This window comes from Synchiropus splendidus, chromosome 16, assembly GCF_027744825.2.
Source record: "Synchiropus splendidus isolate RoL2022-P1 chromosome 16, RoL_Sspl_1.0, whole genome shotgun sequence".
NCBI classification, from domain to species: domain Eukaryota; kingdom Metazoa; phylum Chordata; class Actinopteri; order Syngnathiformes; family Callionymidae; genus Synchiropus; species Synchiropus splendidus.
The window spans coordinates 18548568-18613386 of NC_071349.1; the positions used below are offsets into that span (position 1 = coordinate 18548568).

Consider the following 64819-nt stretch of genomic DNA (forward strand, 5'->3'; position numbering starts at 1 on the left):
CCTGCGACCTTCGAGCTGAGAGGAATTTACTTTTTCATTTTCTCTTGAATATTTCAATTATTTACTGTGTTGATGTGTATCCCAGATAATATGAACGCAAATAATTTTATTTTTATGACGAAACATGTGTACAATACGCACTATAATGAAGTTTGCATGATACACCCAAAACTCGATACAACACCAAGTGAGACCGACTAGACGGCCGGCAGAGTAAAAGTCGTGAAATCCGTGGAATATGTTTGGTTTACAGTGCATGTGTCGTGTTGCTAGACCGTGACATCAGCGGCCACAGCACCGTCCTTCATCCTTTCTCTGTTGACGCTCGTGAACTCGAAGGCGCTCGCGCTCAACTGGTGTTTCCGCTATTCCCCACAGTCAGTGAAGGCAGCATCAGCTCAGGGGCGGGTAACCGTGCAGTATGGCGGACGATGGAGACAGTTCGAGCGGTCCTGTTGACACCAGCGGCGGCCCGGCGGCAGCGGACGAGGCCGGGGCACCGGGCCTGGGCGGAATGTTGCTGAACCTGTGCTTGCTGGCGGCGCTGGCGGCGCTGCTGCTGGCGGTGTACCGGCGGTGGGGCAGGCGGCTCGGCGCCGACGCGGCCCTGGGCGCCGAGGCCTCGGCGCTGCCCAAGATGAGGAGACGGGACTTCAGCGTGGAGCAGCTGCGGGAATACGACGGGCTCCAGAACCCGCGCATCCTCATGGCCGTCAACATGAAAGTTTTCGACGTGACCAGCGGCAGGAAGTTTTACGGCAGAGGTAGGTGGAAGGGCTGACAGGCGGCGGCGGGGGGTGTGCGTGTCTGTCTGTCTGTGTGTGAAGCGGCGGCGGCGGCGCCGCTGAGGTGTCCCGGTCTGAAATGTGGGCGCGAAGCTCTGTGCATCGCTAGCGTCGTTGTCCGGGTGGCTGTGTGGACACGCGCCTGGCTGGGGCCGAGCGGGACTCAGCGAGGACCTTTGGACGCGGCTGTGACACGTTAAGAGTCACTCGCCTGCTGTTTTGGAGGTTCTTGCTAGGGAAGCGCGCGCGCGCGCGTGTGTTAGCCTGTTAGCCGACCGTCTGCTCTGCAGCCGCCGCTTGTTTACACCGACGAACCGTCGATACATCGGCAACTTCACGTGCGTGTTCTGCCCACACGTCACTACATACGGTCAGGTGCTGCTTCTCTGCCGAGTGAAAGTCTTTCAGCACAACATATTGTCGGTTTTTGTCGCTCGATTTTAAACCGTAAGCTGAATGAGTTTTTATGCAAAATAAGTAACTGATAACGTGTTTATATTTCTGGTTTCACATTCTCATCTCTCCATGGCAACGCTCGCTGTTCCTTAAATCAAAGGCCATAAAGAGTCAAAGAAAGTAGCACCTTGAAGTTTGGATTTCCGCCCAGCACCGAGGGCTGCGTGTAATAAACTATAATTATTCCCAGGCTCAAGTGTCCGCTCCGCCAAACTGTGACGCGCAGATCCGGTCTGGGCCTCGGCTGAGCCACCGAACAGGACCGGAGTCACGTGCCTTGTCAGTCAGATGGGACCCATTCATGGGACCCTGGAAACGTCACGGTCAAATATCATGTGAACCAGACGCTGGTTTGCTCCAGTGCTGTAGAACCTGAGCGGCTCCTCTGTGGTTGGATCGCTGGACTGGAGATGGCAAGTTCAGGCCTTCAGGTGACACACGGCGGAGCAGTTACTGCTCAGAACATTTACGGGAAGTTTCCCGTGTATTTAAATGAGCTCAGCAGCAGAGACACAATTCACTGGATAATACAGGTTGATGCGAGCATGAAAAATCCCGTCCACACATTTGACGGCGGTTTTCTGGAGTCATTTGACTCTGCACAACTTCCTCCTGAACTGCTGGAATGCTGACACAGCGTAACATTCATCAAAAGCCGCCCCTGATATCCGCCGCCAGCCCGTTACGGCCCGTGATATTTATGTGCGTGTGTGTAAATCTGGCTGAAAGTTTCTCATAAAAGCTACCAAACTTTCCGTTGGGCCGTGTGCAAACCCTCCTGCTGTGGAAAACCAGATAAGCTGTGCAGTGTTTGTCACAGAAGCCAAATCACCTGGAGGCTCCCAGACCACACTGTGGTCAGAGGATTTTGGCTCCTAGACTCAAGTGAAGCTTCTTATCTTCCAGGGACTTTACAGAATAGTTTAAGTGCGTGTGAGTCAGGGTAGGTGCAGCCCAGTGTTTGTGATAGGTTGCGCTCATGTGTCAAAATAAAAGAGAACTGACTGCTCAGAGCAGTTGACAGCCTCACTGCTGGGTGTTGGACTGACTCCCTGCCAGGAGTGAGGGAGAGGAAACCACCTGCTGTCATTTCACCTCCATAGCTCCCACTGGATTTGACGTACGAAACCAACCCGCCATGATGGAAAAGGTCACTCTGTTTGGTGGTTAGCTCCATCCAGCCGACTCACACTCATGAGTTTCATCATCAAACAGTGTCCAGAGAGACTGTGGTGTCCAACACATGGAGGAGAAGGAACATGGATTTATTGTGATCATTATTTTTTGTCCATATCTCCCATCCCTAGCTGCAACTCTGACGTGGCGCTGGAGTGACAGAGAGGCTGACGTTGCTCAACAGTTGTGTTTTCCTGTCCTCAGATGGTCCTTATGGAATCTTTGCGGGCCGCGACGCTTCCAGGGGTCTGGCCACCTTCTGCCTGGAGAAGGACGCTCTGAGGGACGAGTACGACGACCTGTCGGATCTAACCGCCGTGGAGATGGACAGCGTGCGCGAGTGGGAGATGCAGTTTTTAGGTGAGCCACTTGACCGGGTCAGTTACAGAACGCCGTGGTTTATTCTGACGGCGTGATTTCCTGAAGTCACTGGTGAGGCTTCCTGTCGTTCAGAGCATGACACGCTGGGGTCACAGCCCTGTCATGTGGGGTCCCGTCCACTTTTGTCTGTGTTTTATGGCCTCATTTTCCCATGAATCGGTCATAACCGAGTCACGCGGCCTCGTGACTGCAGCGCCTTTTCTAAGTCGATTCTTCTGGCGTCACACCATCAGCAGATCACACCCAACACTGCGACTTCACCAGAAGACCAGCCTCTCCGGTTTTTCACTCAGGGAGGTTGTGACAGCAGCGTTTTGATTTACATATCCACTTTATCCCTGCTGGGAAAACAAGACGCTCCTCATGTTCGGTGCTGTTCTGTTTATCTGGGGCTCATGAGGTCAGCGTGAAACTGAAACTAACCGTCGTGAAACGCTGCTTTGTTCCATTGGTCTCAGCCTCTAATGTGCTCATTGGTCCTTAAAGCACTTGCGTGGCGTGTAATGTGGGGCTGGTCAGTTCATTGAATTTTTATCGGGATTATTGTTCTGTCTTCCTTCCGATTATGATAATGTGATCATCGTCATGAAACGATTATTTAGCCGGACACCACGCCTCGTCTCGGTTGGAAGCTACTGTAGGCGGCACAGTGAGTCCGCTACACAGAGTCGCCCCTCAGCGCCAAGCTCTGCCTGACAGCCTCTGTTTACACGGCGCGGGGGACGCTAACATTAGCCAGTGTTAGCTACCAACTCGGTTGTCTTTACAGCGGCGGCAAGGTTTTCAGCATAAGAACCTCCGAGGAGCAGACGCCCATCCAGCGTTCTGAGTCCCAGCAGCTGCGTGACGGAGATGTTTCAAAAACCAATTTGGAAGTGGGTAATCGCATAAGAACAATGGCTCGCGCTCAACCTGAAACAGGGGTGATAAAATCAAGCGCTCCTTGTCATTCACGCAGGAACCATGGAAGGTTTGTAATTGAAGGAGTGGCTTGTTCTCTCATGAAAAAGCTTGGAATGTGAGATCACATCTTACAACAGAACCACATACAAATCCATGCATTGGAGCCAGTTGTCTGCTGAACTTGAAATATTCTCCGCTGTTCTCTAAAGCCAGACCGTACAGACTGGTGTTTCTAGAGAGAAACATTCAACCTACAGGATGAAGGTTAAATATAACTGTTGAATTATTGTTTATATGTTACACATTGTTTTATTGTCGTTCTTTTAGTGTGTGAATATTTCTGTTTTTAATGCTCTTCAGCCTATAATCTCTGTTTGCTTTAGCCATTGGTGCAAATAGCAGTTATTATGAGAAGGTGTTTGCGCCAGACATTTTCCAAGGGTTGGTTTTCAGGTGGAGTCCTGGAGCAGCTGTTGCGAGTGCTGCAGATGTGACATCTGGACCGTCATGTGTTCGGCGGTGAAGGATCTGCAGGAATGCGCTTCTCTCTTCTCATTGGCTGGTGCTCCTCTTCCAGAGAAATACGACTACGTGGGGCGGTTGCTGAAGCCTGGAGACGAGCCGTCGGAGTACACGGACGAGGAGGACATCAAGGACCATCTGAAGCACGATTGAGCGGTTCCATCGCCATGACCAAAGCCAGGAGCCCCGAATCGGCTGCAACAGACCGCCCCAGACCCCCCCACCCCCCTCTTCTTCTTCCTCCTCCATCCTTCTCCCCCACCTTCCTCTTTTTCCTAAACTCTCCTCCTAAAGTGTCTGGCGCTGGCCGCGGCTGTGCTGGACGGGCGGAGCTTCTACGCCCAGACCTTCCTCCCGTCTTCAAAGATTTCCACCAAGCATTTGGACATCTCGGCGAGGGATCTTTAAAAAACAAAAAAACAAACAAACACGAGGGGGAGATGGGTCTGTCGATGTCGGGGCGATCTTTCAGCGGAGGGTGGAGGATGCGGCTCGTGTTGGGCGCTCCCTGCTGCGTGCAGGCCGGAGGGGAGGTCAGATGATCCGGATAGGGGAACCTATTTCTCTCTTTCTTTTTCTTTTCTTTTGTCACGTTTTCTGCAGCTCACCAATCGACCGTGTTTGTTTTCCAATCATTTCCTCCCGCCAGGCGAGGGCAGTGCTGCGGCCGAACCAAAAGAGGTGGGCGGGGCGTTCCGTTGCGTTCGTAGTGTTTGCACTACTAGTTTTCTTTGTTTGTCACCATGTGATTGTAACTGTCCAATAGCGTAGAGGACGAGAGGGAAGAGCTATTTTTTGGAGTGGGCTCAAAGGTCCTTGCCATTGAAAATGGACGTGGAATTGCGTGTGAAGTGACTCACTGCTGGGGAGCAGAAAGGGAAGGGCGGTCCTAGTCAATCCACTCAACTGTTTACATGCTTCACAAGCCAGCTGCAAGTCTGTAGAGCCCCCTAGAACGGTCCAAGTATTAATCGTGCCTTATTTCCTTTGTGGCGGCGCCAGTCCTGCGGAAGGCTGTCGCCGCTTCACCTCTCTTCGACTCGGTCTCCCCCCAACCCAAGACTCAAAAGAAGGCACAGACTTTCATGTCACCCACTTCACCAACGCTGTAAATAGTATTAATCAGTGTTACTGCCATATTTATGTAGTCGACAAACTTCATCACTGCAAGTCGCATTGGCCAAAAAAACCCTTATTAGTTGTCATTCTTTGTCTTTTTTGTTTTTTTTTAAAACGTGGGTGTTTTCCCCTCCAAAAGTTGCTGCAGGGTCGGACCGGTAGCTGTTATCGCTGAATTCTTCTTTTTTTTTCTTTTTCCAGAGACGTTGCTTCTCCTGTAAATATATCTGTCCTTTTATTAAAGCATGTGCAACAACGTGAGCTGCGGCGGACTCCCACCACATCGTGTATTTAAATGTCAGGTTTGCGTGAATGTGTGCGTTTGTCTGTGTGACCGAGACAGGAAGGGATTTGATCATGCATAATAAATCAATTTGGTTAATAACTGACTTGGCCTGCGACTTCTTTGCTGTGTAGAAGTGAGGCTGCACAAACACAACGTGACGGTGAACTAGAGCCAGATGTTGTGTTTGAATGTGGTCAGTCAAAAGTGAAAATAGATGTTTTTTGTGAAAGCCTCGGTTGATTCATAGTGAGTGTCTGGTGGTATTTGAGGACAACTATGTTCTAAAGAAAACAGTAATACAGCAGTCTCCCCTGAGGAACCCAACTTCTTCTTGTTACTCATGAGTTTGTTTTTCCTACTATTTTAAACCCACATTTTTATTTAATATGTATATATTTCCTTAAATTTCCGTGGGTTTTCATAGGTGCTATACGTTCATTTGAACATTACATTTGTGCGCTGCAGTCAACCATGGCTTCAAAATGAAGGTGACGATCCTCGTTGCTTATTTTCACAAACATCATTTACATCCCTCTCCACTTCCCTGGGGCGTAAAATATCCGTTATCGTTCAGTATAAAAAAGCAAAGCTGCAAGACGTGGCTGAACAGCGCCCCGCAGGTCCTCCGGATGCTCCTGGAACTACACCGAGCATCGACCCCTCACTCTCGCGCTCGCTCGTCTCGAAGCAGTCGGCGTCTCCCGCGATGATTGTTGAATCAATACCATCACCTCGGACTCCTGCGTGCAACAGACCGCGCTGTGGTCGCAACAGACGTCGCTTATCGCAGCGCGCGTCAGAGCTTCATCCTCCTCCTCCTCCTTGTTGGTGTTGCTGAGGAGCCGGCGCCCTCCCAGGGAGTGGATGTTGGAAGTTGGCTGAGGCTTCTGCTGTGCTCAGTCGGCAGTGATGGCGGAGCACTTGTCCCAGAGCGAGCTGGACTATCCTTTCAAGCTCCTGGAGTATTTCAACGGCTTCCGCGTGTCGAAGGTGACTCCTGCGCCTCGTATCCTTCAAATCCGCCTGCTACGAGTCAATGGAATGTTTTTATTTGGGTTAAATGTCCCACTAACTGCTTCACGTCTCTCGTAAGGTTTGAGCTCAGTGAAGTCCAGAGGTTTCGTTTTACTTTGTTTTCTTTTTCATTGTTTTTCTTTCTGCATTCGTTGAAGTGCGACACTATCAAGCTTGATACTCTGGAAAGATACTCTGGGCTTAGATAGATAGATGGATAGATGGATGGATGGATGGATAGATAGATAGAAGATAGACAGATAGATAAAGATAGATAGATAGATAGATAGATAGATAGATAGATAGAAGATAGACAGATAGATAAAGATAGATAGATAGATAGATAGATAGATAGATAGATAGATAGATAGAAGATAGACAGATAGATAAAGATAGATAGATAGATAGATGAATGGATAGATAGATAGATAGCTAGATGGATGGATAGATAGACAGACCGACGGATAGATAGATAGAAGACAGACAGACAGACAGACAGACAGACAGACAGACAGACAGACAGACAGATAGATAGATAGATAGATAGAAGATAGATAGATAGATAGATAGATAGATAGATAGATAGATAGATAGATAGATAGAAGATAGATAGACAGATAGATAGATAGATAGATAGATAGTAGATAGATAGATAGACAGATAGATAGATAGATAGATAGATAGATAGATAGATAGATAGAAGATAGATAGACAGATAGATAGATAGATAGTAGATAGACAGATAGATAGATAGATAGTAGATAGACAGATAGATAGATAGATAGATAGATAGTAGATAGATAGATAGACAGATAGATAGATAGATAGATAGATAGATAGAAGATAGATAGACAGATAGATAGATAGATAGTAGATAGATAGATAGTAGATAGATAGATAGATAGATAGATAGATAGATAGATAGTAGATAGATAGATAGACAGATAGATAGATAGATAGATAGATAGATAGTAGATAGATAGATAGATAGATAGATAGATAGATAGATAGATAGATAGATAGATAGACAGATAGATAGATAGATAGATAGATAGATAGACAGATAGTAGATAGATAGATAGATAGATAGTAGATAGATAGATAGATAGATAGACAGATAGTAGATAGATAGATAGATAGATAGTAGATAGATAGATAGTAGATAGATAGATAGATAGATAGATAGATAGATAGATAGTAGATAGATAGATAGACAGATAGATAGATAGATAGATAGTAGATAGATAGATAGATAGATAGATAGATAGACAGATAGTAGATAGTAGATAGATAGATAGATAGTAGATAGATAGATAGATAGAAGATAGACAGAAGATAGATACATAGATAGAGAGACCGACAGATAGATAGATGGATAGATGATAGATTGATAGATAGGTAGACAGAAAGATAGATAGCTAGATAGGAAACCACGTTAGCTGACCCCGGTCTACATTTCCTCCAGGTGATCTTCTCTGCCTGTGAACTGGGGGTGTTTGACCTGCTGCTCAGGGCTCAGGAGCCCATGAGTGCCCAGGTCATCGCCCGGGAGCTGGGAGCCAGTGTGGACGGCATGGAGAGGCTGCTGGACGCTCTGGTGGGAGTGGAGATCCTGGAGGTGGAGACTAAAGAGGGCACAGGTGGGAGCCTTCAAACTCCTGGCTCTGGGTTCCACATCCATCCAATCTTGTGTCCCACCAGCCTACTACAGCAGCACCGACGTGTCCAATCTGTACCTGGCCAAAAGCAGCACCAAGTCCGTCCACAGCATGATCCTCTACCTGTCCAGGACCATCTACCCACTGTGGAACAACCTGGTGGACGCCGTCAGGTGCAACTATAGCCGTCCAGTCAGTAGTATTATGAATGTCTTCATGCTTTAAGGTAGTTGTTCCCACAGGGAGGGGAAGAAACCCGCTGACTCAGACCAACAAAAAGAGGAATCTTTCCTCGGCATTTATAGGTCAGTGGGTTTGGCTCTGACCCTCGATGTGAATGATGTTTGTGATGGTGACTATTGGTTTCGTGTCCAGTTCAGAGCAGGAGATGCTGAAATTCATGGGTCTGATGGACTCCTCCTGGGTCCTGGATGGACACGATGTTGTGACAGCGTTCAACCTCTCTGGCTTTGGAAGCATGGTGGACCTGGGAGGTGATGCTACAGGAAGCTAGTCTGATGATGGCAGAGGGGTGCTAGCACCAACTAGTCATACAAGCTAGCTTGTTTACATTTCATAAAGATGTCCTTCTGATATGTATTCTGGCTGGGTAGCGTTGGTGTTAGCCTAGTTAGCTTAGGAGCCTGTGGCGGTGAGGCAGAAGACGCTGAGATATTCCCATTCTGACCGGCCCGCAGGGTGCACTGGTGCGTTAGCCCAGGAAATGAAGAAGGCCTACCCCTCCTCTTCCATCACAGTCTTCAACCTGCCCCGAGTTGTGGAGATGAGCCGGGAACATTTCCCCCAGGAGAGTGATGAGGTCACCTTCGTGAGTGGTGAGTGGCCTGAGAGCGACCCGCTGGATCCAGAGATGCAGCTCAAGAAATGATCTTGCTCTGGAGTCCATGGCAAATGTGAAGAGTTTCTTGACAGTTCTCTTCCCATGGCCGTGTCCGTTCCTCAATGGTCTTGAAGAAAAAAACAATTAATCCACTTTGTCATTCTGTACTTCTGACTGAGGATATACTGTTATAATCTGGTCCATTTCAGGGGATTTCTTTGATGATCCTCTTCCTCCCGCCGATCTGTACGTACTGGCCAGAATCATTCACGACTGGAATGAAGACAAGTGCCTGACTCTGCTGAAGAAGATCCATGACTTGTGCAAAGCAGGTTCGTCTGTACAAGAGCGTGTCACGTCCTTTTTTGTCCTGTGAAAACACATTTGGGGGTTTTGGAAAATTGGTTTGCCACCTGCGACTGGATTAGTGTCCTCCTGTAGCACGTCTGTGAAGCGCCATTCTGTTTTATTTCCTGCTAGAAACTCTCCGCCCGTCCCTTGAATAGTCATTTCTGGTCTTGTCCTGTGTTATCACTCCCACTGAGACTCCAGACTGCGCATCATAGCAGGTCTCACAGGTCACTCTGGTCAGTTGTCGCTGCCCATCCCACCCTGCCTGCGCTCTCTTCTTCACCTGCCTTGATCTCTGGAGTTTCTGAAGGATAGTTCTCATTCCACAAGCCTTTAATGACCTTTCCCGTCTTGCTGCCAGGGGGAGGCGTCCTGCTGGTGGAGGCCCTGCTCTTTGAGAACAGACGCGGGCCAATCATGGCTCAGATCTTCTCGCTCAACATGCTGATGCAGACGGAGGGCAGAGAGCGCTGTGCCAGCGAGTACACCCGAATGCTCAACAAAGCTGGCTTCGCCAACGTCCAGGTCTGCCGCACCGGAAAGTCCTATGATGCCATTCTTGCCACCAGATGAACTCGTGACATTCAAGTCTAAATACGTGGCATTGTCATGTGGAAAGTGACTTGAAAGCATGAAGGCAGGAACAGTTATAGAAGGTTCTGATAGGTACTGAGCCAATGCACCTTGTATTGTGTGTAAAGGTATTCAGATACTGATTCTTTTGTTGGTATGCATCAAAGATATGAACAATAATGTGTTTCGTTGAACTTTTCATTGAAATATTCATGTTTACATTGTCAGTATGTTGCTCCCTTCTGCTGTCCTTTTATATCAGTCCAGGTTACACTGAAGAATTGACTGATAAACTCGAGCTGTATTGTGTTGAGTCACATTTTCTTTACACACATTACAGTCTGCCAGACACTTGATTGCTTTATATTCGACAGTTTTGAAAAGTGTTGGTTTTAAAGCCAATTGCTGGCTGTGGAAAATGACAGTTTCTCGTCACAAAAGACAAGTCAAGCGGGAACAAGCGACGACTGAACGCATCAAAAGTGGGTTCAATATTGAGCTGTTTACTTCCGGGTGTCTGGCACGTGACGGGGTTCGACGAATCAGAGGCTGTCATGCGTCATTTCAGCCCAACACGCTCGAAGAAAGTCATCCAAGTAAAGCAGACGCGCGCGTAGTTTTTATATACTGGATGACTTGCCAATGTTGAAGGCTTTGGTCGAGTAAGACCGTCTTGTCTTGTGAAAGTATAACTCCAACCAGTTGCATAGACAGTGGAAGGTGAAACGCGCTTCAGTCAACTCGCATCCAACAAAGAAGAAATGAGAGCTTTGTGAAAGCGCAGTCGTTGCTGCCCCCGAGTGGCGCACCAGTGCAACTGCAGTGCTCCAGGGTCAGCGGCGCTCTGTTTGTGTATGTGGAATGCGGGTCAAGCGGAACTCCCGGCCCAAACTGCTCTCCAGATCAAGTCCAAAGCGCGGCTTGCCTCCCACTGACGCTCTCTCTGTACGTACTTTCCACTTTTTAAAGCGACTCCGTCGGGGTTCGAGTTGACCGCGCGGGCTCCGGAGTGTTTGAGTGACTTTCTGTTTTCCACGGTTGTCGCACTACGTAGTCATTTAAAATGGCGCCAAAGATTAACCTTAGCCAACGGATTCACGCTCACCTGGCACAGCGAACCCTGCTGGCTAGCAGCACAGTCAACAATCCAGAAGTCAAGTCGAGTGTTTAAAATGGATCTTGGTCACCACGAAATCGTTAGTATAAATCCCGATCATACGCAGGTGGTTTAGGCGCGCGGTGCTCGCCAATGTTATGCTAGCACCGCTGCTAAAGCTACACGCCGATCGCGCTGCTACGCGTTATCACACATCGAATATACGGCAAGCTTTGTTGTATTTATGTACAAATAATGATACAAATGGTTGTGAAGATGAATCCCGTCAGTCATTCGGGACATGATATTCCCCTGGGGCGTGCAGGGCCCGCGTGTTGCATAACGGAGATTAGCCTTCAGCTAACATCAAGTAGCGGCCTCGGTTAAAGTGTTATGAAGCGACTGCTTTACACCACAGACACACGCGGTCCCATGTTTCGGTTGTAAGAAGCGCAGTGAAGAGCCGATCTGTTTCTACCAGTCGCAGCTCAGAGCAACGTTCGTGTCACGTTATAGCGGGCGTTTGGTGCACTGCTTGTTAGCCAACTGTCATCCTGTCAGCTCGGTTCACCCGGGTAAGACGCACGCGACACACCCAACAGAGCTCCATGTGTCCGGAGATTAGCGCCTGCTGCGTCTGAGTCATGTCCTTCATGAGTTCACAACTGGAACATATTGCGCGGAGACGAGGCTGTTGTGGCTAAAACAGGACTGTAAACAACCGATGAGTACTAGAGAAACGTGGGACTTTTTACAAACGCATTACTCCGAGATCGTATCTTTTAGTTGAAGTATATTGTGGGCGAATATTTCATAGTTTGTACATCACTTTCAACGACTTCATTAACAGTTGCAAAATCACTCGTGCACTGATTGTAATATATGCAAGACAAGGTGTTTATTATACATGTTTTGTGACATTAAAGTGGTCCAAGAAGTGTGATGATTATGAAATCACCATAAATGTGGTAAATAATAAGGGAATAAATAACGATAGACTGCTGGTATAGTGATGTCTTTTGTCCTGCTTCTGTAGTGTTGGTTACTAGAACATGGCATCTGCAGACGTTCTTGATCAGATATCGCATCATGTTGACAGGCGTTCACTTTCTGTGGTTTAACTTGTGGTCTAACTTTGATTCTTCAATGGCTTCTTAAATTTGTGAGTCAGTTTTCTTTGTTTATTTTTATTTTGTATCATCATGAAGGGCTTGTTCAGACGTGTAGCTGTAATTGATCTGTTGGGAATTAAGAGTTCATCTGTATTCCTGTTACCTGTCATCACACTTTCTTTACCGTGGAAACTAGAAAAATGTCTGAGGCGGTTGTGAGAACAAGTGTGGCATGTGAATTTGAAAAGATGGTTTTGTATAATGTTTTACACGCACACTGAGGCATCAGAGACCCAAAATAACGACCCAAATACCAGTAAATGTCAGTTTTGCATATGAGACTGTTTACAAACCTCTTTTCTCCCCGACACCTCACAGAAGGCCAGGCGTCGTCTGAGGGGCCACCATGAAGAGAATCCGACACCCCAGCAGCAGCGATGACTCTGACAATGGAAGTAAGCAAAAATGATTAGATCTGCTGACTCAACCGTTCTAGAAGCAAATGTAGGTGCGGAGGTCAGTGTAGCCTCTATACTTGAATTAGATTTACATTGCCACAGCTATTGTTGCATCTGTGAAAGCTAAATGTTGGTTGAGAAGTGTCTGATGTTATCCTATACTTGTTATTCAGGGAAGAAAAAGAACTGCAAATTGAAAAGTAAGAGCAAGAGGAAAGCCATCAGGAGACAGTGTAGGAAGAGCAGACCCTGAAAGTGGCCCACTATAAAGCTTGGACCTGCTTAACATCACTTCCAGATACTTAAATTTCACCCTACTTGCATACTGCTAAATGATATTGTTTCAGTTGAATGCAGTACATTACATTCACGTTTGTCATGTGACTGATTCTATATTTATCATGTATGATAGCAGAGGCCTCTACATGGCATTACAAATTGATATGCTCTTTAGATCCACAACAGTTGGTCGCTAAATGTGACTGTGTTTCTGTCCTGCAGGTAACTCGACTTGCTGGTCGCAGAACTCATCACAGCCCAGGAGAGGGACTGGACAGAAACCTTCTGAAGTATGTGAGCGTCTCACTCAAACAGTAACAGTACAGTCATGAGATTATTATTTCACTTCTCAAGGTTTTTTTTCCTTTACATTCTGTGCTAAATTATTTAATGGAACATCATTTGGATAAAGCATTAACTGTTGGTAAAGTCAGGTCCTACAATTTTACCATATGTTTTTAGGCTCCATCTGATCGTTTTGTTTAAATACACTTTAAATGAGCGTATCCGTTGCCTTGATCCCCCCACACTTGTGTTCTGTTATCTCTCAAGCCGTCTGTGAAATGCAGGCGCACACCCTCTGACTGAAACACAAATTCAACTTTAAATTTGTTGTGTACAGAACAAGTTCATTTGGAAAGACGTTTATTAATCATAATCAAATGTGCCATTAAAACCTGCCAGTTTTTCCTCTTCCTGTCTTGTAAAACATTTGCACTCTGTCTGTTCTCCAGGTTTTCAGGACGGATCTCATCACAGCCATGAAGATCCATGATTCATGCCAACTTAACCCAGAGGACTTTTGCGTCCTTGCGGACCCATGGAGGCAGGAGTGGGAAAAGGGTGTCCAGGTCCCTGTCAGTCCTCAGTCCATCCCGCAGCCTGTTGCCAGGTACGGACGCAGGATCTTTCACTCAAATCTCAAGGTCACAAAACCCTGACCAACATCTCGTGTTTAGAGTTCTGGCAGAGAAGGAGAAGGAAGTCATGTTCACACGACCAAAGAAATTGATTCGGACATCGGGTACTGAGGCGCTGGGCTACGTGGACATCCGGACTCTGGCAGAGGGGATGTGTCGGTACGATCTGAACGAAGAAGACGTTGCATGGCTGCACATCATCAACCAAGAATTTGCCAAAATGGGTGAGCTGGGTGAGAGGGCTGACACTTGGAGGTCACGACCCCGTCCCCTTACGACGTGGTTTCTGTGCACAGCTTTGCCTCAGCTGGACGAGATCAGCATGGAGCGGGTGATGGAAGAGTTTGAACGGTGTTGCCACGAGAACATGACACACGCCATGGAGACCGAAGAGGGTCTGGGCATTGAGTACGACGAAGACGTCGTTTGTGACGTGTGCCAGTCACCTGACGGGGAGGACAATAACGAGATGGTGTTCTGTGACAAGTGCAACATCTGCGTCCACCAGGTGAGCCGCGAAATGACTCTTGGTAGTCAGCTACTGTCTGTGCTCTGGGAATTGTGCCTGAGATCATTGCCACTGAACCGAATATTCACCGTCTCTCAGGCGTGTTATGGCATCCAGAAAGTACCAAAAGGCAGCTGGTTATGTCGGATCTGTGCCCTTGGCATTGTGCCAAAATGCCAGTTATGTCCAAAGAAGGGCGGCGCGATGAAGCCGACCCGCAGCGGGACGAAATGGGTCCACGTCAGTTGTGCCTTGTGGATTCCCGAGGTAGTTCATTTTTGCAGTTTTTCTTCGCCTCTAAGCAAATAAGCATTTGATAGCCACATCCTTTTTAAGATGTTTGACACGTTGTGTGCTTTATTCCCCAGGTAAGCATCGGGAATCCGGAAAAAATGGAACCAATTACCAATGTGTCCCACATTCCCAGCAACAGATGGGCTCTGATCTGCTGCCTCTGCAAAGAGAAGACCGGAGCGTGCATACAGGTGAATTTGGTGCTATTCAGTGGTGTCTTTTTGTCATACAATCGTGTTCAGCATTCAAAGTTCCGTTGCTCTAGTAAAAATGAGGTTTTATTTGACCCATTTTGTTCCGGTGTAGTGCTCAGCCAAAAACTGCCGGACTGCCTTTCATGTGACCTGCGGCCTCCATGCCAGCCTCGACATGAGCACCATCCTCACCGAAGAGGACGAGGTCAAGTTCAAGTCCTTCTGTCCCAAACATTCAGGGCTCGAAGGCGCCGAGTCCAAGGAACAAGATGAGGACGAGGAAGAGGACGACTGCGTAAAAGAGCAGACGGGAAAGAGAAAAGGACGAGTCCGAGAGGAGCAAGGCGCCTCTTGCTCGTCATCCAGCCTCCTCCTACAACCCAGCCAGCCACGGACGTCCAGTGAGCAGGAGAAGCAGGTCAACCTGCGAAAACTCAAGCTGCAGGAGATGGAGGAGGAGTTCTACCAGTTCGTTCAGGTGGAGACGGTGGCGAGGGAGTTGAAGGTGGCACCGGAAGCGGTGGACTTCCTCTATCAGTACTGGAAACTGAAGCGCAAAGCCAACTTCAACCAGCCACTTCTCACTCCCAAGAAGGATGAGGAAGAAAGTCTGGCACGCCGTGAGCACGAGGTGCTGCTGAGGCGCCTTCAGCTCTTCACTCACCTGCGGCAAGACCTGGAGAGGGTAGGCCACCAGTCACCACTCGTGTTTGTGTTGCTCATGCCATGGCTGGTCAGTGGTCATTATCAAGTTATACACCTCAGAGTGAAGCGCATTCAACATGTACATGCGTGTAATTCTCTTGTTTTTAGAAGAAAGAAGGGAAGAGGACCAGAAGGAAAAGATGCACTGCAAGATAGCGTGATAGTTTTTGACAAGCTAACAACTTGAATGGTGGAGCACATGCTCAGTGCAAAGCTTGTCATAAGGGAGGAAGTGACTGAAGCCAGGAAGAAGTGAAAAGGAGGTGTGACTTCAGTGGAAGTGAGAAGTTGGAGGAGAGGATGTGGGTGGGTTGGGTCTGGCTGATGTTGACTTCGACATGGTCCTGCCAGCCTCTCAATTACTCGGCACATTTTAAATTCAGTGAACCTCAAGCAACTTGGCTGCGGGAGAAAGAAGGAAAAATCCAAGGTTTTCAAATGTTAGATTATGGAAATAAAGGGATAGAGATTTAAAGGGCTGAATGTCATCTTCAGTTGGGGATCAATTCCTCGCCAAGTTAGACGAGTTGGTGTCTTAGGTATTGAAGGGTTAGTGAAGAAAGAAGCCTGGGAATCCTTGACATACTGGTGCATGTCCAACTGGGAGGAGGTCCCGGGGCTGACCTGGGTCACAACTGAAATGTCATTCCTCTGGTCACGTCTCAGCGATCCTTGAGATGGGCCTGATATTTGGAGGGCACCAAGTCAAGTTTTTCAGGGGAGAAAAGACGACGAGACAGTGTTGCGGATGAGGTGGTTCATCTGAAGTTCAAGGTTGCTGAAGGACAGCCAGTTTCCCGATGTTGATTTCACATTTCAGATGCACCATGTTCAGTGGTTGTCTTTGAATCCTCAGGTGAGAAACTTGACCTACATGGTGACGCGGAGAGAGAAGTTAAAACGCTCCATATGTCGAGTCCAGGAGCAGATCTTTCAGCACCAAGTGCGACTCTTGGACCAGGAGCTGCTTCGAGGTACTTTGTCTGAAAACCTTCTGCTTTCATTGCTGAGGACAAAAACATGAAACTTTGATTCTTAATCCCAGGCAATCCATCATCCAAGGGTTTGGAGAAGTTGGCTTCTCATGACAGCTCGACATCTCAGGGTTCCCAGTCTCGCTGGGGTCACAGTGGGCTAAAGACCAAACGATCTTTCAAGAAGGAAAAGAGGAAAAACCAGGACAAAATGGTTTCTCCCTCTCAGCACTCTGAGGAGGCGGATCCAAAAATCCAGCTCCAGAGTTTGAACAGAGAGTCAAAGCAGGACATGTTGAGGACGTCTGTTCTGAATCGACGGAAGAAGGAGTCGGAGCAGCAGAGGATGGAGAGCGTGAATGGCCAGTGGAGACACAAGTTGGCCGCCGGCAATTTGGAGAAATCTGTGTCAGTGCGGCTGGTGGACATCAAACACTCCGACTTTCAAGGTCGGTGTGTTAATGGCAGAGCGTCCCAACAGGCGCCCTCCTCAGTGGACCTCAACACGCCCATCTCCAAACCTCAGTGCGAGGTGGTGAACGGCTGCCTGAGGAAGTCGGCGCACGCCAACGGCTCGCACCTGTCTCACAGCGGACATCTCAAAGGCTGGGGGAAGTTCCGCATCCCCAAAAGGAGCGAGAGGAGTGCGAAAGAGCTGCTGCGGCCCTTGACCAACACGCCGGAGCCCTCGCAGCCTAGGACGCGGCTCCGCGCCGCGCCCGACCACGACGGCTACGACTCCAAATCCGCCGTGGAGCCGTGTTTGAAAAGATGCCACTCTCACCAGCTGCGCGGCGACTCGGCCCTCACCCGCCGCTACGTGTCGGATATCATCCGCCGAGGCGTGTTTGCCTCCTGAGAGCACCTCCGCCACGTCGTCAGACGAAAATCAACAATTGCTCTTTATTTTTCTTGATGAATACTGAGAATGCCTAGTTTATAAAGAGAGTTGATATTTATTTTTTATTCGTAAAAATTGTGAGACTTTATTTTGAGCTAGTTTTATTTTTCCAATAGTAGAATGATGTCAAGTTGCCACTTAATATGCTTGCAGATGTGAACAAGCATCACTGAGAGACATTGTGATTGTTGCTTGGGACCATGAGCTTGGAGTTTTTCTTTAAGTATTAAACCCAGTCAGTTGCACTTCATCACACAGCCCATCACAACCGACGCGCACTCGAAGCTTCATCTGGTGTGAAACACAGTTTGACTTGGCGCTTTTCTTTTTAACACCGCTCCTCACCACAAGCTCAACATCCAGACACGCCACCCAAATCCGAACGACGCCGACGTCAGCACTTAAGTGTAATTGAACCCATCATGTGCCTAAAACTTTGATTTGAAGCATTTGCACTACAAGAGGACGGCACTGGTGCGGGTTCTGACCAGTTATTTTTACAAATGAAATTTAATAACGGCTCCTCTTCAGCCGCTGCTGTACTACTGTTGTTATGCAAAGTGAGTCTCCGTTTGTCTGAAAAAGGGAATAAAGACTCCGAAGAACTGGTGTGTCTCTTCATCTTCTGTCTGTGTGCTTATAAGTACAGTATTTCAAAGGGCTGCCTCTGTGTTTATTTCACCTTTAACCGCTAGATTGTATGGAACTAAAATGGATCTGAAGACTTATCTCCAACTAGTCATATCAGAATACAGAGAACAATCTCAGGGAGCCGAGGTTGTTCACTGTCACCTGCTGCTGTGCAAATAAGTGAAGGACATTGATAAAACAACATCTATAAAAGGACTCGACTTGCTGAAGGTTGCGTCTCATAGCGCTCAGAATTACTTACAACGGGCTGCTTGTTCGCGTCTTCCTGCTTTGACCGTCCGAAACAGACCTGCAGTTGTCTTGTCTTCGGGAAGTAGCTCGAATCAAAACCGTCCAGCTCTCGTTTCCTTCAACGTAAAAGTCTCACATTACAGAAAAAACGGTCTAATATCAAAAGTAAAAATCCTATACTGTTCCTATAAATCCTATCCTACAATACTTTTAGACACCACGGAGTCAATATAACCTTAAAATAACCGAGAAAAACAACTGAAAATGCTAAGGAAAGCTTGCCTGCTTTGCCGCCATGACTCAAAACATATGACGTCACATCCGCTAACTCGGAATCACTTTTCATTACATTTGAAGATAAAATTCAGGGGGCGAGCAAAAGAAACGAATGTAAATATCTTAAAATGATAATCAAAATAAAATCGCTGTAAACTAAAAACATCTATATAGCCACACAAAAACGTCGAAAAGACTCGACTTCCGTTCAGGTCTTTGGCTCCGAGTCAACGCTCAGAAATGACCATGAAGCTGACAGGACTCACGTCTATGTTTATTTGAGGAAAACCTCGACAGCCACTTGACTCTTGATGCAAGTTTGATCACTTTTTATTGCACGATTCACCAGACATGAAATCCTGCAGCAAAAGTGTTTCAGCACTGCATGATAAAGACAACCAACCGCATCATCATCGTCTATTTACAATAGATGCATCACTATGAGCACTTATACAGTATGTACATATTAGTCTGGTTTACTAGGACAGTAGTTACATGACGAAGCTAAGCGCCGCAGGCTCTACGTGATACAACAGTGCTTGAAAATAACTCCACTACATTCGCTCACCGTAAGTCAAAGTTAGGATAAAGATTGTTAAACGGAAATATACTCTCAGGACTCGCTGTTCCACTGAGAATCTTCTGATGTGTCGATATCGGATCTGAAAAATAATAAGGGATCTCAAACTTGAGCTGCCGGTAAAGATTTGATAAAAAAAAACAAACAAAAAATGCAACAAACCGGTGTTTATGGAACAAAACCTGTCAACACAAATTATAATTTAACTTTGTCCTGAACGTCATGCACACTTGCTTCACAAGACTGATGATTAAAACAGAAGACATCCTGAAAGTCAAAAATTGGCACTGTGAGATTAGCGATGTGCAGTGATTCACGTTGTCATCTTGGAGCAAGGATTTTTTTTTTTTTTAAACAGCCGAGTCTCATTTGGTCTTCTGACCCTCATAAGGGTCGACAGTCACACCTCATGCTTCTGCTGTCTTCCTCTTGGAGTTCTTAGTTTTGGGCTCTCTCGGCTTCTTGGATGCTTTGGGAGCACGGCTGCTGCTGCTGCTGCTGGCCACCTGTGTGTCGACCTCAGCCGCCTGATTCGGCTTCTCTGCTACCTCCATCTCCTCATGCTCTTGGCAGCACAACTGTCCAGTCGCCGTCCAGGGATGCAGCGCCCCCTCCTGGTGAATCTTACAGAAGGAGTTGGGGCACAGCTGGCAAAAGGCCTCGGAGTTTTTCCCGCAGACGTCACAGTGATGCCACGGACAGTCCCAGCGGCCTGCGCACAAGAGGTGGAGGGGGGGATATTTGAGACCCGGTCTGAGGCCACGCGCAGCAGGATCTGAGTGCCTCTTACCAAAGGGCCTCTTGGACAGGTTAAGGCAGGACAGATGATATGCTTTGGTGCAGGTCTTTTTGCCGCAGATAACCAGCTGCCCTCCGTCGCCGCAGCGGAAACACTCGTCGTCTGACTTCTTCCCTTCCGCTCGCCGCCTCTTCAGCTTGCGCTTGCCTCGCTTCCCTTTGGGCTCGGCTGCTTGGCCATTCTGGAGACAACAGACAGAAGAGACACGAACCTGAAGCTCAAAAAGTTGCTTTACTTCACTTTCATTCAGGACAAATTTAAGAAGTGGAAATGATGCAAAACAGACCAGAGAAAACAGAGCCATTGACTTTTATCACTACTGAGGAATGGACATGTGACCATCGCCAACAAAAGTGTGGCAAAGCTCAGCGTTTGGAAAAACCCATGCAGACCAAGGTTATTACAGTGACTTGTAAATCGTTTTCGTGAACTGAACTAACAACAAAAATGGAAGTTTTTCCTAAAACAATGAAACTGCATTGACTGTTTCCAAAACTGATCAAAACAAAGTAAAATTATTGTTCGTTTTCGTCTTTACTTATATCATAAAGAAGCACTTGGTTTTTGGCTGGGCTGGTTTTACGACAGCTGTCGACCAGGTGCGGCACGTCGGGTCTGTGACACCACTTGTGTCGGCGACTGGACGACGCTGACAAGCGCGATGATGGTTGTGGTCGGGCAAAAGCCTCATCTTGCCAAACTTAATGCTTTTGGTGACATAGTGTCTTTTGTTGACTTTTTATTACTATTTTTGTGACCTATTTCAATCTTCAAGCTTGTTCCAACACCACACATTGAAGGAAAAACTACAAACTAGAACTAATAAAAACAAAGCATTTTCAAATTTCAAATTAAAAATAAGACAAAAATTCATAACTAAATAAAAACAAAAACTCATGAAAATTCCTTCAAATAGCCTCGATACAGACGGGTGAAAAGAGGATCCCAGTCCCATAGAAATGTAGTCGACGATGAGAATATGGCCACTGAACATCTCAACATATTTAGAACTGAAACGTTCGATGGATGGTTCAAGTCTATGGAAGCGGAGCCACTTCTGTTGACCCAAATGCTCACGTCTATTTTCCGATGACGTCGGCTGTAAATGGGTCGATAAAGTCAGACGAACTATGATGTTATGATGCAGACCTCACATACATACATCTGGCATGTGATGAGAAGTGATGAAGTGATGAGACGCAGCTTGACAACTGACCTTTGGACGATCGCCAAGAAACCCACTGCAGTTTGGGGCGCCGCACCTGCAGACCGTCTTCTCATTGCCCAGACAGTCCAGGTTGTAGTTGAAGGTCAGCTCAGTACCTGAAGTTTCCAGTTGATAGTTATATAACAATGATACCACAAGACCTTGTCAACATACTGGAAGAACGAGTGTCACCTGCTGGGATGTCGCACACAGCGAACAGCCCGACCCGCGTGTCTCCGTTGACCGTCCACTTTTGTGTCTCGCAGTTGGGCTGACAGCTGTGATTCATGAAGCGGGAGAAGTTTCCTTTGGGGCCGGCGTCGATAATTCGATCCTTAAAACATCAGAGGATCATTTGGAACCATGAGCTGCCTCGAGACTTGATCTCAGCTTGTAGTATTGACTACTGTAACGTCACGCTGGACTTGAGCGAGACATTCCCAACGCAATACCAGGACTTTCATGTAGCTCCCAGTGAGAATGGCGCTACTGGTGACTCAGCACGCCGCCACACTGCAGAGCGGCTTCAGGCGGAGAACCAACCTTATCGATGGTGAGCATGTAGAAGTCTGTGATGTTGTTCTCGTGCGCGTGTTTGATCCTGGCTCTGCATTCGTCCTCGTCGATCAGCTCGCCGATGTACTCGTTCACAAACTCCCCCTGGTGCAGGACGTGCCACATTAACTAGCGTTTCTCTCAACTAGGACGCGGCCGGCGGCTGCCTCCTCACCTTCTTGATGTCCCGCAGCGAGATCAAGCCCCAGCCCTTCCCGGGAGTCTTGATGATTTTGGTCTCCGGGTAGAGGCGCTTGGTGAAGTCCTGGTTGCAGCAGCGCTCGCCGCTGGGACAGACCTGAGGGTGACACTCGTACAGCAGCATGCGGTTCAAGCACTCGGACTCGAACCCGCATGGCCGCTCGTCCGAGGGCTTGCAGTTACACTTGGGAATCTCGGAAACGTCGGCCGTGTAGACCTGAACTCTTCCCACTGGCTTGTTGACCTGCGGGGGGGGAGTGACACACACACACACACAAGGTGTTCAAGCCTCCAACATGCGCCTCCGGGATTTGCACACTCACCTTGATGAACTTGTACGGAGGAGGTTTCCTGTTGTTCGCCTGTGCCTCCTTGGCTTCCCTCTTCATTTTGATATCACTGAATCGAGCTTCAGCTTCCAACAGGGCTGGAAATGAACCTCAGAATCAGTGTGCTTGGACCTCATCAAACAAAAGCAGGAGACTTGTACCGTTCTTGAAGACTTTCCAAATCCCGGACCTCTGGTACTTGCTGCCCCGGTCGCCCTCCATGTACGGAAACACTCGCCCCTGGTGAGTCCAGAAATAATCTTTGGAACCGAAGAAAAAGACCGGGAACTCGCCGATTTCGTGCCGAAGATGCTGAATGTTGGTGGGGACGGTCCTGGGGTGATGGATCTCGGCAGGCCACCACCTCAACATGGAAACGCTTTTAATCTCGGCTCCAAAGGTCGAAGAGAATCCTAACTCCTGCGACGTTTTCTTACCGATACTTCCCCAATTTAACCCAAATGATGTCATGGTATTTGGGTTTCTTTCCGGCCCGGCAGTCGTTGCAGAACCAGCTCCCGTCGGGCATGGCGATGTTCAAGCAGTCGGGATGGAAGGCAGCTGGGCAAGACTCGCAGCAGAGCAGCTGGCCCCCTGGAGGGAGAAGCAAACAGCCACTTCAGTTCCAGCTACTCTCGAGTGATCTGTGTTTCTTCTCCTCAAAACTACAACAACTTTATGGCGAGCGAACCTTTGGAGCAGACAAAGCACCAGCTGACGTTGACATGACTGTGGTGGCTGTAGCCCTTTTTGGCATTGAAGTGGTTTGTGCAGATGATGGCGCTGTTTGTGATCAGCTCACTGCCTGCTGCCACACACAAGTCGCCCACATGGTAAGCCACAGGACAGCGGAGGCAACGCATCAACCTCCCTGCAAGAGACCACGGACCAACAACATCACTTGATTTTCAATTTCCAACTAAATTGTACGACGATGTGAAGTAAAAATAAAATCATTTTCCTCCACCGCGCCTCGAAAACAAACAAACAGAAATAAACTTGCAGCAAAACACTTGGTGGGAAATGTGTGGGGTCGACAGATTGAGCAGCAAAATAAAGCACATGGCCCTATGTACGACCAACCTTCCCTGTCTCACATCCAGACTCAAAGACCTGAAACTCCTCTTAAAGAATGTCCAGTTCAACCCGACTGGGACTGAGTTAGGGACTCTGGAAGCCTCCTCACCCTTGTGGGACTTGTGCTTGGCATGGGAGCTGAAGTGGCAGCTCAGGCAAGTGTGGAGCGGACAACGGAAGCCCTTGTTGTCGAAGACCGTGAGCGGACTGAGGCCAACGCAGCTCTCGTGATAGAACTTTCCGCAGTGAGCGACGTGGCAGCGCCGCACCTCGCCTTCAGACTGCTTACAGGTGAAACAGGAGTGAACACCTGCGACACAGTAAAACACCATTATGACCGTTTCAGAAGGTGGCACTTCAAGCACTTCTCACCCGAGCGGCACTGCTCACACAGCAGCTTCTCTTCTGGTTTGAGGGACAAACCCAGGCAGCTGAGATGAAACATCCCGCTACACTGGCCTTCGCAGGGCAGCAAGCCCTCGCCGGGCTGCTCACACACCTGTTGGTTTCACACCATGTTTACTGAAGATCCTCCTTTAGAAGGGGGTGACTTCTATATTATATTTCACATACCTGGCAGACAAACTCTTTCCTCCGTTCACCCTTCTTTATCCCGTCCAAACTTTCACTGGGAGAATCCGGACGACCTTCGCTTCCAGAACCCTGCAGCAGAGGACATCAGTGAAGTCATGAAGCAAAACCAAGGGATCAAATTAAATTAAAAATAAAGCTCCGTCTCCAGAAGGGATGAAGGCATCTGTATTCAGTTTGTTCACTGATACTTTTTTCTTGCTAACATGCTAAGCCATTTGAACCATTCGAAAGTGTCAACCTCACATGTCCACAGCTCAAGTGGGCTGGATCTCAGGAAAAGCTGCGGTCAATTAAATTCAAAACAATGGGCTTGTTTTCTGCCATCAAAATACACCCATCAGTCTGTCACCATTTCAGTTGAGCTACCTGACATGGATCAGGTCACTCCACCTGAGTTCAGCAGAGGCCAAACTATCTAAACATGAGAGGTTATGTTTAGATAGTTTAACAGAGTTAACATTCAGAATTTAAACACGATGATCGCAGGCTGTTCTGAACTCTGAACACTGACGTCAACATCTTTCAGTTTGACTCACCTCAGCCTCCAAGCAAGGCGACGTCCGCTGTTTCTTCTCCTTAGAAGTTGTGACCTGACTCTCTCCATCCAGTTTCCTTTTTCTGCGATACTTTGGTTTCTCGCCTTCTTTATCATCTACGACGATCATTTTAGAACCAGGTCTGACTCGCTTGGAAATCTGCTTCTTACCAGTTGAGGACATTTTGGTGGTTTCATTTGTGCTCTTCCGCCGCCTCTGCTTCTTCTCGGTTCCCCTGGCAGTGGTGCTCTGCCACAGGTATTGGTAGAAGTTAATTCCAATTCCACATCAAATGTAACTCTTCAATAATGGGGGTGGGGGGGGGGAAAACACACCTGGTTTTTACTTGTTTTCCGTTTCTTGGGGGGCAGATCTTCTTTGTCACTCGTCTGGGGCCTTTTGATGCTCTTCTTACGCTCCTTCTTCACTAAAAAAATAAATAAAAAGATGGAGATTAAGCGAAACCGGTGTTTGCTTGAGCTGTTTAGGGAAAAGATACGTGGAGGCTGTGGCTCCTTTCATGACAGTAAGCATCAGTAAAAATAAGATGAACCTTTGGTTGTGGATTCTTCAGCCTCTGAAGCCAATTTCTTCCTTCTAACCGATTTAGTGGCTGCTTCAGCCTTCTTGGGTCGCGCCCTCTTCTTAGCAGGAACCACTGACTGACTCAGCAAATCTGATGCCGTGGAGTCTGGATCCTAAAAAGCAAAACCTCGTCATTCTACGTACGTTTAAATCGTTCCTTTCCATGTTGAGTAAAGCCATTTCAAACCTTGACGTCCTGCAGCTGTTTGAGTGACGCTTTCACCGGGTCTTTAGTCTTTTTTCGCGTCACTTTATTTACATGTGCTTTTCCACGTTTGACGACATGAGTCGTTGAAGTGCTGTCCTGGGCTCCTGCCACGGGTTCGCTGACGGATGCCGCCGACGCCGTTGACAATTCGGGGCTGATCCGTAATTCTGCTTGGTTTGTTGCATCGATTTTAACAAGCTTTTCCTGGATGTGTGGATTCAAATGAGGCCCGTCGTCGTCGTAAAGAAACTTGAAGTGTGCCATGCGCTCATCCAAAGACATGCTGATGGCCTCCTTTGCTTGGACGATGCCCATGTTCCACTGAGCCTGGAGTTTGCGAGGCACTGACGGTGCAGTCTGAACGGAGGAGGAAGGAAACATCTAGTTTGAGAAACAAGCCTGTATTGACTCAACAATGTGGCTACGATTTAGAGAAGAAGAAACGAACAGGATTACACAGGTCAATCAAAAGGCAGGAATGTTTGGCAACTGTATAGCGGGAGGAAGAGATCAGTGCGCAGTTTATAAAATGAAAAAGGCTAACATTTAATGACTAACCATCTATACACACACCCTTATACTACACTTAGTGATGCAGCATCTTTCATATTAAAACTTCTAGAACTTCCTTGGACCTCCTCTCTAAATCACTCAAGGCATCATGTGACATTGGTGGGCGTTAACTTAAAGCTTCAGTAGGAGCAGAGTGGCCCATATGAGTGGGCGACCAGTGCACTGATAACAGTATCAGTGGATATTGTCTTGTTGATAACAACTACACTTTCATGATGCAGGAGTTTGTTGACCTATTGTACGCTAAATAGAGAGGCACAGGAAGTGCAACATTATTGCTCTGTAACTCTTCATTCACTTCACTTTCAGAAATGAGATTTACCTTTTTGTGGACAACATGGTTCAGTGAGCGTTTATTGAGCAGGCTCAGCTCCTCATATTGGTTCTCGTCAGTAAAAGCCACAATGTTCTTCTCAAAAATGTAGCCTCTCTCGGGCGCGTCGCCGAAATACTGGACGTGGTAAAGGAGCCCCGACCTGCTCGTGGCAGCTGCAAAGACAGAGCGACTTCATTCAGCCAAGACTACAATCAAGTTTATTCTCCAAACAAATCATTTTTTTGAACGAGGAAGCTCCTGCAAAGCAAGTTTAAAAAGGCATACCTTTTTGTTTCTGTTTAATATGGTTGTCATGCTCCGGGTCTGTTGTCACAATGCAGGGCCACCACGGGTATCCGGAGACTTTGGTCCACACCACATCACCGACGGAAAACCGGATCATTAGGGGAGACACTTGTGTGGGCTCGTGGATGAGGCCAAGCTATTCAGGAGCAAAGAAAAAAACTTGCCATTTCATGATGATGCCATAGGTTTGCAGGGTTGTTTAAAGTTGTCTCAAAACTACAGAAACATATGTATCTTGTTGGTGAAAAACACACCTCATCAGCAGCGCCAGTGGTTTTCACAGTTAGTGTGCCATCCAGGGAGTCCATACAAATATCAGAGGAACTGATGCTCAGCTCAGGCTTGGGTCCGAGTGGTCGCCCTTTTTTCTTCTTCACATCCTCCCTCTGCTCAGGTACTGACTTTGGAGCCTCAAAAGCATCGGGCAAACTGGTTCCATTGGCACAGCACGGCTCAAACTGAGGCGCATTAACAACAAGAGGAATCGCGACCTTCAGTTCGCGTGTGTCGTGTTCGGTGCCGTTGATCTGATGGCTTCCGTTTGAGGCAACTTTAAGCATCGGAGCTTCGGGTGACACCAGCATGGGGATCGCATCCTGATCTCCATTCAGGACAAGAGAGGTGAGGTCTTTGAGTGTTTCATGGTTGTGGCTGGACATCTTCTGGAGGACTCCATCTTGTAGGGTTGCGGCAAGTTGGGCAGCAGCTTTGTCCATCAACAGCGAGGACTCACTGCTCATATCCACACGGCACTTCCGGAGCCCAAGAGAGTCGGGCGGCTGCTTCATGCCTATTGGGTTGACTGGTTCTGGCATTGAAGGCAGGGAGCTCCCCTTGCTGTCCATTCCAATAACCACCTCCAGGCTCAGTGAGCTGCGGGGGAAAGTAAACAAACAGTTAAAGCTGAAATGAAATGACGTGATCGTGCAGTTAAAAACATAGACGAGGCACGCTCCTTTAAAAGCACATTTCCCTCCACAAAATGGCTCTCCGTCCAGCTAGGCATGAAAACAAGACTCGGAGAAAAGTGCACCTGTTCGGGAAACCTCCATCTGATTTGGATTTGTTGAGAATATATTCTAACCTCAGGGTTCACGCGTCAATTTGGTCAAACTTGAGGCTAAAAATGTCATCTAAATAGTCGCAAACTAGGTCACGTATTCTTAAAGTGACGCGAAAACGATGAAAAATGTATGCAACAAAAGGTAAACATCTCACCAGAGAAGTTATTCAGTGCGTCTCCGGGACGGGTTAGCAGTTAGCTTGGACTTGTGGTTAGCACGGAGAAAGTGGTGGGCAGGCTGCAGGCTTTAACCGCATGCAGCGAATGTCCAATGGGAGAGGGTTCGAAGCCGCCGAACTCCTGCATCAGAGGCTGGAAAAGCCGCGGAAATGGCAGCAGCTGACAACGCAGGAGGAATGATAAGAACCGGAATTAATAGTAGCTCATTCATACCTGAAGCTTCATCGCGGCTCGTGCGTCAATGAGAGCGAAAGAGAGAGAAAAACAATAATAATCCACTGTAATCTGCGAGTGTACATTACAGTAACGAGGAGTTATGACCAGCGAGCGATGTCTGTCAAAGTATTAACGCCGGTCTGCGACGAACAACTTTGAAAAGTGCGGTGAGGGAAAGTGGGACCCGACTATGATCTGATCCAACAGCGTGACAATCCAATGGCTCCAGCTCACGGACAGACGCCGCACAGCCGCATCCCGAGGACTGGCATAGGCAGCCATTTCCCGGGGTCCAGCAAGTAGACAAAGCCTGAACGCTTGCTCACTCCGCGGATAACAAAAATGTTGCAACGTCTGAACAGGAACACCGAAGAAATGAAACCACGTCCTAGCGCCCGGGCACGCGTATACAGGCTGTTTCCCTGTACTTTAGATGATATATGCGATTTGCGGGCGCCATGACAGCTCGCTGCAACGATGCTAAGTGCGTTAGCCGATGCTAAGCCCAGCAGCTCATCTCTCGCTAAAATGGATGGCCGGCCCGATCAAGTGTACTTACGGACGCTGACGACGGGTAACATCCGCGGCGCTGACCAGAACGCGAGCGTGGGGCCTTGCTCCAGGCGCCTGCAGGGTTTCCGCTCGATGGTTAAAACGTAGAAATGTCGGAATTCATCCTCGAAAGCTAAGGATTTCATTCAGATCGAGGGAACCGCTTGCGGGGAACTCAAACTCAGAGGCCGACCAGCGCGAAAAATACTCACTTGTGATTGGCTGACAACCGAAGAGAGGACCCAACCGGTCCTTTCAAAAAGCAACAGGAGGAGGTAGCTGACCTCCGTGTGTCCCCTCCAGCCGGACATCGTGTTGCGGGAGCGATGTTGCTTCACTGTTTATGACTTCATATCGTTGATGTCGATGAGATGGTTATGGTCACTGTTAAAGGGCTGCTACTCGCTATGTTTCGAAGAGCAGGTTTCAACAATGATAAGCATCTTTTTATTGACTCATATGGTCTTCAAAGTTTCAGAAAAGCCAGGCCAATAATAAAGGTAAATAAAGCAATGTACAGGATTCGCCCATTCTTGCCCACAAAGCACTGAAATTCGTATAATTCGTACTTTCTAATATAACATCCATTTGCAGCACCTTGAGTTTCTCTGTGAATTAACTGTGAAATACAAAATCGTTATTTTGTTTCCCGCTATGAAACGAATCGTTTAGTGTAACATTTATGAATTATTATTGCAACAACTAGTCGACTGTTAAATTAGTCGTAAACGCGTTCATTAGTCGACCTGTTGTGATGAAGTCCTTCTCTTAGCTACGAAAGGAAACCTCAGTGCCAAGAGGAAACCAATGCACATCACATCAAACTAGGGTCATAGGTCAAGCTGGATTTGACTTATGACGCTCTCCATGAGGCTGCTCTAGTGAAAAAAAAAAAAAAAAAAAAAAAAATATATATATATATATATATATATATATATATATATATATATATATATATATATATATATGTTATATATGGTTTATGGTGTATTGGCAATGAAAATGTGTATTAAGTTTGATCATCAAATAGTGCTGGTGCTAATGATCATGTGACTAATATTGAAATACATCAGGATTTTCTCTTTTATATTTGGAAAATCAACTCATTCCCATTGCAGTCGTTGAACTATATACAGAAAAAGTACAAATCCACTTAACTCAAGTCAAAATAATAATAAGTACTGTAGTTATTTCTGCAAATTAAGCATGCGAACTGAAGGGGGCGCTCACTCAGGAGCTTCCTAAAACAAGACCTTCAGAATAAAAGCTTATAAGTAAATGACCTCAACATGCAGTCTTGTTTCGAATTTATTCTTTCTTTTATGATCTTGTGTGGTACATTTGGTAACTTAATTACACGATCAATGACCTATATATCCGCCGCCAAAGTGAAACAATTTGCTGTTAAATTGCTGTGCTAAGCGATCTCCTATCACTACACTGGTCTAGAAGGTAATAAATAGGTAAACATTTTTTCTGAGTGACTACCATACGTTTGGGTTTTAACGCTTTTACTCCCAACACAGACGTTTTCTTTCAAATTTAAGGCTTTTATTTTATACCGGATACTTGCCTGTTCCGTGTGTCGCATCGCCGAGTTTGACGTCAGAGTCCAGTGAGGAGTTCAGCGTCACAAGGGTGCCTTGCCCGGCTTACAGTAACCTCGAGAAGGGCATAAATATGCGCCGTCGCTTTTTCCATTGGTGAAGAGAAGTCGCCATTTTAATGTTAGAGGAAGGCCGATTTCCGTCGGACGTCTTGAAGTATTTCTAGCTAGTGACCCGCTTTGCTCGCTAGTTACTGTAATCCTCACCGAGTTCTCAGTGTCAAGACTCCACATGGCGTTAATCCTGTTTACCAGGTCTCGGGCACCTTTAATCAAAACCTCCCGATCATTGAAGAACGATATCAGGAAGGTGAAAGGTAAGAGAATATCTCACAGTATCCATGTTACTGTACATATAGTACGCCGAGAGACATCGCTAGCCTTTTAGCTTCGTTAGCATTAGCCGTTATTTAAAGGGTGTTACGTATCGCTAATAACGCGTAGGTGTTGTGTTGTACCAATATGCGGTAAAGTTGAGAAATGTGTTGCTAGAATCCGCTCTATCCACGTTTTGGACTTTAAATTGGGTGTCGAAGGGGACTGCCACCTTCCCTGTTCCAGCCTGTGACGATATGTGTTGCTATGGTAGCAAGTGTCTTCTTTTACTTCGCTTTTTTACACATCGACTTGGAAGATAACGTATCTCAAACTCCATGAGTTGTGTACCTTCATGAATCTTATTTCTAAAATCAGTGCTAGTGCTCAGGAACACTTCATGATGTTGTTTGTTGACAAGTAATTTGGTACTGTCACACAACGTTGCTGCAGTTTTGATCGATTATATATGTAGATTTATATATTTTTACCTGCTTAAAAGTTACCTTTTTATTTGCTCTCGTGTTACTTACTCTACCATGTGTCTCACAGTTCTGTTGTGTCATTACTGTATCATTTCTTTTGGCTTTATCGCTTATGTCTGTGTACTCTGAGGTTTAGTTGTTACTTTAGCCACGTTTGTTGTTTTATATTTGAGTGTACCATAGTCACTGGGAATGCTAAGTGATGATGGTCACTATCATAATTCCTTGACAAGTTCTATTGCATGAGCTGATATATTATACTAGACTACATTAGATGTCCGTTATTTGTCCCACAGTGGGGAAATTCAGCAGAACAATGAACTAGGTCAGTCGCTTTAGCATTGTGTGTCTTAGGGTTTATTGCGAAATGCTTCAGTTACACATTTCTGGTTACTATTCACATGTCAGAATGGATCTTATGTAAGGTGTATTATTTTAAGTTATGGATGTACACGTGTCTGAGAGTTGAGTTGAAGTTTCACTGATGCCTTCTGAGCTTGCATGCTTCTAAATATACTCTACTAATGCAGAGTCACTCTGGATCTAAGCATGTTTGGCAGCAAGCCGAGATCGACGGACAAATTGCTCCCCTTACTCAAGTAAACATTGCCTCATAACTGATGCTCTGACCTCAACTGTCTCCTACTCATTGTTAATGTCTATGCTATTGGAATTGTTTGCTTTGTTATACTGAATATTAAGTGTAAGAAATTCACAGGCTGAATGAATGAAATTTGTCAGTGTCCTTTTTTCATGCACTTAATATATATCCAACTTGGGCATTGAATTTGCCTTGCGATGCAGCACATTATTAAATGCAACTGTTCTAAGTGCAGATCAGTACATTGACCTGTCTGCAGGTTTCAATCTTACCTGGGTGGAAAGGTCAGTGGTAGTTAAAGATAAGCTGTACCTAACACGTAAGTTAAATTGGGAGCAGTCCAATGCATAGCCTGTGCATTTACTCTTCATGATGAGAACTTAGAGTGTGTGAGGTTTTGCATTGTGCTTGCAGATACTGGTTTATATTAAGCTTTGTTAATTGAGGGGGACAGTTTGCTTTGAGTGAAATTGTGGTGCTTATTTTAAATCACATTGGAAGTCGTGTTTGACATTGTGTCAATCAGTAATATGAAGTACAAAACCATGCATGTGGTGATTTACGAAACACGTTTTCTAACACTTTATTTAACTAACATTTCCCCATTTGGGGAGGTTAAAAAAGTCTCACTGGTTTGATGACTTATTGCACTCCAGAGAATGATTTAACAGAATAATTCCTGAAATAATAAATAGGGAAAAGATTAGTTGTGCTGTGCCTGCCATTGACTTCATGCCCACTTTACAATTGTAAGTGCAGCTGAGTTGCTTTGTAATTCACATTGAGCGCAACAGGATCTTGTAGTTTGGTGTCTTTATGGCCCCTGGGCTCCTGTGCAAACAAACTTGTGTTGGTGGTATCTCAGCTGTGAATTGCTTCAGTCATCACTCTGTCAGTTTCTTATGCAATAATTTTTTTACTGACCATCAAACGTCGTATGCTATCAGGGAGCTGGTTTGGATATATTTTCCATCTGCAATAATAATAATTAAAATTTTTGACTGCCTGTTCTTCATGTAACTTCAACCTGTAGTTGTAACATGTACATCAGCTTCCTGGTTTTCTAATACCAGTATACTTTACTGATATAAACAATGTATCACCACCATGCATGAGTAAAGTAAATCTTAGCTCTGAGAGGAAGTACATGAGGGAAAAAAACAGCTTGCACAAGTCAAACTGAAAGTGTATAATGGAGGCCAAGGTGCTAGTAGTTTAGCTCATATGAACCGTAAGAGTTCATCTATAGTTGTTCCAGGACTTTCTCTTTGTGCTTGCTGTACGCACTGATGGTGGCTAACAATAAGTCGGACTGTTCCAGTAAACACTTGTGTGGGCCGCTGCCTTTCACCGTCATGTTCATCCAGGCCTAACTGGATTTATTCCTGGGTGTCATGTGAGAAGCGAAGGAGAGGCGTGGCCAGGCTGTATGATCGCTTGTGATTGGCGGGAAGGCTCTCACCACTCCTGTTTCACTCTCACTCATCATCATGGAGGAGCCCACAGCTTCCTCTGTAGCAGGTGGGGCCCCACTGAGGCCTCATAGAGGGTGGAACCGTCATGACCTCCGACAAAGACCAAAGATAGTGTTGGAAAACTCTCTGGATGATTTGAACCAAAATGGCTGGTGTAGTGTGTTTTAAAATAGCAGCATATGATGGAAAACTGCAACATTTTCTGTCATGGTTCCTTCCACAGTCCAAAAGATAGTATGCAAATATGTGGATGACTCCAAGTCCAGCAAAAAAATAAAATAAACTACCCTTGTGATATTGTACAACAAACTCTTATTTCTCAATATAGTAATGAGAGCCTAAAGTGTAATTGAATCCTGAGTTACAGAAACAGCTTTTTATGATTGGATTTGCATCGTTTAGTTTTGTCCAACATGCTTTTATGTGCGTAACTGGTCTCGTCCCTCGCTGCGTGGACTCTACATAATGTTGACCTTCCCTGAAGTTGCTAAAGAATTTAATGTACTGCCAATCCAGTGTTTTAACGTTTTAGAATTAAGTTTGTGATTTTTCGTTTTGTGTTGTCTGCTAGTTGATGTTTTATTGTATCTCCTTTGTTGTTGACAGAGAAACTTAAAGATGGCAGCTCCTTTACCTGCACAGAACTGAAGCACACAAGTCAAATGTGAGTTATTCATGATCTGAAGTTGTAATGGTGTTTATACTGGCGGGTTGTTGTCATTCCTGATGGTGTTTTTGTCTTGTTCCTCCAGTGTTGATGGTCTCAGACTCGGTGGCTTCACCCCGGTCTCCTCATTTGGTCCTTCGTTCCGCTGGTCAGATGATTATGTGGGTTCCACCCAGAACCCGGATTCAAAGTGGCACCAATGCACTTTCACGTTTCGAGGCTCGCCTTCAAACCCCGCTGTCTCAGCCGGGCTTCAGTGGAGAAATGGACGGCATCAGGACTTGGCGAGCGTCCGATGGATTCACACCTCATGTAGACGCCTGGACGATTCCAAAGTGGAGAAGTCGTTGCGTTCATTAAAGGATAAGAAGAAGAAGCTGGAGGAAGGGGGCCCGGTGTACAGTCCAACTTTAGATGCCGAGCCTGTAAGACGGACAATCCGGCAGCGCGTGGTGGATGAGGTCAAACACTATTATCACGGCTTCAAGCTGCTGTGGATTGACACCATCATCGCTGGGCGGCTGCTGTGGAGAGTCCTCAACGGTCATGCTTTATCTCGACGCGAGAGGAGACAGGTGAGACACTGATGAAGTGATCGGTGACTGCTCTCAAGTAATCCAGTACACCTAGCATTTGTCCAGTTCTGTGATGCTGTCTGCGTCACAGAGAGATTAATCCTTAAAGCAGGTTACATGCTGGATGTATATGGCTGCAGAAACAAGCGATGTGGAACAATCCTGATCTGCTTGGATGGTTTTAGTTTCCTTTGGTCAGACATTGAGCCGAAAATCACCAATGAATGTGTTGGATCTCCCCTTAGTAAATATAACGTCTATGTTTTGTTTATTTGGTTTCTATTGCAGAAAAAGCAGGCCCTGATAGAAGAGGCAAAACGCTCTATATGTTTTAAATGTATGAGGCTGGCCCATGCTGACCCAACACATTCTACAGCTGTTGATCCACAGCGCTGTATGAAGATAGACAAGCAGTCGACCCCCTCAATTCCACAATCATTTCAACATTCTGCTCCCCTAACCTCTATTGACTCCTTAATCTTTCCTTTCTCATTCACTTACAATACTTACAGCTTTAGTGGCTCTTCTTTTCACTCCACTATCTCTTTGTTGTGGATCTTTAGGAGACGATATACATGTCAAAGGCCTTGCAAATGAAGCCCTTTTGTATACTGTGAGCACCAAACTCAGTCATGGAGGAGGAGGAGGCAGCAAAACGCTACTGTTGTGTCTGTTGCCAGTATTGTCCACGCTGACTGTGCTGTGGAGGCTACGTAAAAACAATAAATAAGCCACTAAATTGGCTGTCGAAAGCTTTGCTGGCCTCTGCTGGATGTAGTGTTGAACTGCACCCTTTTCAAAAATATTTTTTGTCTGTATATAATCGCGTTTTTTGAATATTACTTTAAAATTGCGGGGGGTTGTCGTTCTTTTTCAGTTTTAAAATGATGTGATTGAAAAGCGATGTGTTAAATATATATATAAATGAGCATATTTATTTTGGAATGTTATGTTGATTTATTATATTAATTTGTTTATTTATTTCCTCTGCAAGATTTGTAGCCACTTTTGGTGTTGTTCAGTCAGAATGATATGAGATTTTCTTTTTATGTAGCAATAGGATGACAGTAAAAGCGCTATGTTATTTTTGGTGAGTTATAGACTTGTAAATACTGTGAAAAAGTATTATATATGTTTAAAGAAATCAATGAATATATTAATTTCTCTCCTCAGTTCCTCAGAACATGTGCGGATGTCTTCAGACTTCTGCCTTTCCTGGTGTTCATCATTGTCCCTTTCATGGAGTTCCTGCTTCCAGTGGCACTGAAGCTTTTCCCAAACATGCTGCCATCCACCTTTGAGACGCAGTCGAAGAAGGTCATTGTTATTTAACTAACTTAAATAGCTTAAATCCGAACCAAGGTCCTTAGTCTGTCTGCAACTTTTCCTACTGTTTAAGAAAGAGTCACTTCAGTTTACGTGATTGTTCTTGCAGGAGGAGAGGTTGAAAAAGGAGCTGAGGGTCAAACTGGAGATGGCCAAATTCTTGCAAGACACAATTGAGGAGATTGCACTGAGAAATAAAGTTCCTCAGGGAGACGCTACTGAGGAGTTTTCTACTTTCTTCCAGAAGGTTCGCATTTCAACATGTTGGACTTGAAATATGCAAAGGAATTAACAGGTTACATATTGCCCTCAATTTTATTCATGTTTTTTTTTTTTATTGATTTTAGATCAGAGATTCTGGCGAGCGGCCCAGCAATGAGGAGATTATCCGCTTCTCCAAACTGTTTGAGGATGAGCTGACTCTGGACAACCTGACACGACCTCAGCTGGTGGCGCTGTGCCGTCTTCTGGAACTCCAGTCCATTGGCACCAACAACTTCCTCCGTTTCCAGCTGATCATGAAGCTGAGGGCCATCCGTGCCGATGACAAGGTTTGGCTCTTGTCACCCATGTTTCATCTCCTCATACGTTTATTCTAATCCTGTATTTGTTGTGTGCATTAGCTCATCGCAGAGGAAGGTGTCGAGAGTCTCAATGTAAACGAGGTGCAGGCTGCATGTCGCGTCAGAGGGATGAGGTCTCTTGGTGTCACCGAGGACAGACTGAGGGAGCAACTCGGCCAGGTAGCACTGAAGTCTAGCTATGTTCTGAAAGATTCTGGAAGCTCTCATTTTTATTGTTTCAGTTGATTCAATGTAATCCTCTGGATGTTGTCTTCTTGATTGTTTCAAGAAACTGTGATTCTCTTCTCCGCAGTGGCTGGAGCTGCATCTCACCCAGCAGATCCCCACGTCGCTGCTTCTGTTGTCCCGTGCCATGTACCTGCCGGACACGCTGTCCCCGGCCGATCAGCTGAAGAACACCCTGCAGAACCTACCTGAGATGGTGGTATGTCAAACTGGAGGACGATGACGCACAATGTCAACACATCTTTCATTTTTTATGTCTAACTTGGTGTTAATTGCGCAGACAAAGGAGGCCCAGTTAATGGCGGCAGAAATGGAGCTCTCAAAAGTGGACAACAAGACCAAACTGGAGACCACTCTGCAGGAGGAGGCGGCCATACGCCAGGACAACAAGGAGAGGGAGATGGAAAGGATTGCAGATGCTGCTGAGAAAGCTGCCAGGGTAAAGCGTCAATTATTGTTTTAGATTTTTCACCCAGAGTTTAGACAATGACTGCAACTGTGTCTCTGACTCAATAGGAGGAAGAGATGGAGCTGGAGGTGGAGAGAAAGAAACACCCAGGTGATGCACAAGTGGCAGCAGAAGCTGTTGATCGCGAGATCTTGAGGGATACAGCCCCCGTCATTGAAGCAGTCAAGGTAAGCTTTGTGTTGTGTCATATTTACCTGCGCACACTACTGACATGGTTTGTGTAGTATGTACTTTGTTGAAAGGCATTCTGGCACCAAAATGTACTGCAACCATCGAAGGTCTTTTAGCACAAAACCTAAATCAAATTGACATTTCTCACTGAGTATGATCTATTTGGCTGCTAAGCCTTGTGCTGCATTTTCAGTTTTGAACTCTACTGTGAATGAGTTGGATGAATCTAGGCTCCAGTGTCTCTTCTGATAGTCAGGAGTGGACTTGTTTGGAACATTCCCTGGCATGCAATGATGGTGCTAAATGTTCTGTGCTTCTTCTTCCTCTGCATCTCACAGTTTAACCGCTGGCAGACATTCCTGTGCTTCCAGGTTAGGTTCAATGATGGAGCCTTTAGATCAAACCCTGTTGTTCCTCCCCTTTTGTCCTTGTACACAGCAATTTGTCTCGGAATATAGAATAGTATTACGTTATGATGGGCCTCTTTCCTTGTAGTTGGTGTTAGCCCACCTCAATATTACCTTCCTGTCCTCCTTTCCTCTTGTTTATCCTTGAAGGTTGTGGCGCCAATACTGACCTTTGTAGCTCCTGAAACTTCTCTCAGTCACCCTGTGCTCTGGTGTTAGGGAGTAAATGTTGTCTGTTGGAATCCACAGCTACTAACCTTTCCTCTGTCACTGCAAAGACATCTTGATGAATGTGTGATATATCTCCCGTCCCATGTCTATAAAAAAGGACGACGAAATCACGAAAGAAGAAATTGACATGTTGAGCGACGCCTGCACCAAGCTGAAGGAGCAGAAGAAACTCCTGACCCTGGAGAAGGAAGAGCTGGAGGAGCTGAAGGATGATGTCCAGGAGTACAACGAGGCAAGTCTTGAGCCGCAGGTTCACAGTGTGCTGCCAACCTGGGGATGAAAGTTAGAGCTTCCAATGTTACGTGCAGAAGCTTCATGTGCAAGTTCAGAAGTGTAAGAGAAGAAAGGGAAGAACACATTTGATACACGGAGCATGAAGATGTCTACTCAGCAGGTGTCGTCCAGTGGCTGGAAGGATGAGAAAACTGTCCAAAAGTGTCATGAAGATGTCCAGGAAAGCACAAAGAGACAGTCAAAGCGATGAGGGCTGATCCTGGGTAAACAAGCAACAGATGAGAATCGAAAATAACTGCTGTCTTTGAGATCAAGTGATGGAGCGAGCAGATAGGAGGAGGGAGTTTGACGGCTTAAATTGAGAGATAGGGCCACAGGAAGGAGGCAAAGGGGAAAGAACGGTGATAATGCTTCGCCTGGAGTGGAGGATGATGTATAGTTAGTAATAATTTGGCAAATAAAAACACCAGGTTTTAAGGCAGTGGCTTTTTTCAGGATGACTTTAGAGTCAGATACGTTTGGTTGTGTGTGCAGAGGTAGTGAATAACGTGACCTCCATCTCTTCTCAGGACCTGGAGGAGATCAAGAAGGAGCTGTCGAAAACTGGCAAGGAAAAGGCGCTGGAGGAGTCCAAGGCCAGCCAGCGATTATCCAAGAGAGTGAACCGGATGATCGGCCGCATTGACAAGATTATTCTGGAGCTGGAGAAGGACAAAGTCATCCTGGATGGACAAATGGACAGTGGAAGCTCTCCTCCTGTTGGGTAAGAACGGCGTGCCCATGCCAGAACAAGTGCTTAGGAACCTGTTAGAATGACTTGCCTCTTGAGCTATTAACAGGAAAGAGATATTGCTGAGCATTTTTGCATAAATCTCTTAACCTAACTTTAACCCCTTAAACCCTTTCTGAACAACAATTATATTTTTATATATAGAATGTAGTATTTCCATGGCAATGGTCAGCCCTGGAGTTTACCAAGAGGTTAAACTCAAATTCAAAATCTTTTTGGAGCCGCCAGAGTCCTGCATCACTCAACTGGCCAATGAATAGTTCATCGGATGCTTGATCAAGAACTCAAAATGGATAGAACGCTTTGGAAAATGTGGTATTTCGGATAAGCATCAACGATGGATTTGAAAGAAATCATTTTTAATGCTGTGATGTCTTCATCCAAATTCCATTTAAAAGGTTTAAAATAAAATCTTTTTGAGGAGCTTGGAAATTGTTTCAGCGGGTAAGAAGAGAAAAATGTTTGCATGAGACAGACACAGCAAGATGAAGAGTCGACCCAAATCCATGTGAAATAATAATGGCTCAGATTTATATAGCGCTTTCCTGAACACCCAGCTTTGCAGAAACCATATACCTCAGTCACACCAGTGACCTAATGATCCACAAGGCTCCTTCCTCACTCAACCTTCCAGTAGGTCTTAGATTAATAGTCACTCAGGCTGTTCAGAATTTTGAGTTTAAACGACAGTTCTGGCAAGAAACAATTCCTCTTTGAAGTCATCTGTGACTGCATTTGGCTGAAGCGGCCTTGTAAATGTTGTTACTGGTGTCTGTGGTGCCTGGAGTGAGTGAAGCTAGCAAACCATCTGTTTTAAGTGTTACACTTCCCCGAGCTGACGTGCCGTGGCTCTGCTTCATTGCCCTGACAGAAAGTCTCTCTGCTGCTTTCCATTTTGTGTTGTCAAACCTGAGATGGTGCTCCACTCATTTGCTATACATCCTTCATCATCATCATCCTCATCATCCTCATCATCATCTTCTTTGTAAAATGGTGGTGGAGAGATATGAGGAACAAAAGGTTTCCCAGCAAAAAAGAAAAAAAAAAAGATGTCAATTGGTGGCGCTAATGACCTGAACCATTTTACAGATTATTCTTGTCTAAATATCGCGACTCTCCGAGGTAAGATGGAGCACGGCTGACTGACATCTGCTTGCTTTGCTATGCTGCATCGTAGTGGCTGCTGTTCAGATCTGATGTGCGTGACTCCACAGTGGGTGTTGAGCCAATGATGGAATGTGAGCTGCAAAATCCTGCTTTAAACATCTAACATTTCTTCCATGGAACCTTCATTAACCCATGTTGAACTTTAGAAAGTGTGTCTTTTGAGGAGGTCATGTGGCTTAATGATCAAGTAGGTTGGTCCTTGCTGTTTAACTTCAGTCAAGTAGACGCTTGTAGTGCCTACGCTAGGCCACTAGATGGCTCCCTCCACGCACTTTGGCCTTCAGACATACTGTACATGTTCATGAATATTCATCCATCGCTGCCTCTTAAAGTTCAAAAACGTTTACACAGTGTTCACAGAAACACTCCTTTGCTCCCCTGTCAAACCTGCGTTGCTTTGCATGTGTTGTGGACATGAAAGAAGTGAACTGTCAGATGACTCGTTTGTCTGTGGCTTCTTTGCTCCAGTGGCGAATCGAACACACACTGCGAAATGATGCCTGCGCACCTTCATTCGTTGGATTTGCTCTTGTTCATTTCAACACACTACTGGGCCAAAATATGGGTTTTAAATGAGAGTGCTGTTTGCATCATAATCAAACGAACACCCTCCCTGAAATGTGTGGAGGTGGAAGGTCAGAAGGGCATTAACCAAAGTCTGATGGTATATTTTACCAAAATAACACAATAAATGTTATGCTAAATTTACATGGACTTTGATAGTTTTATAGATTAAGAAAAGGAATATTTTGAATATATCAAAATGTTTCTTTACATATTTATTTGAGACCAAGAGCTAATAAGTGTGCAATGAAAAAAACACAAGTGTTGGGGAAGATATTGAATATTTAGCATAAACATGGAGACCTAGAACATCTTCAGATACGGAGGCATATGGATATATACAATGTTCATTTCAAACAACAAACTTGTTTTGGATTCATGTGTTCACCCGACGCTGCAAAATGATCCAAGTGCAATGGAATGTTCTGTGTGATGATTGACTTTGATTGGAGTGATCTGGGAACCTAAAAAAAAACCAATAATTCCATCCTGATTTCTTCAAACGTCTCCACCACATTTTACTGGCGCTCAGTTCTGGTAACCGTTTCCTGTATACAGTCTCTTCTACACCTTCAGAGAGAACCTCATCAGCATCGACGAGCTCATCGCCGTCATGCGGCAGATCCAGAACATTCCCGAGCACAAGCTGCAGAGCATCGCCGAGGCGCTGGACGACAACAAGGACGGCAAGATCGACATCGACGACGTCATCAAGGCAAGCGCCGCCGCCGCCGCCGCCGCCGCCGCCGCTGTGGCGTTGCAGCGCTGCTAACCTCGAGTCTCCCTGTGGTGCTGTGGCAGGTGGTGGAGCTGATCGACAAGGAGGACATCGACATCTCCACCACGCAGGTGACCGACATCATGGTGATGCTGCAGAAAGAGGAGAAGCTGATCGAGAAGGAGAAGGCCAAAGAAAAGGTGGAGAAGGAACAAGCCGCCACGCTCAACCACTAGCATTCTACTGAAGGACAGTGGCTGCTGGCTCAGCAGGTACCCACGGCCTCCTCCGCAGCTTAGCATCTTGTCAATAAATAAAACAAAAAAATGCCTTCAAAAGGCCCAAATTTAAAGTAATTTTAAAGATCTTCCACCGGACTGCTCATGAAGACAAATATTTAGTTTTTGTAATTATATTTAATTATTTATTAAGAGGGGAGAAGCAGCAATATGTACTGGTGTCTTTATGTGCTGAAAGGAGCAGCTCACGGAAAGTCGCACCTTGTTGCGCTAAAGAAAACTATCGTCGGCAAGTGTCTGAGAGACGTTGCCGTGGCACAGTTCAGCGAGAATCACCGTCATTCCACCGAATGTCTCCACTCCTCTGTCTGAGCACCTTCATTTTCACTCGATGATACTTGAATTTCTGTCCACAAAAGCCACACCGCTGTTGTGTTTAGCGTCTCATCCTTGCTGCCATCGTGTTCTCTGTTTCGCCCTGGTTGCTGGGTTTTGTTCAACGCCAAAGCTGCACTGTGGCACATGCCAAGGCCCCGGTTATTGAGTGGCCTTTCCTCCGACGTAGTGGGTCAGAACCAGTCCAACTGCAGATCATATCATGGATGTGACGAGATATATATATATTTTGGTATTCACTATCTTACCGTGTTTGTTTGTATCATAGTTTATATTATGACTGGTATTTCCCCCCAAAACTTCTCAGCTTTAATTGACAGCATTTGGAGCAATTGTACCGATGCATGAAGTCAGGCATCTATGGAAGAGGAAAAAAAAAAGGCTGCTGAATTCTGAGATCCAAGTCAGAATTCTCTATGTAACAACACCGACCCTGTGCCCGAGCAGTGGGCAGCGAGCAGGTCCTGGAGCTCCCTGGGAGGAGGACCCACGTCCACCTAACACTTCAGCAAGGCTGTCTCATAGTTCAGCCTGCGGTTGTGAAGCTAGAAACATGTATATTTTGATCTATTTATCTATATTTCTCTCATCAAGTTTCCCAACAAGAGGCTACAAGCTACAAGAAACCTTGACACCAGCTAGCCGTTCCTTTGTATGGGTCCACTGAACATAAGCTTTTTTTCCAAATTTAGGGTCAGAAAAACCTGAATGACCTAAGCCCGACTGTGTAAACTCATCTGTGAGTTGCTATAAAACGCAGCATGTTCAGAGCAGAACTGGAGGCTCCTTCATATCCGCACGTCTTCAGAGTGAAGCGGCGGCGCTTCTGACCCGTTTTTCACAAACACACGTGCCGGTGCTCCCTCATCCGCCTCCTCCTCTTCTCACGTCCAGACACGCTCCCATCGCTGAATGTCAAACTCGTGTCTTCACTTCTGACCGTCCTGAAACAAGCCGAGCAATACGATGCTCTGAATGTCAAGTGTGAAATTTGCTGACTCATGTTCAGTCCCGAGGATGTCATTGTTCACAGGATATTTATTTGACCATGTTGTCGACTGATGTCGTTTTGGCAGAGCACAGACATATTTATTTCTGCAGGGAGCTTGAGCTGAAGCTTACGCCACATAAAGCAGCCCGAGTTCTCACTCAAATATGAAATATATTGGATGATATATTGCTGTTGAAGCTTTGCATGAACAAGGACGCTGATATCTTTGGGACAGTTGCAGAGGCAACAGAATCCTGGGGCCATGAATTTGAGTTCATCCTGGCAAGTGGGACTTGAATTAAGTTTGCCAGGATTTATGACAATCAAAATTGAAATTTGGCTCATACATTATGATGTTTTCTTTCCTCCAAATGGTGCGCAGGGGATTTCAGGTTTTTTTCATTTGAACTTGAATTGCAAATGTATGTTTTTTTTCTTTTTTAACATGAATCATATGTAAAGAAAAATAATAAATAAGAAAACACATGGATCTGTTGTTGGATTTCTTTTTCCCCCCTTTTTTCACTCACTGTACTAAGTACGCTGAAATATATATAGAAATAATATACGATACAATATACAATTGCAAAAAAATCTATGTATGTTCATATTTTTTTCTGTTTTACTGTTACTTTGTTTATACATTATTTGATGTATTTTTTATTTACTTAATTTTTTGCTGACCCCTGCAGACCATTTCGTTGGTATAAATGAAGTCTATGACCTTATGTGTCCCACAAAAATACATTGAGACGGACTCAGTTGTCCACACGGTGGAGTGAGTTCATTCCAGGATCAAAGTGCGAGTGAAGAAAAGGGACCAGCTGAGCTCCAGGCCGTGCACTAGCAGAGACTCCACAACACAACAGGACAATGGTCATGTCAGTTTTTACTCTGGGGGAAAAGGGTTTTGCAAAGTGTAATTGGTTTCTTTAGAAGAAACGTCATGTCGTCTTTTCTTTGAAACGCAACACGCGCTGTCAAAGCTGGAATAAATTCTGTCGCCGTGCCGCCTGTTTCCTATTATTTCTGTTTTTATCTGCTGTTGTCTGTTTGACAACATGTGGGCTACAAGCCAGTGGAAACTTTTTGATTCACTGTTTTACATTTACGGCGCTCTTTCATGCGAATTTGATTCAGAAGAGCAACACTCAGTGTTTCACTGCAGGTTGGGTCGCGGGGGCAGCAGCCGGAGGAGTTGGAGACACTGGTGCATATACGCTGTGTGTGTGTATCCAGCAGGGGGCGGTGCAAGCGCACGCTTTATGGCTCCAACCAACGGCTCCATGAACAACAATATGGGGCCTGATTCGTGGCGACTGAGATCATCCAACCTCCTGGCACGAGTCGCTGCAGCCGTCATCAAATGTGAGACGTTCACGGTCCGCGCCAGCTGGAAAGCCATGAAGTAACTCTGGAGAACGATACTGAAGGATTTATGCCTCGATGTTGGCGAATCAGCCCGATGACTACTGAAGGGAGGATGAAGACACGAGACGGACTTTTTCCTTTGGTTAGAATAATGTGTGTAAATAAGTAAGTAAATATTACAAAATCAACCACCAGCTAAAATACTACCAGCAGCACTAGTACTACTACAGGTAGTGGTCGTAATAGTAATGGTAACAATAATTTAAAAAATTCCTGCCAAGTTAAAAAAAACAAAACTAAAAAAAAACGTTGCAATGACTGAATACTTACTGAATATTAAAAAAAAAAAAACAGTAAATGCCGGTTTTTTAAAAAATGCAAAAGAAACAAACCTGGTCATTATTATTAGTGTTTTTTCAGCCTAAAATTAGTGGGAAAGATTCAGTTAGCACAGCGACAATAGCTTTATGAATCAATAGTATTTTTTAAATCGATAAAAAGGAAGATATGTGAAAAAAATGTTACGTAAATTCTGAAAATACCAATTCTTTGTAATTATTTAATTTTTTTTTTTTTTACAAAAATAGCGACAATTATTAACACTATTCTATGTGAAAGAAACATATTTTTTTTAAAAAAACAAACAAGCTTCAACCAGAGAACGGGTGACAAATCTGAGCTTGAAGAACTCTGCTTCATAACTCTCAGTGTAAATAACAGTCAACCAGGGGGAGCCGATGCTCCCGGTTGCCACGAAGCCAGGGACCTCATGTTGGGTGCACTTGAGAAGCCGCCCACTAGTTGGCACCAGTGTGGAGTACTTCCTGTTTGAGTGAATTCAGTCTGTTCCTCTGCCAACACTGGAAAATCCTCCCACGTCACACCCACTTTTCATCATGCGCCCGTGTGGCCTCCGCTGAGAGCGGCGCTTTGTTCACATCCATCACCTGACGCGCGGCGTCCAACTCACCTCGGCTCCGCACACGTCGACGGGAGGCCACCCAGTCGCTGCCGAGTGTTTTCTGGTGTTGAAGAATGAGCCGCATTCACGAGGCCTGGCTGACTTTCCAGCGGCTCCCACCGTCACAGTGTGGTGTGTTTCTGTGGGCTTGATGAAGAGCCGTCTCTCACGCCATCATTGCGCGGATGACGCGGCGCTCTATGGAAGACAAAGCCACGGGCAGCCAACTTCCACCGCCAGTGATGAGTCAGAGTCTGTATTGACTCGCCTGGAAGTCGCTTCTGATTGACACGGAGGTGATGTTCTCAGGAGGACGAGCGGCTTGTTTGGGAGGGCAGCTCACAGATCAGAGTGTCCGCACCATGGGGTGGTCAGCGCAGGTGAAATGGGTTTTTCAGTGGCTGCTGAAGAAGAGCCTCGGCGTCGCTGGGGAGAACACACCCTTTCACGGAAAGCTCTGCTGAAATATTGGGAAAGGGCGAACTGAAGATGATAACAGCCTGGAGACGTCGCTGCAGTTCACTGATATAATCCAGTGAGGTGCCACCAGGCAAGGCACCAAATGAAAAAGTAATTTGCCTCCTGATGTCGAGTATGCAAGTGTGATACGATGGTTTCATGAGCTGCTTCACTGCGTCCAGGACGCTCTCCAGATCATCAGATGTGAGGAGACACACTCACTCACACGCTCGCCACAGATGTGGCGGCGGCTCGCTGCAGAGGATATTTCCATCTTCCTTAAAAGCATATTTTGAATGGATCACAAATGTGCGACTGATCTCGCCGACGGCGGCAGAGACCAATGAGGAAGGAGCTGAGAAATTACAGGCCGGAGAGAAGAAGAGTCTCGCGGAGGAGCAGCCAGTAACAGAAGAATGTGAGGTTGCTTTGATGCGTGTGTGAAAGCAGCGCCGTCCAAACCAGTCTGCGGACGTGAAAATATGATTCTGAGAAGCGCCACTGGAGCCGGCGACAAACTGGGGCGACACTCTTGCCTTGCTAGCTGGGACGAGGCGCTGACGTGATGGGCTGGTCAGGCTTCATGGAACCCCATCCTCATTTTCAGAGATCAGCAGGTGGCGCCGTTGGTTTAAAAATGATGTGAGTTTTCATTCAAATGGTTTTACAGCAGACAGTGGAATCGAGTTCATTGAAATGGTTCTTCAAATCTAAATATTTTAGAGCAGACGGCGAGCGCCATCTACTGTCTCATAAAAACTTCACGAAACACTGTCCTCAATTTCAGCACCCAGTAGGTGGCAGTCTTGGGTTAAATCCAAAGTACTTTAAGGAGAGAGCACCATCTGTGAATCCTAAACACCTGAGCACATGTGCTGTCCCTCTGATCCTATCATCATCCTGCTCTCACTCCCAGAGAGAAGCTCAGCATCTTCATCTCTGCTACCTCCAGCTCTGCCTCCTGTCTTCTCCTCAGTGCCACTGTTTCCAAACCATACAACGTTGCTGGCCTCACCACCCTTTTGGACACTTTCCCTTTCATCCTCGCCGACAGCCTTTTGTCACACATTTTCTCCAATGATTCCATCCTGCCTGCACCCGCTTCTTCACCTCTTCCTCACACTCTCCATGGCCCTGGACAGTTGAGCCTCAGTACTTCAAACCCACCACCTTCTTTCTTCTGATGTGCTCTATAGTCCGGCATTTGCGGTAGTTTAAAATCCCCAAACTAAAACATACACTGCCCATAGAAATTCGGAACCTTTCTGGAGACTGTGCTTGATCAGAAAGCCAAATCTCATGTCTTTTGAACTCAATTCCAAATGTTTTGATGTGTGTCCAACGGTTGGTCAGTCCTGAAATACATGGCTCTGCAGTCGGGCGCTGAAGAACCACATTGTCACCAACAGCTGCAGCAGTCAGAGTGTAGGTGGGTTGTCATGACAAACCAGAGACGGTCGGCAGCCACAGCAGGAGGAATATTGTCATCAGGTTTTTCAGATCTTTTGACCATTTCTCAAGACAAACTGGAGACTCTTTTGACCGGGGAGCACACATGAACTATTGATAAATGACTTGCTTATGGTCAGTGCTTGGCAGATATGGAGTGGAGGGTGAAGTCCAGTCCGGCTTTACATGGCACGCTGCTGATACACGTCTGAATAACTGGCTTGTTTTGGATAAAGTGAGGCCGACAAACTGCGTCCAGTTCATCTCCCAAACCAAGTTTCAAGGTTATTGAGTTGAGGTGGGATTCAATTTAAAAAATTATCATGTAGTTTGAGAATTTGCGATTAATTAATCTCAATTAATCGCAGTTTAATCGTGTAAGAATATTTGGCACAAAGAGCCGCATTTTTCTATTGGAATGAATGTGGTATATGACTGACTCAAATGATGGATCCACACATACATTTAAACAAGAAAATATTTGGCATCAGTCTGACAACAGCACAATAAATCACCATGGTGTCTATATTCAAGTCTTTATATCACCTGATTTAAACTGAAGCTCTTTTAATGTCTTGGAAATATTTGTCTAAGAATGTCAAGTCCATCCAGAGTGGTGGAAACCCTGGTCATTGTGTAGTGAAAAAGCTCCCTGAACCAAAGCAAACAGCTGCTTCTGTTTGCTTTGGTTCAGGGAGGATTCCTCCATGTTTGTTGCTGTTGTTCTCATCCTAGCTGCCACGTGTCTGGTGCATCAGTGGGATCAGTGGAGCAGGAACTCCTGCACTGACAAAGGCTCCCTGTTGTCTGGAGAGCACACGGTTCAGTTAAATTAAATTGTATTTGTTGTAATTAACTAAAATAAAGTCCCACCACTATTATTAAGTTAAAGCACATGGGATTGTGAGTCACTTTCTTTCAGGTAAATAGCTGAGGTGTTGGGTTCAATTTCTCAGGGAGAGTGAGTCAGGAGTCCAGCTGTAGATGGCGCTCTCTGCTCTAAAATATGTGGATCTGAAACCAAGAGCGCCACCTACTGAACTGGGCGCTTCATGAAGCCTCATCACTGGACGCATTGAAAGTGTCGCGCAAAAGCCTCGATTCTGAAACTGGGCTCCACACAAATGAGTGAAGAGGTGCGATACAGGCAATGAAACTGCTGCATATTGACTCGTCCTCCAGCGTGAAATCCCATTGTTGTTAGTGAGCTTCTCAAAACCTGCATCTGCGCTTGACTCACCATCATCTGCAGTCTCAGGTTTATCGGACACATGAGGCTGGAGCTGCACCTAATAAGGCTCTGAGAGGAACCTGAGGACGTTCAGAACTCCACAGAAGTGTGCAGGTAATTGCAGGAGCCGGAGAAAGTGGGTGCCACGTATGGATTCCATCCAGACAGGGATGGATGAGGCGGCGTCCAGCGCCGCCGCCGAGCAGCCGCGCCGTCATTTATTTTCATTATGCAGCCCAAAACAAAGCGGCTGGACGGCGTGACAGTGGAAATCCACAGTATAGATGGTGGCCAGTGTGTCATTGCTCATATTTTTCAAATGGGCCGCAGGCTCCCCATTTCACACGGATTTGCCAGGTATGCATGAAAAATTGCAGGTTAAAGTGAGAATTCTTCAGGATGTGACTCACCACTTGAATAAGAGTCGGCCCCGAATCAATTTGAAGCACCGTCCTGATTCCCGTCTGCCGCTTCCCCGGGGTGGAAGCTCGCGGCGGCGCAATCTCCGCACAGTAATGTCTTCTGTTGTCTGGATCAGCTTCGCCACGCCGCCTGCTCTCAGGGGCCTGACGCTCCCACGCAAGTGACAGGAACATGTGAACAACTCTATGACTCTTTTTCTGTTTAATCTCCGACTACAAACGTGTGCAGGAGCTCCCGGGAGGAGAGCAAACTAAAGTTGGCCTCCAGAGTTTCTCACCAGCTATTTAAATTACAGTTTCCAGGAACAGACTGATGAGGCTTCAGTGTCAAACTAGGCATCAACCAAACTTTATTTTACACATCAGGGTTTCACACTGGCGGCAGCAGAACAAAATATAAATACATAAAAGAGAGAAGTTAAAGCACGTGGGATTGTGAGTCACTTTTTCAGGTAAATAGCTGAGGTGTTGGGTTCAATTTCTCAGGGAGAGTGAGTCAGGACTCCAGCTGTAGGTGGCGCTCTCTGCGCTAAAATATGTGGATTTGAAACCAAGAGCGCCACCTACTGAACTGGAGGCTTCATGAAGCCTCATCACTGGACGCTACTGTGCATCGAAAGAGTAGTTTCGATTTTGAAGCTGGGCTCCACACAAATGAGTGAAGAGGTGTAACGCGCTATGAAACTGTTGCATGTTGACTCGTCTTCAAACGTGAAATCTCATCTCGGCAGCAGGACAAAATATATACTAGCTATGAATCAAACATTAAAATATGCTCCTTACATCCTGAATATGTCAATAAAAGACTTGAATTTATGGAATGAAATTGAGACTTTTTTGTAGTGAAGCGCGGATGAGGCTTCATGAAACAGTGTCCTGGTTTTCAGAGCTCTGTAGGTGGCGCCATTGGCTTAAAAATGACTGAGGTTTCATTGAAACATGTTTGAAGGCAAAGCTTTTAGAGCAGAGAGAAAATGAAGTCACCGTTTCACGAAGCCTCATAAGAACATCACTACTTTTTTCCCCTCATTCATGAATGGGATGTCTGTGGTGGGATTTCGAGGCAAAAGTTGTTGAACAAAGGAAGGAATGAAAGAGATGCAAAGAACACATGTTGTCAGGAGATAAACGTGATCGATGAGCTGGGGTTTCTCCGCTTATCTGGACTGTCAAACGTCTCTTCTCGGCTCCATCACTCAGCGAAATGGTTCTGTGGCAGGTCAAGAACCTCGTGGGCCGGTTGATAGAGCAGTGACGACTGGCGCAGGGACGTGTGAGACAGGATCCTGTGCGATCCCCTCTTGTAGCTTCCACTGTGCCAGTGTGAGAGAGAGACCCCCCAGATGTCTCATTAGCTATATCATTAGGGAGACAGCTGGAAGGGGGTGCGGACAGCTGACGCTGGACTGCAGGGGCAGGATTAGCTGCGAATTTTCGAGTGGCAAGAGGTTTGGGGGTGCGAGTTCTGCTCACATGTCGGTGGATGCAGCCTCTGGTGTGAGGCACACAACACTGCTGCTCTGGAGAACGACAAACAAACTTGGAAAAAAAAAAAGAGTTGCATCCAAAAAGTTTTGTCGACTCTGATGGTACACAACACGATGACTACTCCACTGGGGAGAAGATGTTTGTTAAACAGCGAAAAGTTTGTTCTCCACGGTGAACATGTGCAGGGGGACCGACATGCAGCTGCCAGAGCCCAAACCTCACCGTCACCCCGAAATGACAGGCTGTCACCCACAGTCCTGGGGAATAAAATCCAGCACAGGTCTCTGTTTTACCCAAGAGTGAAGAACTGCATTGTACATTTGTAGATACCCACAGCCATGTTGGATTGTGAGGAAAAAGACACAAGCTGTGAGCAGCCAAGTGGTTTTCTTTTTACATGCGAAGTGAAACATACATGTTTTCATTCCTCATATGTTTCCTATGGAAGCGCAACATTGTTGACAAATGAACCTTGATGTTTCCCATCCACTAGCACCAGCTGGTGGAGACTATCCCACGTCATATTCAATTTATTAATAAGTTACGTTTTCACTTTTAATTGTCATATATTGTTTTTAAAGAAAGTTAACATGCCATTTGTTGAGTTCATCCCACGTAGCGCCCTCCTCTGGCAAGTGGGAATATTGGGAGCCCAAGAAAGTGGGACCCTTATGATACACTATCAAAATGAATGAATGTGAAAATGAAAGTGAGATTGAAAGAAATTGATAGGAATTTGTAGTCTAATACGACGGTAATGTCATGGTGTCGAACATTGTGTGAACGGGACCTTTTTACCTCCCAGCTGTGCCATTTTCACTGGACTACTGACTGGATCTTGTCAAAAGAGCAGATGAAATGTTTGGAAAATGCACTCTTTTGTGTCTAGTTTTATGGTTATATGTTGGAAATGTATGGCTTCGTCACTATTTGATCGGACTGACTTTGTACGTCCCTGCTACAGACGCCTTTTTAGCCAGAAATATTGGACAACACGAAAGAGAAGTAGAGAATAGTGAGCTACAATGTTTCAATTCAAACAATAATTTACAGGTATTTCGAGACAAAACACTGTCCACAAACAGACAACAAAATCATGTGTCAGTCGTGGAGTCGCGTCTTGGCCTCGGTTGTGAATCCTGTCCAAATATACGTGGTGAACGTGGGCTGGTGATAATTGCAGCACCGGCAACAGACGGTTCGGGGGCTTGATGCTACATTCCTGAGGTATTGCATTTTGCTGTACTCACGGCCCTCAACAATGTCCTGCCTCATGCAGGCTGCGCTCCTCACTGACCGCAGGGTCGAGTGGGGCGACAGCTGCCCCAGCGCTCCCACAAGGAACGTCGTTTCCCTCCATGTGAAATTCCTGCTGCGCTCCTATACGCTTACATAATGTGGCTGCCTCTCCCAGATAATCTCCACTTCCTACTCCCTCCTCTTCATTGGCTTCCACCTTCACGTCCTGCGACCTTTCGTCTGCCGACATCCTTGTTGAGCAGGATCCGTTTTCGACCCCCCACAGTCAGCTGCATATTTCACATTATGAATATGGCAAGCACAAGTGCGCTGACACAGCTGCCGTCCTCTGAATCGGAGAGTGTGGTTCACACGTATGGATGGAACCAGCATTCTCACCATGGCCATTCGAGAGCATCCATTCCTCACTCGCACCTGAACATGTGATGCAACTTTACGTCACAGCCCGTATCTTTCGGTCAGTTTCTTCCCTCGGAAAACGTCGCCAAATAACGGCAATAAATCCTGCTGTGGCAGCAACAGAAAGAATCACTGTTTATGCGGCAGCTTTGATATGAGGTGTTCTATTTACGGAGCACTCAAGCGTCTCTTCTCTCCTCTTTGTTGCTTCAAGTGGGTGTTGTATGAAAGGCCCCATTGGAGAGGGACCTCGGGGACCCTGGGCTCTCCCCAACAGCTGCCCAGCTGTGGCACTTAGTGGACCGCCTCTCCGTCTCAACCTCCCAAGTGCTGCCGACTCAAACGCCAAAGCCTTGATGTCACAGTGGAGACACAGGCTGCGGTGTGAGAAGCCAGCCAGCAGCTGAAGTGAGTGAGAAGTGTGAGGCCGGTTTTTAACATGGAGGCTTCAACAGTGAGCAGTGTTTTAATGCTGCGAACTTTAGCTGAAGCTTTAAGGAGTGGGCTCTGATGAGGCTTCATGAAACAGCGTCACCAATGTCACAACTCAGAGCAGGTGGCGCGCTTGGTTTAATCATGGTTTTGTAAGGAACGTAGTCGGGCGACCCTCATGCAGCAGACAGAGACGGAAGGTTGAGTCCAGCAGTTTAATCGACCTCACTTCAAGTACTAAATCTCAGCACAGAAGGAGTGAAACAGGACAAGAAACTAAGAACAAAAGGAAAACAAGAAAAAAAAAAAAACTACTGTACTTCTAATCACGAAGGAGATTCGAAGAAATACATAAATAAAACAAGAACACTCGACGATAAAAAACTAAGGGAGCTAGAAAGGACAAATACAAAAAACACAACGCGAGATGGCGACAGAGTCCAAACATCAAAAATAGAAACAGTCGAATAGCTTGACAAGCGTCTATCACGTATCAAGTCCAAAAAAAAAAAAAAAAAAAAAGCACTGGAAAACCAAAGGCGTTCAAATAGTCAGCGAGATGATTGCAGGATCAGACTCAGGTGTGTGTGTGTCTGTGGTGGGAAAAAGACTCCCAATCCTGGAAGAGAGGCGGAGAAAGAGGCGGGAACAGGAAGCAGTCCAGACCAAACCGAACAGACGGAGGGGGGTTCGTGACAGGTTTGGTTCAAATGGTTGTTCCGACCGGAAGATGTTAGAGGAGACAGCGCCACCTACTGAGCTCCATAAAAGAGGACGCTGTTTCATGAAGCCTCATCACTTTCGCCACTTTGTTTCTCAGCTCAAATGTAGGTGGCGTCTTTAACAGGCAGTGAATATTCTCCAGCAGTTTCCACAGAGTTGGAAATGATAGACACAGTTTAGTGCCATGTAAGCAGTTTGTTTACATGGTGAGGTGCTGCCTGAATCAGGCAACAGCAACAATGGTGGACAGTGCAACAGTACACAAGTGTCTCCGCCTCATTCTGCACTGCCCTGAGCTGCAAGCACTTTTGTTGCCAACACGTCACCCACATCTTTGGCAGCAGTGGGCGCCGCATTCATGTGGATTTCACAGCGTGACACCTGGTGCAATAACCTATTTTAATCTAGTTTAATTTTATTAATTTTATTTTTAATTTTATTTGTATTCTTATCTTATTATTATTATTAGTATTAGTATTATTTTATTCTCTGTGTGATGCTCTTCCTGACTGGATGCCCTTTCTTGCCTCTATTGCTGCTGGAAATGTAAATTTCCTGGAGGAATTTAGTGAAAATGCACAAAAAGAAAATGCCACTTTATGCCCGTTTCCATCTTATTTTTTTGTGATTTGGAGGAGATGATGTCATCAGACAGCATCACGAAACAGCTGATGCTGAACAACTGATCATGGACAGATTTCTGTTTTCCGTTTCCGAATTTATCGTCCGCCAACATATATGTTTGACGTGATATCCATTCCTGTCATTGTTTATTTGCAAACCTGTTTAAAACCCTGGTGAAAACTCGTACTTTCCATTGATCAAAGCGCAGACAAATCCACCTCCTCTTGGCGTTAGAACTTCTCGCAAATTTCCATTTTCCATTCATTTTCGCTCATTGTGAAGATTGGAATAATAAGAATAGGTGAGTGGAAAACTCCATTAATGTCCTTGCATCTAGTTGTTCTCACAGCTGCATCGCTGCATGATCCAATATGAGATGCCCATCAGAATCAGAACCACCCTGGTTGGGCACCTCAACCAAGCTAAGACAGTGATCCGTCTTGAATACAATATTAGTCACTTTTAAAACAGAAAATAGTCACTGCTGACTTCATGTATCTCAGGTAACCTAGCGGAAGCAGCAAGCAGCACCAGCATGACCAACAACGGGACCCCTTTTTATCAAAAATAAATGCGTTTAAATTGCAAACAACGGACAGAAAACCCATCTGTATTCTCCCCCGCTCCATATCCAAGTGCTTCTCTGCGCGCAGAAACATCCTCTGGGCGAGAGCAGCAGATGAAAGCGAGACCAAGCAGGCATGAAAGTCCAAGTCCTGGTAATCAAGTTGACCTCCAGGCTTCTGCTTTGGTTAAAAGAACGGCTTCTCATTCACCTGTAAAGCTCCTCACCTCCTTTCGAATTCCCCCTGCCTCCACAACAAAACCGCTCTCACAAAAGGCTGGATTCAGAACAAATTCTGGAGCCGTTGTTCCATCAAGGCTTTTGTGAAGGTCCTGGAAGAAGAGAGCTGCAGAGTCAACAGTAAAGTGATCGTTTTCACAGAGGTTTTTTTTGGGCTTTTTCAATGGGCTTCATTTGTTTCAATCGCAATGTTATTAAAAAACGTAATTGAATTTGATCTCTTTATGTGACAGCCTGTTAAGAGCTCAGGAGTGGTGGGGGAGAAGTGAGTAAAAAATGCTGATGAGAAGCAGATTACCTGAAAATAGCCTGCTGGATCAGCAGCTGCGAAGTGTGTGCAGGTGTGAGTGGAGAAGACTGGCAACATGGAGATTAAAAATAACAGTCCTCAGCAGGTGGAGTTCATGTGGCGCGCTCCACTTATGCCAAGTCAATATGTGGGTCAGCGACTTGAAGATATGAAGGTAAAAACAAACAAAACACTGTCAGGTGAACACATGAAAGTGGCTGCTGTGATCAATAGCAACGTCTCAAGTTTCTTCTTCTTGTTCAGTTTGTACTAAAGCAAATCTCTGAGAAGAGTTTTAGTTCAGATCAGACCATAAAAGCCCATTTATTCAATGCACATAACACTGCATTTCATCTCAAAACCAATGCTGGTAACCATTTAAAACCAACCATTTCCACTAAGTCAGTGGGGATAAACAATCCCAACAACTGGTTGCTAAGCAACACAGCCCCCCCCCTTCAGTCCGCCCAACACAAATGTTCTGTTTTACAAACAGCTCTCGATACCCTGAAAGATGGAAATGTTGCTTTTTCTCGGTTTATTCCTCCGGTGTTCCTGATAGAGATGAACAGCACAATACAAGCTGCCATGAGAGATAACTCCTGCAATAATTCAAAAAGCAATTTTGCCCAACATTCCGCTTAATCTAGGAGACTATTTATTGCAGCCGACACCTATTTGGAATCAACCCCGCGTGAGGACGGTATTGACACGGCAGCTTCTGGAGAAAGTCAAGCGTTTATTTCGGGTCACTTTGTGTTTGTCGCCAGCACGAGCCATTTTTTATCTCTGTGTTACGACGGCACCGTCATGAAGAGCAGCACCAGATGTTCAGGCTCGACACAGTGTGTCCTTTCCTGTTGCCATACTTTCTTCCTCTTGACACGGGGTGCGTACCATTTGTATCCACCTTCCCGAATTGTCTCTCTGTCTCATCCTCCGACCTGCACCCCGATGCTCTCAAGCCCCTCCCACTTCTGCCTCATAATTTCACGACGTTTTGTGCTGGGATATTTTAGACTTAGAGTTTAGTTCACTACGTATTTTCGGGTTATAAAAAAGCACATAAAGTTTGATATTCTGAATTAGTTTTCCTCTTAGATATAGCAGGGCAACACATCCTCACAACATGGACTTTTATGTCTTCTACTGAGGAGAACCAGTAACCCTTCTCCACCAGAGGTGGTGCTATGACTCTTGTGCCGTGGTGATGCTGGATGTCTGCGCTAACAATGGGATTCATTTCCAGCACTCCCCTCCCATAAAAATGTCCTTTCAGCTCCGCCTCCATCTCCATCCAGGAAGTGCCTTGTCAATTGATGCTATTGAGCTCCGGCCCAGTCGGACCTCTCCGGCGGGCCAACTGTTGTCTTGGAGAGCCATATGAGCTGCCAGAGCGGGACTCAGCCTGGGGAGCTGCTCACCACAGGCCAGAGGGCTCCAGTTTAGGGTTACCACTTTCACTCTGGTCGGTATGGAAGCTAGAATTATGGCCCAAGTCCTTCACTTCAGTCATGTCAAGCGGACCGGACTAGAGTTGTAAATACAACACAGAGTCAGTCACAATAGACATTTAGGCTGTGACCCACTCCTCCCCCCAACACTGGCACGTAACACCAGCACTTGGTTCTGAGCTCCCTCCACTATGAAGCTCCCTCCACTATGAAGCTCCACTATGAAGCTCCCTCCACTATGAAGCTTCCTCCACTATGAAGCTCCCTCCACTGTGAAGCTCCCTCCACTGTGAAGCTTCCTCCACTGTGAAGCTCCCTCCACTATGAAGCTCCCTCCACTGTGAAGCTCCCTCCACCGTGAAGCTCCCTCCACTGTGAAGCTCCCTCCACTATGAAGCTTCCTCCACTATGAAGCTCCCTCCACTGTGAAGCTCCCTCCACTGTGAAGCTTCCTCCACTGTGAAGCTCCCTCCACTGTGAAGCTCCCTCCACTGTGAAGCTTCCTCCACTGTGAAGCTCCCTCCACTGTGAAGCTCCCTCCACTGTGAAGCTCCCTCCACTGTGAAGCTCCCTCCACTATGAAGCTCCCTCCACTGTGAAGCTCCCTCCACTGTGAAGCTTCCTCCACTATGAAGCTCCCTCCACTGTGAAGCTCCCTCCACCGTGAAGCTCCCTCCACTGTGAAGCTCCCTCCACTATGAAGCTTCCTCCACTATGAAGCTCCCTCCACTGTGAAGCTCCCTCCACTGTGAAGCTTCCTCCACTGTGAAGCTCCCTCCACTGTGAAGCTCCCTCCACTGTGAAGCTTCCTCCACTGTGAAGCTCCCTCCACTGTGAAGCTCCCTCCACTGTGAAGCTCCCTCCACTGTGAAGCTCCCTCCACTATGAAGCTCCCTCCACTATGAAGCTCCCTCCACTGTGAAGCTCCCTCCACTATGAAGCTTCCTCCACTATGAAGCTCCCTCCACTGTGAAGCTCCCTCCACTATGAAGCTCCCTCCACTGTGAAGCTCCCTCCACTGTGAAGCTCCCTCTACTGTGAAGCTCCCTCCACTGTGAAGCTCCCTCCACTGTGAAGCTCCCTCTACTATGAAGCTCCCTCCACTGTGAAGCTCCCTCTACTGTGAAGCTCCCTCTGACCACCAAGTGAAGTGACTGACGTTCCTCAGAATTGGGACGACACTCCATGACATCACGCGTAAAGACAGCGTGTCATTGGCTACCGTCAACAAAGGGAAGAGTGGTCCTGGCTACTAACATCTCCCTGTTGTCCTATCCAACATTGTTTTGGAATCAAGTCCTTTGGTCTCCTGGACATCTCTCCACACTTCATATTCCCACTTGGTTTCAAGTCAGCTCCGGAGCTCCCTGGGTTTGAAGGCATCATTTCAAGTGGTGAACGGCCAGTGAGGAGGACTGGGACACACCACACTGACACGTGACGCGCGGAGCTCAGTTTTATGGGGAGAAGTGGGACACAGCCTCATACTTAGGATCACCATAACAGAGTAACCGGTCGGACAGATACTCCACATCTCTTCTTCTGTATTTGGTCGCAGCTTGCTACATCTGCCTTCGCTTCATTTAGAAAGCATGTTGTCATGGCTCGGTGCTGAGCCTGTGTTTGGCGCCTCTTCACTGTAGAGCAGGAAAGCATTAGTGCATGTGACACTGTAATTACATGATGTGTAATTATACTATAAACCCAGTGCTGCGGTCGCCGGAGGTAGGAAAGAATCCCAGCGAGAAAGGCTGTTAGATTCATGCATCAGGAAGGAGAGAGAGGCTTCAGTCTGCTGCCTGGGAATGATGAGTCCCACCATCCAAGTCTGTCCTCCACAACCTTCTCCACCTCAGATATACTCATTTGATTCACACTCTGGCTCCTCCTCGCCCCTGTTGCACCCTGCCTGCACTCTCTTCTTCGCCTCCTCCAATCTCTGACCTTTTGTCTAAATGATGTGTCTGTTTTCATGTTTCAGAATTTCTTTCTGACTCATTCTCCTCCTTAAAACTCTCTTAATCTCAGTCTCCCACCCGTCATCCATTACTCTGAGTCCTTATATATATAATACTATCTGGAATACTTGATTGAAACATGTAATATTTACTTTTTTTCCTGATATATATAAATATTTTTTTTCCTTTTTGGAATCTAAACATTGTCTACATACATGGTGTGATGCTTAGCCAACCTTTGTGAACAAACCACCCAGGCATGATGTCCGCTACTTCTCCAACACCCCTGACTCCATCTGACCATCTTCAGACTTCATCTCTTCACTCGGTCTCTGTCCCACAACTTCGCCCCTCAACAAATACTCTGCATCAACCTTGTTCTTAAAAATCATCTGAGAGAGAGAAACAAAAGCAGCCAGCCATTTGAGACTGTTATGGTTTCAGAAGGTTTATGATTCATGGGTTCACATCATTTTCATGTTGGTAATGATTTCTGTTCTTAAAAAGCAGGAGCGAACCAACTTGTCCGATACTGACCCCTGGACCAGTCAGCCATGCGCCCTCTCTAAATGCTTTACCCTTTCGTTCCAGTGCGTTGCTATTGATCGTGGAGAACAATGAAGAGCTCAAAGTCTCCGTAACCTTCACCAGGGCTCTGGTGCTGCTCAGAGACAAATCCAAGTGCGGCGAGCCGGACTCACCTGCCACACGCTGTTTAGTCTCCCCTGCTGCTCATCCATCACTCGCTGACAGCCGAGCAGACGGACGGGAGCGCGTCCAGCGTCCAACCGGCTTGAGGTTACTGCGGTCGGTTCCAGAGCTCAGGACCAAGGCGGTCGACCTTGGCTCATGTACCTGGATGTGGACGAACATTTGAAGATCCTGTAGCCAGAGAACAACGTCATAATAACACATGAAATAAAGACCTCAGCGGAGATTCTGATTCGCTGGATTTGCATTTTCACCTGCTGCTGCCTCCTGCTCATCCTCTCTTTCTCCAGCCACTTCCAACCAAACCGCCAGTAGTTTTTGTCAATGTATTTTGTGTCAGCCGGTTTCAGTTTTCTAGCAGTTTTTGAACTCAATCTTAGTTTAGCTTTCCGTCTTTTTGCTATGTATCAAGTGTTTTGTTGAAAAACAACTTGTCATTTTTGTTCAACTTGGATAGTTCGACTATGCACTAGCGTCCTGGCAGAGTCAGGCGAGTGGAGCATCACACGGTCGCTGAGAAGTGCACATTTACACACTCTCGGAACAAATTTAAAACTATCGAAACACATTATAATATTTCAAACAAATTTACGAACTTGTTTGGCAAACTTTTTTCCTGGGATTGTATGTGTATTTCCAAGATTGTAAATGTGTTTTCAGAGTTTATAAATATGTTCCCTGTGTTTGCAAATTTTCCGAAGAACGGTATGGAAAGTGGTGGGGACCAAATTACAGACGCGATCCAGTAGTGGTCGCTGCAATGTTCCACTCATATATTTTTATTTTGTGATATGTAGACATGATTTTATTATATTTATTCTACTCAGTTTTTCCAATTTTCTCAACAGCATCAAGTCTATTTTTTTCTTTTTTTTTGTTTGGTAAATGTGATGCACATGACTTGCACCTGGTTCTGCTGCTGGTTGGACTTTTCCATGACCAATATCTGTGCGATGATCACATGGTTTCATGTCATTTCACAAGGTTTTGGTTTGTTTACGTGTCAGTAGATTGAATATGGTTGTTGATCACAAATGAAATCCAGAGTCATGAATCAGTTCTATTATTTCAATGGGTCCCGGGCCCATTTGTTCAAGACGACCGGCAGCAGCACCTCAGCAGAACTAGACTCTGCAGTCCGACTGCTGCTGGAAAGTGGGTCGACCTGCGTCAGAAAAATCCGCACTAATACTTGGGTACTTTATACTGAATAAACACGGGTAATATGATACTTATTCCAGCTTTTTTAAATGAGGAAATACCAGATTAAATTGCCCTAATTCAACTTCTTCACTCTGACGCAACTGTTATTGTAAACTCAATGGGAATGAATGAATGAATGAATGGAAATCGGTGACTCCTGCCCAGTCAGCAGGGCTCAGACGCCAACGCCGCACTGTCAGCCGGCCGCGAGGCGAAATCGCATCACGGTGACCAGCGAATGACCGTGATGATGTCAGTCTGCGTCAGCTGCTGTGGAAATATGCTTGTCATCATCCGTTCTCGGGTGGATGTGAACTTTCTGCTCGCACCTCCTCTCTATCAGACTCCCGTGTCCCCTCGGGTCCAGTTTCACATCGGATCTCCAAATTCCAAAATGCGTGTTGCTGCAACAGCCTTCAGGTGTTTCCATGCCGACGTTTCTGCTGGGTTTCAGGTGTTTATCAGGTTAAAAAAACAGAAATTAATGCAAAGATCATTTGTAATTGTCAGGATAAAAAAGGTGGGTAATGGATGTTTGTGAAAATCATTATTTTAAAATCAGGAACCTTTATTTTGGTGCTGTTAAAATAGGTTTTTGCGAGGAAAACACCATTGATCAGGAGCAAACAATGTGCTTTTCATGAATTCTGATGCCTGTTTTATACTTTGTGTTTGTTTCTCTACTGTATGTAAGATATTACATGCAAGTAACAACTACAAATACATTATTTTGTAAGTGATTTACCCGCAGGTTTAGTGTGCGCCCAGGGGTAAACACAGGAATTAAGCTAACAGAAGAAGAGGCACAAACCTGTTGTGAAACAAGCATAGCATTAGCATACAGCGGTTTTACTTTCATTAACACCCAGAATGCAAATTCAATGAGATTTTTTTTCTCTTCTGTGCAGAAGAGATTCTCATTACGAGACGCCCAGTTGTGTCCCTGGGCAGATGGAGCTCAGTGTGGGTGAAACAAAGCGAGAAACAGCGCTTTGCTAGCTCCCTCTGCGTGGAAGCATTCAGATGGAATTCGCCGTTCTCAGTTCTTGTTTTTCGAGCTGCTGGGGTGAGTGGAAGTAGCGTTTTTTAAAAGTCTGGATTTCCAGAATCGTAAGGTTTCATTTCCAGTAACCTAGCATCATTAGCATTAGCATCACGGACATTAGCCTTAAGGACATTTCCAGACTTGATCACGAAGTCTTCCACTCAGACCGAGCTTCCGATGTCGTCATGACAGCGTCTGTAATGAAGACGGAGCACAAGCTGCGGAAAAGGGAATTTCCGATTCCGTTCCTCTTTCCGTGGAAGCCAGTTCGGTGGAGATCAATGTGCGGATCCAACCCCGTGCTAAACCTGATCCATCAGCTGAGTCATGCTGCAGGTGAAGCTGGCGCAAAGGATGAGCTCATCTGTTTGGACCTGGACCTGATCTGCTCTCCCGTGCTTCAGAAGCCTTCCACAGCAGCTTTAGCGCCATGGCAACCATCAATAGGGGTGATACGCAAATGATCCTGTTTACCCTTCTTCAGAGCTTTAAGTCATTTCCGCCGCATTCAAAAAGTCTGTTGAATCCTACGTCAACAGAAACATCACAGTTTCTGTTGTCCTCCGATGATAGCGTCACGTGGCAAAGAAGACCTCTCCACTCATGAGCTGTGGTTCATCTGAATTGATGAGTGACTCATGAAGCCTCATGAAACAGTGTGTTCATTTTCAGAGCCCACTAGGTGGCACTGTCTGCGCTGAACCTTTTAGAGCAGCAACCTCATATCATTTTTATTGGAATTATCATGGTAACTTCATCTCATTTTTAAGCCTAGAGCGCCACCGACTGGGCCGTGAAAAGGAGGACAGTGTTTCATGAAGCCTCATCAGCCCGTCACTGCTCTAAAAAGCAAGTGATTCCACTGTTTGTATTTGGGCAATGTTGATTTTAGGATTAAACCATGAGAAACAGACCTTGATCGAGATGAATATACTCAAGATAGAAAATGAAAAAAAAAAAAAAAAAAAAAAAAAAATATATATATATATATATATATATATATATATATATATGTGTGTTTATAATATATTTTTAAGAACCAGATGAAAAAGGAGGAGCAGAAATGTGCCATGAAACAATCTACTATAAATAATAAAAGTGACAATAAATAATAAAAAATAATAAAAGTGACTAAACGAAACAGTGAAAAATAGAAGATTTTTATTGATTATTTATTAGACATCTGTTTTTGACTCCTTCATATTGAGCAACTTGTCAGAGGCTGCTGAACGTTAGACAATAGCTGCAATACTGTTTATTTGTTTATTTGTAGATCTTCCTGATTTATCTCATATTTATTTATTTATGGACATATAGTTTTATATAGTTTTTGGAAACCGGAGGCCTCAGACTGAAATTTTGTTGCCATAATATAGTGATATGTTTTTGTGCAATGACAATAAAGGAAGTCTAAGTCTAAGTCTAAGTCTAAGTCACGTGACTGGGCTCCATTCACACCAGCACTTTCAGGCTCAAACATCACAAGCTCGGACTGAAGTGGGCACTTTACTCAGCAGTGCTGACAGCCCAAGCGCCGGCACCGTCTCAGCAGTGCCTCAGCGATCCTGGTTCTATTCCCCCAAAAGCGTTGAAATCCAGACACACACACACACTCACTCACTCACACACCTGCTGTGGGCCGTCACTCGCCTGCATGGCTGTCTGGCGGTTAATCGCCGATTTGGCACACTTATGGTGACAACAGACCCAGGTCCAGTTTCAGGCACTTATAGTGCTCGTACACGCCCAGATATTCCGTGTCCCTTCAGACCTCTGACCCTCACGTGCAGACAGGCGGGAACAAGCGGCCTTGCTTCCACTGTAGCTGCAGAGGCTGAAGCCGGCGAGGCGACCCGGAGGACCTGTCACCAGCAGCTCCGCCGCGACTCCAGGCTGGAGCTCCAATTATTCCCACTGACAAGTCAAAAACGGCTGGACGGTTTTCTATGGACTGGAAGGCTCGGCGCGCTGTGGCTTTGCGACTGGATGGGAAACAATTAAAGTGCTACTTGGCAGCACATGAAGCCAGATGGTGATAAAAACGGAGCGTTTCGGCTCTGGAGGGCCTCAGAGCTCCGGCTGTCTGGAGTCATGAGCGTGGGCTGCTGACGGCTGGAGAAACTCCTGATGCCTGCGTGACGTCATCCACTTTGAGGGCCACATGCATGATGGAAGAGGAAGCGCTGTGTTCTGCAGTCGTCCCTGGCAACATGAATACCCAGCATGCACCTCACCTGCCGCGGACACCATCCTGGTTGTCTCCCTCACAGACAGTACGGGGCGTGGGGGGTGAGGTTAGGGTCACTCAACAATGAAATTCTTGATGTCTTCTGGTCATGTGACCGACCGCGGAAATAAAAACCACAACAGAACAGAACTTTCAAAATGTGTTGTGAACCTTAACTCACTTAAAGAGACACGCCAAACATGACGGTGAAGTTAGAGCTCAGCTTTGAGATGGCAACGTCGCTGGTTCGTAACAAGTTGCTTTTTACTTCAACAATATTTTCACTGTTCAACTGCTTTACCTCTGAGTCACGTCAGCCCTGTAGCAGCATGTTTTCAGTGTCTCCAACATGACTCATGTCTTTACCAAACCACGTCAGGGACTCGCGCAAGGAGCGGTTTGTGGTCCCTCAGCACAGCGTGAGGGGGAGTGGGAGGGGCTTATGGGCACCACAGCGCAGGTCAAGGAATGACTTTCTCAAATAAATACCCCAAATATTTAGGGGTGGAGAAGAGAGGGCACTGTTCTCAGGGGCTCGGCCTGTGAACCTGACAGTCTGATCCTGTCCCAACTGTCCAGCAAACATCTGGACCATCTCCTCCTCCACCCCTCCCCCTCTTTCTTTAAAAACTGAGCCCTGAATGAAAACAACTCTACACCCCTTGTTGGGGTCACAGATCAAAAAGATCTGCCACTTCTGGCTAAAAACATCCTGGCATTTTCAGGGCGTGGCCAGGCCCTGTTCTAAACTAGACAAGGTGAACGATATTGGGTTGGAGGACAAAGTGTTGGGAGGAGGAGGAGGAGCCACGGAGCGCATCCACCCCAGCAAACACCTTCGGAAAGAGAAACATTCATTTAGCAGAGAAAACAAGTCCCCCTCACAAGAAGTGGGTGAATGGACCACTTCAGCTGGAGGAGGAAGTTCCAGCGAGGGACAGGATGTTCCCCTCAGGAGGCACTTGAGACGGGCCCTGGGCCAAGAGCCGCTCTGCTTCTCTCTGTCACCATCCAGCTTTGCCCTCCCCCCCCGGACTTGGTGGCTTGGAGTGGCTTGTCCGGGCAGACTGGACCTGGCTCGGCCTCAGTGGACCAGTGGGAAGGCAGTGAGGACGGCGGGGAAACAAGACGCCCAAACATCGTGACCCAAACGGCCTTTTAAAACGTCCAGGTCAACTGATTTCTGTTTGTTAATTTTAAAACATGAATTGATTTATGGTTTGCCATAAATAATCCTATTCATCGCTTTACAGAAGTTAAGCTCCAACAATTCACGAGGCCTTTAAACTCAACAAAAATAGATTCATAATTCTCTTTAGATCAAACAGTAGAGAAGCAGACCTCTGCCAAGCAGCTCATTCTGTCAGAATCTTTTAAAGCATTTTTAAAATGATATTTTTTAAAAATGTTGACCGACACTTAAAGTCATGAAAAGTGAGGTTTAAATGAGCTCAATTCCAGCTCAGTGGGCTGCACCGTTCCAGTCACACAACCCACTAGGAAGAAGAAAGACAGTAGTGCGCCACCTGCA

The 64819-nt window shown here is 46.1% G+C and overlaps 5 protein-coding genes across 14 annotated transcripts; 4 read left to right on the forward strand and 1 right to left on the reverse strand.

Annotated features, from left to right (window-relative positions):
- Window positions 1–326: 326 nt before the first annotated feature.
- pgrmc2 (progesterone receptor membrane component 2) lies at window positions 327–5620 on the forward strand. The gene is made up of 3 exons (XM_053845669.1): window positions 327–764; window positions 2622–2777; window positions 4279–5620. The coding sequence occupies exons 1-3, from the start codon at window positions 422–424 to the stop codon at window positions 4374–4376; spliced, it is 597 nt and encodes a 198-aa protein (XP_053701644.1). The 5' UTR covers window positions 327–421; the 3' UTR covers window positions 4377–5620.
- A 160-nt stretch (window positions 5621–5780) lies between these two features.
- Window positions 5781–10497, forward strand: asmt2 (acetylserotonin O-methyltransferase 2). Its single transcript, XM_053845668.1, has 8 exons — window positions 5781–6618; window positions 8108–8282; window positions 8344–8473; window positions 8543–8605; window positions 8676–8794; window positions 8999–9136; window positions 9351–9473; window positions 9854–10497. The coding sequence occupies exons 1-8, from the start codon at window positions 6538–6540 to the stop codon at window positions 10063–10065; spliced, it is 1041 nt and encodes a 346-aa protein (XP_053701643.1). The 5' UTR covers window positions 5781–6537; the 3' UTR covers window positions 10066–10497.
- A 178-nt stretch (window positions 10498–10675) lies between these two features.
- jade1 (jade family PHD finger 1) lies at window positions 10676–18111 on the forward strand. Of its 5 annotated transcripts, none has more exons than XM_053845912.1 (12): window positions 10676–11010; window positions 12652–12728; window positions 12905–12964; window positions 13233–13300; window positions 13745–13902; window positions 13970–14154; window positions 14227–14438; window positions 14538–14705; window positions 14807–14923; window positions 15039–15611; window positions 16488–16605; window positions 16677–18111. In XM_053845912.1, exons 2-12 carry the CDS (start codon window positions 12680–12682, stop codon window positions 17462–17464), a joined length of 2496 nt encoding a protein of 831 aa, XP_053701887.1. In that variant the 5' UTR covers window positions 10676–11010; window positions 12652–12679; the 3' UTR covers window positions 17465–18111. The 5 variants fall into 5 exon arrangements, with proteins under 5 accessions (XP_053701887.1, XP_053701889.1, XP_053701890.1 ...); XM_053845914.1 differs by having other exon boundaries at window positions 10677–11010; window positions 12905–12931; XM_053845913.1 differs by lacking the exon at window positions 10676–11010 and adding an exon at window positions 11114–11261.
- An 855-nt stretch (window positions 18112–18966) lies between these two features.
- nsd2 (nuclear receptor binding SET domain protein 2) lies at window positions 18967–28741 on the reverse strand. The gene is made up of 22 exons (XM_053845898.1): window positions 28549–28741; window positions 26785–27403; window positions 26510–26666; window positions 26231–26397; window positions 25315–25692; window positions 25096–25240; window positions 24878–24969; window positions 24713–24791; window positions 24543–24658; window positions 23986–24075; window positions 23785–23911; window positions 23522–23722; window positions 23027–23206; window positions 22773–22929; window positions 22497–22699; window positions 22330–22433; window positions 21981–22250; window positions 21794–21910; window positions 21443–21584; window positions 21260–21366; window positions 20035–20224; window positions 18967–19956 (listed from the first exon to the last, which is right to left on the reverse strand). The coding sequence occupies exons 2-22, from the start codon at window positions 27373–27375 to the stop codon at window positions 19652–19654; spliced, it is 3918 nt and encodes a 1305-aa protein (XP_053701873.1). The 5' UTR covers window positions 27376–27403; window positions 28549–28741; the 3' UTR covers window positions 18967–19651.
- A 1390-nt stretch (window positions 28742–30131) lies between these two features.
- Window positions 30132–43963, forward strand: letm1 (leucine zipper-EF-hand containing transmembrane protein 1). 6 transcript variants are annotated; one of them, XM_053845156.1, is made up of 16 exons: window positions 30133–30464; window positions 33630–33687; window positions 33776–34265; window positions 35439–35582; window positions 35701–35838; window positions 35939–36142; window positions 36215–36334; window positions 36468–36599; window positions 36681–36839; window positions 36917–37036; window positions 37379–37411; window positions 37776–37910; window positions 38482–38675; window positions 40992–41148; window positions 41235–41423; window positions 43946–43963. In XM_053845156.1, exons 1-15 carry the CDS (start codon window positions 30380–30382, stop codon window positions 41385–41387), a joined length of 2322 nt encoding a protein of 773 aa, XP_053701131.1. In that variant the 5' UTR covers window positions 30133–30379; the 3' UTR covers window positions 41388–41423; window positions 43946–43963. The 6 variants fall into 6 exon arrangements, with proteins under 6 accessions (XP_053701135.1, XP_053701131.1, XP_053701132.1 ...); XM_053845157.1 differs by lacking the exon at window positions 43946–43963 and adding an exon at window positions 43470–43856; XM_053845155.1 differs by lacking the exon at window positions 43946–43963 and having other exon boundaries at window positions 41235–43863.
- The last annotated feature ends 20856 nt before the right edge of the window (window positions 43964–64819 follow it).

Coding starts and splice junctions, on each gene's coding strand:
- jade1 (XM_053845912.1), top strand. CDS start 12,680: ATGAAGAGAATCCGACACCCCAGCAGCAGCGATGACTCTGACAATGGA. Junction 12,729..12,904: donor CGATGACTCTGACAATGGAA/GTAAGCAAAAAT, acceptor CTTGTTATTCAG/GGAAGAAAAAGAACTGCAAA. Junction 16,606..16,676: donor GGACCAGGAGCTGCTTCGAG/GTACTTTGTCTG, acceptor TCTTAATCCCAG/GCAATCCATCATCCAAGGGT.
- letm1 (XM_053845156.1), top strand. CDS start 30,380: ATGGCGTTAATCCTGTTTACCAGGTCTCGGGCACCTTTAATCAAAACC. Junction 36,335..36,467: donor TGAGGGAGCAACTCGGCCAG/GTAGCACTGAAG, acceptor TCTTCTCCGCAG/TGGCTGGAGCTGCATCTCAC. Junction 36,600..36,680: donor AGAACCTACCTGAGATGGTG/GTATGTCAAACT, acceptor TTAATTGCGCAG/ACAAAGGAGGCCCAGTTAAT.
- nsd2 (XM_053845898.1), bottom strand. CDS start 27,375: ATGGACAGCAAGGGGAGCTCCCTGCCTTCAATGCCAGAACCAGTCAAC. Junction 22,434..22,496: donor TTGGAAAGTCTTCAAGAACG/GTACAAGTCTCC, acceptor GTTCATTTCCAG/CCCTGTTGGAAGCTGAAGCT. Junction 21,911..21,980: donor CGCTGCGGGACATCAAGAAG/GTGAGGAGGCAG, acceptor GTCCTGCACCAG/GGGGAGTTTGTGAACGAGTA.
- asmt2 (XM_053845668.1), top strand. CDS start 6,538: ATGGCGGAGCACTTGTCCCAGAGCGAGCTGGACTATCCTTTCAAGCTC. Junction 8,474..8,542: donor AACCTGGTGGACGCCGTCAG/GTGCAACTATAG, acceptor TTGTTCCCACAG/GGAGGGGAAGAAACCCGCTG. Junction 9,137..9,350: donor TGAGGTCACCTTCGTGAGTG/GTGAGTGGCCTG, acceptor GGTCCATTTCAG/GGGATTTCTTTGATGATCCT.
- pgrmc2 (XM_053845669.1), top strand. CDS start 422: ATGGCGGACGATGGAGACAGTTCGAGCGGTCCTGTTGACACCAGCGGC. Junction 765..2,621: donor CAGGAAGTTTTACGGCAGAG/GTAGGTGGAAGG, acceptor TCCTGTCCTCAG/ATGGTCCTTATGGAATCTTT. Junction 2,778..4,278: donor GTGGGAGATGCAGTTTTTAG/GTGAGCCACTTG, acceptor CTCCTCTTCCAG/AGAAATACGACTACGTGGGG.